The 71240-nt window shown below is 41.4% G+C and overlaps 2 protein-coding genes across 4 annotated transcripts; both read right to left on the reverse strand.

Moving 5' to 3' along the window:
- Positions 1-1135: 1135 nt before the first annotated feature.
- On the reverse strand, positions 1136-10236 carry tppp3 (tubulin polymerization-promoting protein family member 3). The gene is made up of 4 exons (XM_080885515.1): positions 10127-10236; positions 6255-6456; positions 4502-4655; positions 1136-2120 (listed from the first exon to the last, which is right to left on the reverse strand). Exons 2-4 carry the CDS (start codon positions 6440-6442, stop codon positions 1926-1928), a joined length of 537 nt encoding a protein of 178 aa, XP_080741641.1. The 5' UTR covers positions 6443-6456; positions 10127-10236; the 3' UTR covers positions 1136-1925.
- A 7478-nt stretch (positions 10237-17714) lies between these two features.
- Positions 17715-33950, reverse strand: zdhhc1 (zDHHC palmitoyltransferase 1). 3 transcript variants are annotated; one of them, XM_080885896.1, is made up of 11 exons: positions 33554-33950; positions 32134-32485; positions 31338-31513; positions 26691-26792; positions 25996-26120; positions 24543-24698; positions 23304-23419; positions 23105-23193; positions 21767-21884; positions 21507-21585; positions 17715-19643 (listed from the first exon to the last, which is right to left on the reverse strand). In XM_080885896.1, the coding sequence occupies exons 2-11, from the start codon at positions 32350-32352 to the stop codon at positions 19135-19137; spliced, it is 1689 nt and encodes a 562-aa protein (XP_080742022.1). In that variant the 5' UTR covers positions 32353-32485; positions 33554-33950; the 3' UTR covers positions 17715-19134. The 3 variants fall into 3 exon arrangements, with proteins under 3 accessions (XP_080742022.1, XP_080742023.1, XP_080742021.1); XM_080885897.1 differs by having other exon boundaries at positions 17715-19640; positions 33388-33950; XM_080885895.1 differs by having other exon boundaries at positions 33388-33950.
- Positions 33951-71240: the final 37290 nt, after the last annotated feature.

The following is a 71240-nucleotide window of genomic DNA, read 5'->3' on the forward strand; positions in this document are numbered from 1 at the left end:
GACAATAAAAGTGATTTGATTTGATTTGATTTGAAACCTGAAGGGCTTATTTGTATATTATAAACTACAAATACGTGAAATGTATTTGTATTCTAGCCCCAGCATCATGCAGACAAGGAAGCCTTAGGATTTTCAAAACCTGTTCCCAAACAAGTTTGGACGGCTTGTAAAATGTAAATAAAAGAATGCAAAAGCTGAACTCTTGCAGCAAAAATCTTTATTCCTCATCCCCCTGACTGTCTTCTCTCATTACTTTAAATAAAACTGACCTGCAAATGCCTTTTGGGACAAAAAAAAAACAAGAAACAAGAAAACCATTTTAAAGCTTTTATTTGTTCACTAAAGTTACTTACACTGCATCAACAACAATAATTAACATGTAAAGCTCTTGGGGAAGATGCAAAATATTTGTTTTGCAGAAGAAAAATCAGGCTGAAAACTTATATATAACAAAATAAGATTTAAAAAAACGCAAACATGGCTTCAGAAGCCTCAGCGCTGCAGAAACAGTTTGATCTTAATCTGATGTGGATCCAGAGATGATTGAGCTTTTTGGTTTGTTTGACTTTCTTTTTTGCAGGAGATTGAATATACTATATATATATATATACTATAAGTATTCATAAGTCAACACCTTTTTTTGTAATGGGCAGTGAGAATTTAATTTGCTAAACGACTTTACACACAAATTACAGCCCCATTCAGACACATGAACCTCATAGAAGGAGGTGAGCAATGAAGCCGTCACTATAGTTATTCAGGCTAACAGCAGAGGAGTGAAGTCTCAATAATGCGATATAGAGAGTCTAAGGAGGTTGGGAATAAAGCGATTGGACTCCTTTAAGTTTCGTGAAGACGTCTCACTTCTCATCCAAGAAGCTTCTTCAGTCCTGATATTTTATTGCTTCCTCCTGTGATGCTATTGGTACACCAGCTGCACATACTGAGATTTTTATTCAAACATGCAGGTGTGCTAAATGGATTCCTGGAATCAGCATTTCATGACTCCTCATGGAAATGGAAGAGGGAGCAGGGACGTTCCCTAAACTGCAGTGAACCAGAACAGTGTGGACAGCGAATTATTGTGTTATTGTGTTATTAAAGATGAAAGCAGAGAATAAATACATATTTGTGTCAAATATCACGAGTTGCTGTATCGTGATACCATCATTATCACAGGTGACTTATTGTGATAGCATAGTATCATGAGTGGACTCGTAAGAGAAGTGGACATTCAGCTGGACAAATACAAAAGCCTCCCCATGGGGGCGCTACTGACTCAAAGGGAAGCAAAGTGTGTGCAGTTATCCTCAGAGATGGAATTTAGTCAACAAACTTAAACGTGTATCATTAGATTTAAAATGACTTCCAGAAAATGCAGAAGCTGTTTCCTGTTTTTAAGTCTGCTTCTGTGTAACCAAATAAAAACTATAGAGATAATCAGATTAGCAGCAGCACTGGTGCCTTCATAGGGAGAATGAAAGAATCTGAATCACATGAATGAGGCTCTGGACAGGGTTGAAAGCACAATAGGAGAAGCCAGGTCAGAGAAACAGCTCATTATTACTGAGCTGAACACTGAGTCACATGCTGCAGACTGGATTACCATCACTGAGCAGAGCAGGTACTGATTACATCACCCACCTCCTTGCTCTGAGTGAGAATGAACAAGAAGTCCAGATGTGTGATGAATATTTCAGCCTAAGGGGGGCGCTGATGAGTTGATATGAGGCCAATACCTCACCTCTGTCAGATCCACATCTTTATCTGCAAATCAGAATGAACAAAAGCTCTGTCCAGTGCAAACACACAGGCATCCACACAGACATAGAAGGGTCAAAGTTCAAGGTTTGGTCCAGACTAAGTGCTGTTGGGGAGCTGTGCTTCCAGTCAGCTCCCAGCAGGGGGCGCGGCCTCCGGCTCACTCATTTCTCAGCTTTCACCTTCGTGTCATACGTCCCGGCATTCTTGTACGCTCCCACGTAGCCCGTGTTCTCCACAATCTCCTCACGACCCTCGCGACCTTTGCCCTTGCCGCTGTCATCAAAGCGCTCCTTGTGTGATCCAGTGTAACGGGACGTGTCGGTCAGACGGTCCACTGCTGCTGTCTTTGCCACTTTCTGATGGAAGTAGAAAAATTAGATTAAAGTCAGTAAAAGAAAAAATATCTTCCCTGCTTCAGGACGCGTCTCTGTTTTTTTAACAAGAGGGGAAAAATGAAGACAATGCAGAAGCGTCACAAACTGCTGTTCCTCTAATGACCACTTGAGGCCACAATGAGGTTGGCCCTTCTAGAGTTCCATGTTAACATATCCAACATTACAAAGCATGTTTACAGCCTCTAACAAAAACCATCCACTACTTCAGGTCACTAAACATTATTTATTGATCGTGTGTTTGGGCGTTGGAGCCTTTTAGAGCATTTTAATAGATGACACAATAAATATTCTGGCTTGTTGTGTTTTATTCGTCTGCTTTTTAACTCACTGATGATAACGTGTGATTCCAAAAATCATCAAAATGCAAAATCATGAAGTCAACAAGTGATATCACAGTGGCTACAACTATTTTTCATAACTTCTATGTTTTCTGTACGACCATGGGTGCAACACGCAAACGCCACTTAGAAAGCAACTCTTACTGATTCACGTTTAGTTTAAAGTGGAATTAAAATTGTTGTTTGCTTTAAGCTATGATTCTGATCATTGCACAGCATTTTAGATAACACGGAGCCCTCTGCATTTAACTGCACTGAGTCCCTGTAAACTGCACCTTCATTATGCAATCCTCTCTGCCCCAGGGCATCAAATGAAGACTCCACTGCAAAACCACAACAAGAATAATATGTCTGCTTTCTTCATTAGTTTTCTTCAGGTAGCTGAAATGAGGATAAGATAGAGTAACTGGAAACTAAGCGAATGAAAAAAAGGCCCAATGTCAGAGCAGGCAAAACAAGGCAAACAGGAAGGGTAGTAGAAACCAAAGTTTAAAGAATATGGACATTTAAATAAAGCATCTGATAGTTTTTAAAGTCACATGTATTTAGCACCATTCCCACTTGATTAGCAAGTAGCAAGAGGTGCCTGCTCCTTAGCCTTTTACAGTCGTGTAGTTATCAAATCAGTGTGAGAACCAATAGTGAGTGAATGGGTAGATCTGGATATGAAACAGTTCTTTTTCACCTCAGGAAAACAATGGATTTCACCAACAGTCCCATATTGTACTGCTGATAGGTAAAGTTTAAATGACATGCAGTGTCATTTGTAACTCCACAGATAGCCACCAAGAACTTCTTACTATGAAGTTCTGCTTTAATCCATGAAAACTTTAAAACTTTGAATCGATAACAGACATATGATAGATAATATAACGCTGATTCCTTCATGAACACAAAAGCTTGTAACTTGATCGTGTTTTTTACTCATGGATTGTCATCTGTAATGCATGCATTTCAGTCAGGTTAGTGTTGACTGTATCTGCTCTGATGACTGAAGAGCGTTTAATGATCTGGAGAGGATCCAGACTGCCTCTCTTGCTGGCTCAGGCTCTGAGGACCTCATCATTATAAAATAAGAGCTCTTTGATGTGTGCAGTTGTGATCTGATGGATGAACCAGCTGTGATTGAGCCATGGCTCTGAAATATTAGAGCAGAGTAAGACGCTTGTTTGTGGAGCAGCTCAGGACTTGTTTTTCTACAGCTGAAAACTGAGAAGATGAGCCTGAGGTGATTAAACGCTGAGCTAAATATAAAATATGAGCAGCACATAATCATACTCGTCTAATCATGTTTTCATGATTATGCTGCTGTTTTTCACAGACAGACACTCTTCTGTCCAAACTGTAGCTCAGAGTGTGGAGCTGGGAAATCGACTAAACTGATCAGAAAAATTCGTTTCTATGCAGATGATGCAGTTTTATGCATCATCTGCATAAAACTTCCGACTTCACTCGCCCCTTGATGTTTTTTTATCATTACTTTAAATACACTGTGTTATCTACTGCCCTCTCAAATGAGGCCCTACCCCAGGTGTAGCTCCAGGGTGGAGTCCTGGTATCCCTGGTCCTCAGTCCTTAATGAATCCAATCATAGACGTTTTGAATCGCACTTAGTCTGGCCCCTCACCCAGGACCAGTTTGCCTTGGGAGACCCTACCAGGGGCAAACTGCCCCGGACAACATAGCTCCTGGGATCACTTGGGCACACAAACCCCCCCACCACGGTAAGGTGGCGATTCATGGAGGGGACTATTATATATAAGTATGGGTGTGGCTTAGTATGACAGTGTGGTTTAATCCATATAACTACATTATCACTTACCTTTAAGTCTTTTCTTTTGGAGACTCATTGCTTTTGTTTTTACACATATGCACAAAAAGAAAAATGATGCATTTCACAAAATATACATAGCATAGAATCACAATTTCCTGTTTTACTGTTGAGCATCTTTATTGTGGGATTTAGAGCTTTAAAACAACAGGCACACAAGCATCTTGTCTCACCGTCACACCAACGTTGGTAGGCTCTCGGCCTTCCACCAGCTTGTGGATAGACTGCAGTGCCTCCTCTTTGCTTTGACCTTTGAACCTCTTTGGAGCCAGCTCTTCCAGAGCTTTCTGAAACTCCTCGTAGTTGATGACCCGAGACGTCTTCTGTCTGTACAGAAATACACAAAAGGAACACAGACATGGAAGAGTTCAGAGTCTAAACTGTACTATTAATTCTCTTGGTTGGAAAATGTCTTTTAGCTGTTTTTAAATTATTAAACAGATATTTTGTTTCATCGAGAAAAGTTTGGGAAGCTGAACACAGGCACAACTGTCAGAGTAATTGTGGTGACTGGGAATTCAACAAGAACTCAAGTAACTAAAAGTAGAGCAACAAAACTACAGAAAACAAACAACAGCTGCCCCTTCGATACACCGCACTGCAATTCCTCAAAAACGTCCATCCCAGGAACACAGCAAAAAGTCTTCTTATTGCAGGTCTAAATCTTTGGCATAGTTCAAAACGGGTCCCTAAACATTTCCATTATTTTCTTGGTCCCCCGGTGTATGTTATTGTTTCTAAAGAAATACTTGACATCAATCATTTCATCCAGTGCTTAACATTTTGTCCCCCAAAACAATGATGTACTATTGTTACTAAGTTTTATAATGTAGTTCCACGACTGTCTTTATCCGCCAGTCCCATCCATGTTACACCCATGTGATGGATGACACTCATCAGTTTTCGGAGTATGACTTCAGCGCTCTGCCTGAACTAATTATGTGCTACATTTGTGTTCGAATATAGACTAAAGTGCTGCAGTTTTATCAGGGCGTGTGGAGGAGACACTGACTTAAAAACTAAATACGGAGCAAAAAGTCTTTCAGAGGTAAGATTTATGCACGTGTTTCCATACAATATGGCAACAAAAGACTTTAAGGGAGGTGGTTTTACAAATATAAGTTCGAATAATCGCCCCACCTTTGTTAAAGAGCAGGACACATTCACTCCCTGCACGCACTGTTGTCCCACATTACAAGCAAGGCTTGAACGGCGCTTCTAAAAGGGCGTTTCCAGATTAGCCATGATCTGTAGCGTGTCCGAGCACAAAGCCCTTCAAGGTTTGCACCAAACACTGAGCTCCCCATCATCCACATTAAATGTGCATATGCAATAAAAATGTGACAGCTACCTTGACAGTGGAGCACTGCTGTTTCATCAGCATAATGGTACTCAATTTTCCTCAAATTCAGTGTGGACCAGCAGGTCTTCAAATACCACAGTAAAATATCTCCAGTACTCAAAAGGCACATGTCACCAGCAGGGTGTTGTGTAAAGTCACCTCTGTAATCCTTTTGAGTTTCTGGAGAGAGATTTGTACGGAAGAGGATTAGGGCCACTGGAAGAAAAAAATCAGAATTCTGACTTTTTTCTCAGAATTCTGAGAAAAAAGTCAGAATTCTGAGATTAAAGTCAGAATTATTATTTTTTCCCCAGTGGCCCTAATCCTCTTCCGTAGATTTGGCCATGTTAAGATGAGACGCTAGTTCATCAGCCGATGGTCACAAACTTGGTTATAAAGCTGGGAAAAATTTGCTTTCTGTTCCAGGCTGCACATTTTAATGATGACAGTTAACCAGTTCATTTCTACTGTGAGGCTGGGGATTATAAAATGGGACTCTCACTTTTGGAGCCTGCCTCAAGTGGACATTAGAGGAACTGCATTTTATGCAGTCTTTTGACACTGGCGCTGATGTGAACACTCACTTGACTTTGGAGAAGACGATGTCCACGTCAGTGCCGGTGACGTTCTTGCCGTCAGTGATCTTGCAGTCTTTGCACAGTTTGGCCCAGTTCTTCCCGGTTAGATCCTTGCCTGTTGCCTTTGTGTCTCCATGGACTGCAAACTTCCTGAAAGCTGTGAGGAGCTGCTCCATGTCTGCACTCTCCGCCATGATGAAAAGATAATCTACAATAAAATTAAGCAGAGGACAACACTGGAGATCGTGTGTGAAGGTAATCTCCTCCCCCTACAGGATTTATGAGAGCATTTTGAGTTTATAAATCAAAGCCATATGTATTACAGCTGTTCATTTAGTTTATTCACCTGTAGTCACCTGGAGCCACACACACTGTCAGATAATTCTAATTAAAATGCTTCAACAGTTACCAACATCACAGTTGTGGTTGACAGATCCAGTTTAGTGGTTCAGATGGGCCAAGAGAACAGGTGACTGTGTCGGCGGAGTCAGAGCAACCACACCCAGATCAGGCTGCCATTATGTTTTTTCATGTATGAGCGTCTGTGGAGATTGATTCGCTTTTGAAGTCACCCTCCGGTGGCCATTAGAGGAACTGCAGTTTCTGGCACAGCTTCATTACAGATTCTATCCTGTTATTTCCTGAAGGTCAATATGTCGTGCACAGCACTTTGTAAAATAAACCAGAGTGGATATTTCCTCCTCTCTGTGCAAAGCTCCTCTTTCTGAATGGTTCTTGGAAACAATGCTTAGTTTTCCCTTTGGGAAACCTTCTGCTGTGCCAGTAGCAGCTAGAAGTTGTTGCTTCTGTGTGTAGGTGTTTTGGACATGAAGATCATTTTGATCATTTTGCAGCTCCAGCAGAAGTGTGCATGTGCCCACAGAATATGTGTGTGTGTAGGGTGTGAGACGTGACCTCACTGTGGTTTCTCAGGCTTGTGCGACTACACACACACACACACACACACACACACATTGATGCAATCCCAAACAGTGGGTTTCATGGAAACAGAACTGGCTGCATCTCTGTCCAAATACACTTGTGTCTCCTTGTCATGCTGCTTCTGGTGAAAATTCCACTTGCACAACTCTGAATCAGAGCTGCTGCAGGCCATAGCGGCTGAAGTTATAGTACAGATAGTTAATATGAGCCCTGCTTACACACACACACACACACACACACACACACACACACACACACACACACACACACACACACACGCACGCACACACAGTGTGTGAAAGGTGTAAGTGCATCTGTGCATTAAAACTGGTGTGTAGGTGTCAGATTCCAGGCAGTGGAGGCAGCTGCAGTTTTAATGTGAAGCAATCTCTTCTATTTGGAAGCTGATTCATTAAACCTGCTTTTTGTTTTTAGGAAGAGTGATCAGTGCAACTCCGCTGCAGTCTCTTTTTAGACGTCTCAACATAAGAAGCATCTCTGCATTCAATTGGCTCTTGTAACAATCTTCAGGGACTGACCTCTTGTGATGAGCAGCGATTTGTATCGCTTCTTTAGAAAACAGAAAATATCGCACAAAATCACACATTTAAAAATCAACCGATAGTTTAATTGCAAGGAGTCAGACTCTGGATTAGCTCACAGCAGGTACTGTCTAACATCTATCAGATGTGTTCAGGTGCAAGACTGAAAGTCGGTCATCTCTGAACCCAAATCCCACAATCACGGCAGTTAAAACTGAAGACAGATCAAAGCAGGATTTAATCTGGTCTCATCAACAAGTTAAGACTGTTCTGAGTTCAGTCAAGTTTGAGCTGTTATTGTGGTAGAATGATTCACTCTGATACAAACCATTCCCAAGCAAACTAATCCCAACAGAGACTGACATTTAACGATCACATGTTAAAACATTCAAATCTATGAATAACTGTTAAAACAGGAGCACAGAGGTTGAGGAGAAATGCAGGAGCGTTAGAGACAAAGGAGACTATAACCAAATATTAATCGGATGTATCATGGTACATGGGATTCTAGAAATTCTAGAAATAAGAGGAAGGTGACATGGGAGATCGCTGCAGCCCCGAGGTTAAAACCAAGGTCACTGCTTACATAAACGTTAACGTCAGCGTACTTGAACTTAACTCACTGTAGTCTTTTCCTAAGAAACACGTATCGTTGCTCAGAAAAATTCCCTGCTTACTTGGAGGAATAAAACAAAGATGAAACAGTAAGGTTAAAGTTAAAATCTGGGTGGTGCACAACAAGCCGAAATGGCACCAAAAAAATGGTACGCCAGCAGTTGTGACATCACATCTGGCAGAAACAGCAAGCGAAACCTCCCTGTGCAAAGGTAGACTAACAGTTTGAAGCGTAGCAGTTTTTTTCTCATCCTCATTGTGTTTCTTGAGCATTATCGTTGACAGAAATAATGAAAAACACAAAAACATAAATTCAGATCAAAATTTGCAGCGCTAATTTAAAACATGCACTGCAGCTGGGAACTTTTTACGATACCACCCGACACAAACATTCAACGCAGTTATATGGGACATTAAACAGTGGAACAGTGGTAAAGAGTCAGCGTGACGTAAGATTTGCAAAAGGACTTCTTGTAGTGAGAACGTTGTTAGCTTCATGCTAGCACTTGTTGGGTGCTCCATGTGAGAAAGGGGAACTTCAGACACTCTCCTGAACTAATTCTTGTGAAATTGTCCAATATTTATGTGTGAAAATTACTTTTTTTTTTCCTTAACCATCGATAGACTGGGCTGCCCACATCTCGCCGTCTTTATTCTGCCCATAGTGACCAACAGCCTGTTACAAAAGCATCCTGACTGTAGCTTACTGCCTAAAGCATCTGCCTATCACTTGCACTTGTAATTCCTGGGTTTCCTGAAAAAACAAATATTCTATGCACAATTATCAGCAGGCAGGTAGGAAAAGCTGCACCTGGGTGAAACCCAGGAAAAAAGGCTGGGTTCTGACACTTCACTGCTCCTTTATGTTTTTGCTTTGAGACGCACAGACAGATATTGAAAACTTGATTGTTAATCAATAGTAGGAACTTCAGTCCTGTCTCAGTGTTAAAAACAAAGCTCAGCTAGGCTCACACGCTCTGTTTCTAGCAGCAGCTCTCCTTCAGTTTGAGTGCGTTTTAGTCATGGGGCCACACAGACTGTGTAAAGTGTATGGGCGTGCCAGTCAGTGTGTGTGCATGTGTGTGTGTGTGTCACTATGCAAAGACAAATAAACAGATTACCGACTGTCCACACTTTTAAAATTCATAAAACATGACAGCATGTGGCTGCACTTTAAATCCCTGCAAGTTTGTGTTCAGTAGCAGATCCCATGCACACATCGCTTTTCTAATTTTGTACTTTTTAAGCCAGCAATTTTTAGCAAATTGTAATCAAACATCTTGTCTGGTGTGAAGGATCCTGCTGTTTGCTGTTTTTTGTGAGATCTGAATATTTGTTTGGCGAGAACGCTTCATGGCTATTTCTTTCAGACATTTTAAGTTGATAAGTGGCAGCATTATTGAAGACACAGCAGATGAATCACTGAAGCTTCCAGCTGTGCAGACTCCAAACATTCTGCTCTCTGTGCATGTCTGAAATTAAACCGACTCTGATCTTCAATCAGTGCAGAAAAAGTTTCTGGAATAAAACTAAAAAGTTGTTCCAGCACTGACTGCGTGAAGATTTTAAAAATTTATCTGAAAACTGTCCTTCTGTTTATATTAAACACATCAACTTCTACTTTTTTGTTCTTCTTAATTTTTCCATTCTTCTTCTTTGCTTTGCACTTCTGACATCTGCACCACACCCAATCTTTGAGTCTTATTCTCTAAAACTTTTTTCTTAAATTCCACGATTTCTCTCTTTTTTTAATTGCATGTGTCTCCTGCAGTTTCCTACCTGTCTGTCTTCAGTCCCCTCCGTCTGCCTCTGCTCTCCCTCTTCTGGCCCTCAGCAGCGGTGGCAGCATTCAAATGAGTTCTGAAGAGCTAAGGGCTTGTTATCATCTGTTTACCCCGTCGCCTTGGCGACATCCTGTCCAACATCAGGGGAGGGCAATAAAACAGAGAAAGAGGGGGAGAGAGAGGGAGGGTTGGTCCTACGGCAGGGCGCTTATGCAGGCTCCTGCAGTTTCCCACAGCTGCAGGTCAAAGGTCAGAGGTCATAATGATCATATAACAATGCTGCATGCAGATTTTTATGCTTTAATTGAAATTAAAGGCTGGATAAAGTGTAAACATAAAACAAGAAAAACACTCTGTTGAGCCTTTGGCAGGTTTTAGCAGCTGCTCAATACACTGGCTGAAAATAAGATTTAATGAAGTTATGATGACAGATTTCTGAGTAAATACTCTTTGCAGTCTGGCCCCTTCCTCTCTGTGTCAAAGCTGCACGTAATGACGGGCGAGTGGCTGAAAGGCAGCATCACTGCTGCCAGTGACAGAGAGGCAAACACAGAGTGCTTTGGAGAATTTCTAAGGTAAAAAGGAGACATGCGGTCATGTGAAAAAGCAAGTGCACCCTTCCTTCTACCATAGGAAGCCAGGTGCTGCTGATCAAGTGCACATGATTAACTGATCACCAACAAGTGTAAGCACCTATATAGAAGCAGGAGTTTCATCAGTTTGCTGTTCTGGACGACTTACATGTGTGTAAACACGTGTAATCTTCTTGCCATGTCCCAGAAATTCGCCCTGAGCTCATGCAATGCTCAGAGAAATTGCAAAAAACCAAGAGCTCTGTCTCAGACTCTCCAGGCTTCGGTTAGCATATTAAATGTTAAAGTTCATGAAATGGGCAATTAGAAAAGGACTGAACAAGTATGGCTTGTTTTCAGGGGGTTGCCAGGAGAAAGGCTCTTTTCTCTAAAAGAAGATTGCAGCACGGCTGCATGCAAAGATGCATCTGAACAAAAGCCTTCTGGATCAGTGTCACCTCAGACAGACAATGTGTGGGAAAACCAAACACAGCGCATCAGCACAAACACCTCATGCCAACTGTCAATCAGGGTGATGGAGGGCTGATGAACTGGGCTTGTTTTGAGCCACAGGACCTCGATAATTTGCAGTCACTGTGGTACGGCCTTTCAGTCGCTCGCCCGTGAATGCATTTGTCTGATGGCTAAAGCTTGACTCAAACTGAGTCATGCAGCAGGTGATTAAGCCAAAGCACAGCAGCAAATCTCGTACAGAGTAGCTGAAAAAGAAAAGAATCAAGCTGCTGCAGTGATCCAGTCAAAGTCCAGACCTGAGTCTGACTGAAACGCTGCGGTGGGACCTTCAAAGAGCTGGGCAAAAACAAATGTCCACAAACCTCAATGATCTGAGCCAATGCAGTAAACAAGAGTGGGCCAAAACTCCTCCACAACTATGAGACTGATAAAATCATAAAAAACATACTGCTTCACGTTATTGTTGCTGACGATGATTTTACTGATTCTACTGAAGCTGTACTTCGCTTCTCACTGAGTGCAGAGTCCTAAAAAGCCACAGGCAGACGGCGTGATAAAATCATAGCTTGGTGAAATGTCATAAACTCATGGCATTACTACAGGTGTAAACACTCCCAGAATGCACCGAGGCCTGCATCCATTGAAAAGTCTCAGGCCCTGGAGGCAGTCTGGTCTGCATACGATCACATTTTTACAGCTGAGTGTGCAAGAATGTCTGCACACGCTCTCGGCTGACATCTTCTGTGTAAGCACAACTGCAAACTCATTCACACACTGATAAATGAGCGAAACACAAACACGGACCGATTTCGCTGCGCTGGGATCAGCTGGTGCTACACATGTGCAGACTCATAATGTGTTTCAGAGCAGAAGCTGCAGAAGCAGAAGGGTGAAACTATTTTAACTCATTTTATTCCACGGTGCACCGTAAACCCTGATTTGATCTCAGGCACGTCTGGACCAGGAAAACTTTTGCATTACCTTATGCATATTTATAAAACAGAATATGAGCTGAGTGACATCTCTTGAGAAAATAAGTGTGACTTTTCCATGTTTTTTACACAAACATTTGAAACTACAGCAACTCTTTGAAGGCACAAAACCATCACATATATTGTGTTTTGAAACAGGACAGTATGAAACATTATTTTACTTCACTGTGAAATAACATAACAGTGCATTTTATTGAATTATTATTTTATTTATTTTATTGAAAAAATAATAGTAACTTGTCTTCAATTTTCATCCAGTGGGCCAACTTGCATCTCCTGATAGGCCAGACTGACACACCTGGTTTTAACTGTTTTGTTTATGTTATTCAGAACAGAATTCACTGATTATTGCTTTTGTACAGAAGATAAGACTAAAACGTGAAGCTGAACTTGTCAATGAGAACTTTCAAAAACAAAAAATACAAGGATATGACTCAAACTAAACCAGAAGCTGAAGTTAATGCAGAGGTCAAAAGGTCACGGTGCAGCACAAACGTGATGTTTTATTTCCCCTTCTCCGTCTGCAGAGAAAAAACCTGCAGAACGTTTTTAGAAATATAGATGCAGCACAAACAGTTCTTCTTGTGGCAGGAAACTGAACTTTACTGAAACTTCCTGCTGGACATGCAATGACAGATTAAATCATTGTTTGTGTTTCTGTTGTCATGGCAACAGTGTTTTGATGTTTGTCATGTAGAATCCAGTAAGACGGGATCAGGAGGCCTACACGCTGCTGCAAACATCTGCAGGTACTCCAGTGCATTTCATGTCCTGCTCAACTTGTTAAAAACAGAAAAATGCGCTTTAATCGTATTTGTTTGATTTTAAAGAAAGGAACCTCTCAGACACCAGAAGTTTTTATGGTTTATATTTTTCTCTTTTCAGCAGGGGAAAAGGAAATGTGCAAATTTGCATTTTTGCATTTTTGACATTCATACCGAAAACACAAAGCTCTTTATTCTGCTTGAAACGGTTGAAATGCGTCTCTCTTCTCAGCACCATATTCACATAAACATTTCTCTCCTTATATAACGCTGCAGACAGTCGTCACCTTAATAACAGAAATTAATGAAACTGCAGGTTGATCGGTGCAACAGGCCGACAAAGACAAAGAACAGCTGAGACGCTTTCATCGGGAGCACTTTAATCTCAGCATCTTTCTTGTTCAGTGGAAACCAAATTGAACTGGAAATTTCCAAGTTAGACATCTCAAGACCGATCGCTGAAAATGTAAACAAAGTGGCTGACAGCGATTTGGCAGGCAGCATTTTAAAAGAAGCTGAAACAAAGGCACCCTGAATTCTTAGCTATTTAGTTTTAGTCACATGGCGCTCTGCTTGAGGCACCACCAGCTTCAGGAAACCCTCCATCAGGCTTCCTGAAGTGGAACAATCAGAAGAGAGTGAAGGCATGTTGAAGAGGGAGCTGCCAGGCAGGAAGACAAAGAAGATGATCACAGAGACGGTTCATGGTTGTAGTGAAGGAGGACATTCAGAGGGTTGGTGTGACAGAGGAGGATCCTGGGATAGCATGACATAGAAGCAGGTGATCTGCTGCGGCAACCTCTAAAGGGAAGCTGAGAGAAGAAGAAGAAAGGCCTTAGTGAGGCAGAAGCTCAAACAGCTTGTCTCAGAAAGGAAGTGCTGCATGAAGGGCCAGGATGACAGAAAGAAAAATGCAGGGCCGTCCCCTTTGTTGCCATCAGATCAAATAAACGAGAGTGAATGATACGAAACAACCAACAACCACAACAGTTTCAGGAGGCTACCGTCCTAAACGCTGTAAATATCTGTGAATACCACAGAAACTACATTTCTGAGGCTCTCATTCACAGACTGTATATAAAAGATGCATGTACGGTCATGTGCAAAATTAGTGAGTCACTCTTTATTTTTTAATATTTTGTTTCCAAGGAGACTTAATTGTAATTATTAAAGTGGTCTTGAGCAATAGTTCTCCAGGCTTTTTGAAGGTCTTTCAGTTTTTCTTTGGAAATTGGCTGCTTTTTTGTTCATTTTCAGTCCAGCCCTTGGACCTGACCTCATTTTGGAGGTTATTAAGCTACTCAAGTGTGATCTGCGGAGAGTCAACTGCTTCAAAAAGTTCAGTGTTTTTAATGTCACACTGTGCTGATTTTCCTAAATACTGCCTGTGCCACATGTCTCCATACAATAAAATACTAAAACTAACACTGAAACTAATAAAAATAAAAGCAAAGCATTCTCAAGCAATAAAAACTAAAGTGAAACAAGCCCAGTAACTGAGACAAAACTGAATAAATAAAACCTAATTAGAAAATGCCTAACTATGTTAACTTTGGTATGCACACAGTACGTAGGAGAAGAAAACTGCTGTTTGTTTATCTGAACGACGTCCAGAAGAAGGACGGTTAAACTGACAAAGGGTTAAATCAAAGCAGCCAGTCAGAGTAACTGGTGCACGGGGCTCTGCTGTGGCTCAGCAAGCGGCCTGCTAGACCATTTAACAGCGTGATTAAGTGAGTTTCTGTTCTTTACGGATAAATATCCAAACCACGATCCAGCTTTAATAAAAGCACGATAAAATGAAATCATTGTGGTTTTCATCAGCGTGGAAATGAGAACGTTCCCTCACACAGGACAGATGCTACTGCCCTGTTTTTTCACACACAGCTTCCCAGTTTGTCTCTCACAGCGTGGGGAAACTGTCAGAGTATAACAGGTGCACTGCTGCACTCAACACTGACCTGCTCTCTGTTCGGCTCACATACTTTTAGCATTGGCTGCTCAGAGAGAAGCTAATGGACTCTGCTCACTTTCTGTTGATGGAAGCAGAACGGTTGATATAACAGAAATAACAGTAATTATCACCTATAAAAAGATATTCAACACAAAGCCTAAAGCTGAAGCTGTTCCATCAGTTTCTCTCTTTAGAAATATGAGCTGCAGTATGTCTCGTCTGCTTTGCTGCTGCCTCTTATAACATCTGATAACCTCATTGACTGATCTGAAGATGATTCGTATTGAAAGCAGATCAATCAGCTCCAGAAGAACAGATGAGATTATCTGCTGCCTCATTAATTTACCGCATGATTCTTCTTCCACAAGAGTTTATTTAACAATCATGTGTTTGTTTGACAGATACTGAGGACACTGATGAAAATTTAAATGATTTCATCATCTCGCTCTTTATTTGGTTTTCGGGTCACTGTCAGAATAATTTTGGTTTTCCACTTTGATGGGCTGAGTGAGCTCAGCTGTGATGTCTTCTTCATCCTGTTTAGGAGGATAAACACGCTGTTTACTTTTTGAGTCCGCAAAGAACAATAGGTCAGAGACTGTGAGTGTGTGTCTTTGAGCGGCAGGAAGTGAGCTCATGGCAGCGGGTGTGTTGGCAGGAAGCAGCTGTTGGTGTTCGGTTACATCATGTTGATCAGGGTCTCCAGGACAACCTGCGAGGACACAGCCATATGACTGGAGAGGACGTCAGACTTTGGCCAGAACAAAGCTTCCAGGAAATAGCCATAGCCGCACTCTGGCATCCTCCATGCTGGAGTGTTCATATTCACTCTTCGTTTGTCTGCATGTTTAGTCATGGCAGCATTAATATATAAAAATATAAAAAAGTCACCAGACTTCCTTCATGAATGCAATATTTTGGATTTTTTTCAGTCAGAGGGCATCGAATATTGTTCACATATTCAAATGAAAAAACAGAGGATGGATGGATGGATGGATGGATGGATGGATGGATGGATGGATGGATAGATAGATAGATAGATAGATAGATAGATAGATAGATAGATAGATAGATAGATAGATAGATAGATAGATAGATAGATAGATAGATAGATAGATAGATAGATAGATAGATAGATAGATCTTATCCTTCCTTTCTAATGAATAATATCAATATTCGCCTTACTTGTACACACTGATATGAATATAACAAACATATGCAATTATACACCTATAATCACATCTGTTTATTTATCTATTTACTTAAGCATACAAGCTACAATCAAAGGTCTCTAACTTTGACTCAAATGTCCTGATCTCCATTTTTAAGCTCCATCTCTGGACCACTTTCAGCACATCTGCTATTTTTTGATCACTCCATGGAAGACCTCTGCTGACCACTTTCACTCAGGACTTCCAGGGAAGCATCTAAAAATACTACAGATGCTGGAAGCTGTCCAGAGATGTGTGAGAGGATGACCTTAGAGGGAGATCAGGCAAACTAAAATCAGATAAGGTTTTTGCTTTTCACGGGCAGAGTCGTGTCATTCTTTGATTTCCACGCGAACTGTAAAAAAAGCTGCTGTTTTTTCTGGTAGTGTTGCAGCTCCTAAAGGGAGCAGGTGGAGGAATAACTGGAGGACAGCTGACTGCAAAAACATGACAATATTTGACGTTTGAGGCGGCAGCGTGTTAATGCGGCTGCTGACAGAGACTCACAAACATCAGTGTGTGTGTGTTCAGTGACCGCTCTCGGGTGTCACCACAGGAACACCCAGCAATGAGTGTGTGTGTGTGTGTGTGTCACATACTTCTCATTGCCACTCCTCTTTGATTGACGTTGTTATGATGTTGTCTTGACCGGTTGCCCAGGCAACTCCTCCTCACATCGTGAAGGGATGATGACATGCAACAACACACACGCACACATTATCAGCCTGTCAAAATAAAAGCTTTGGCAGATACGTGGTGATAAATATGATTCATTAAGTTAACGTCTAAATCATCCCTGTGGTGTGTGTAACCACTGTGTGTGTGTGTTCCTGTGACCTTCAGCTCTTTTGCCTCTTGCTGAGCAGCTCTGATTTTGGAAACACAAACAGCTGCAGCATGAAGGCTGACCCTCGGGACTCATAATGGGACCATTAGAGTGAAAAACAAAACAGTGCAACTTACAATTACTTTCCTAACAATGAATCATTCGAACTATTAAACATCAGAAAACGGCACAAATGTTCAGCACAGCTCCCCAGAGCTCTGATTCATTATAAATGGGCTTTTTTGTACAACCGACAGTCCAAACCCAGAAAATATTTAATCCACAAACTGTATGAGAAAGAAAAGCAGCATTTCTTTTGCCTAAATTAATGATTTCCAAATTGTGGGCCAGAGTTGCCTGGAAGGTTGTGAAGGATCTGCAACTGGGCTACACGAGGTCATTTAAATTCCCATCCTGTCATGTCTTGATCCCTTAATTCCCCGTGGAGTTATAGAAGCACTGAGCACACGAGCAGGATACCAATCCACTATCTGGAAAAGTTTTCCATGTTCACTTCTTGATGTTTTCACACCATCGCTTTCTCCGTCTTCCTCTGCACTACTTCCCTGGGCTGTTTCTTTAGTCATTTCTTGTGACCTTTTATTGCAAATAAAGGGAATGATTTACATTAACTTATTTCTAATAAAACACCTTTGATAAGACCAATCTAGGCTCTACCCCTGCTTCTTACCCCATAGCTGCTGGCACAGGCTCCAGCATGCCCACAACCCTGAACTGGATTAGTAGCTAAGAGAAAGGATGGAAACACAGCAGTAAGTTTGAAATTACATGTTATTTCAAATTTATTTAACAATTTTGGTCACTTGTGACTCCAAATAAAAAAGACAGCAATCACAAAAATGCTCAAATCAAAGCTTAAAACAGTGAGAAAAAGGTTCACAGAACAGAGTGACGTCATGGTGTGTGCCCATCTTTTATATACATGTTTCTATACTCTGAGTGCTTCACTAGCAGGATACAAGCTTAAATCTTCATTTGCATTTAATTTCTTCTTTTTATGTGGATGGATTACTCATTTACATATACAAAACCAAAATTTGTAGCTTAATGCTTTATCGTAGTCATGTGTGTTGATAAGGCTACAGAAGATTTTTATGAATTGATTGATTTTAGGCTTCTTAATCAACTAATTACTGTGGCTCTGATCTGAAAACCCAGTTGCTGTCATGACTCTTCAGGAATGAACAAGCAGGCACAGCTGAAAGTGCAGCAAACGAAGAAGAATTAAATCTCCGGACCAGCATCTGGATATAAACGTGTAACAAATGCACCAGCTTTCATTCTTTATTGTTAAATCAGCTGACAGGTGAAGCATCCTCAGCATGTCCAGCTGCACACAGACTTCAGGAGGAGTCTGAAAAAATGAAACATTTAAAGGAGCGGTTCAACATTTACTGAAAAACTTAATTCCTGTTAAGAAAGAGCCGTTCTAAGCTTTCATGTCTTTATGCTGCTTCATTCACACGTGACGGCTGAAAGAGCTACGTGGTGACATTTTCTCTGATCCCACGCCCACGCTGCACACTACCTACGCAGCAACAGCCTGTTAGCTTCCAGTTAAGAAAACTAAAGATCACCAATTCAGATGTTCGATATCTGGAATGAACTAAATGCTGAAGTGCTCCTTTAATAGGATTCAACCTGGTGTCGCAGTTTGCAGTGTAGCAGCGGGTGTAAGCTACACCCGGCAGACGTTTAAAGCATTTGTGATTGGCTGAAAAATGACGAGTGTCAGAAAATCCAAATTACAGATTTCACATAAGATAAATAAGATAAGATGTAATTGCTGAAGCTTTGAGCTTCATTTTCTAGCTTAGTGGTACTTATCGGATTAGTTACTGATGACTTCATTGACTCATTATTGGCCTTTTTGGGGTTCAAATTTAAACTCTTAAGCACCTGGTGTCTCTGTGGCCCACAGTTACCATGGAGACCAGGTTAAGTAGCAGAGGACCGATTGACAGGAAACAGTGAAAAACAATTGGGAGGTGTCCATAAAGTCTCCACAGGAACAGACACACAAACATCCACAAACACTTCATTTACCGAGACCTAAACAGGAAGTCAGGCTTTGGCTTTCAAAATTAAAGTAAATCAATAAATAGAGCAATATAAACCCTTCAGAATAAAAGTAAAATAGTTGTGCCAGTAAGTGATTGTAAAAAGATAAAGAGTAGCAGTCTGCTTTATTACTGCTCCATCCAAGAGGGAGCGCCTGAGCCCAGCGATGCCCGGGACGCTGGTCTGGACCCGGGTCTGGGCCTCAGTCCAGTCTTCCTCCTGCCCAGGCTGAGGACTTCCTCTAGGGGCTCAGTGGCCTCTCCGCTGGCCCGGCTAACGAACACTGAGGGAGGGTGCGTGGTGGCCATCTCGAACCTCAGCTCCGCCGCGTTCTTAGCGCGGGAGGAGGCGCCCTTCCTTTTAGTCCTGGGCTGTGGTGAGGGCAGAGGGAATGCCGGGACAGGCCTGTGTGAAGACGCGTCTGCTGTAGCAGCAGAGGCCGAAGAGCCCAGTTTGGCCAACGCCACCGGGATCTCCTCCAGAGACTCAGCAGAATCTGAGTGGTACTCGGCGGGAGGGGCGGCAGCCTGGACGGGGCCTGAAGTGGGGGCCAGGGGGAGCAGCGTGGCCCTCAGGGGGAATGCTGGGAAAGGAAGCCGCTGACCCAAGGACACAGTGGACACATTGCTGGGCTCTGCTAGAGAGAAAGAGACAGAGTCAGAAACAATTTACTTTCTTAGGAAAGAAAGAGGAAATTATTAATGTCATCATTTTTTTAGAACATTTAAGGACATATTTCAGGCTTTCTGCCAGACATCGATGCAATTGTTTCATATTTGTAAAGGCTTTATTCTGTGCAGGAGCAGCTCTGTGATCCAGGAACAGAAAAATACACATTCCCACGCTACCTGATATCAGTCGCTCAAATCCCACAGCTCAGAGTCATTGCATGTCCTGACTGAATGCCACTTGAGACTCTGATTCTAACCTGAAGGAAAACACCTGAATGTTTTCCTGATTGGAGAGTTGGGGACCCTCGAGGTTAAGGCTGTGTGAATGGAAGAAGATCTCGGCTATTAACGATGGTCAGAATTGCCACCAATAGCTTGCCAATCGAGCTATATTTTTAGCATATGTGCCCATTCATCCCACCCAACCATTCTCTTTAATACATTAAATTAAAATGATCACCCTATTACGAGTCATTAGGAGTCTTGCTGCTCTTGGAATGAATGCATGTTTGGGAAGCAGCTACAATGATTCATCATCCAAAATAAGGAGAGAAAACAAACATAGGGTACTTCTGTCTGTTATTCTCATTTAATACAGCGAGCAACATTTTAGCTGTCCTACAGATAGCATCTGTTTATGGTTATCTATTCCCCCCCCCAATTTTTCCAGGTTTTTCCAGCAAATGTGAGAAGTGAAATAACCAAAACAGCAGCACCACAAATCTACACCACGTTTGGACTTGCTCCAACATCACTACAGGTCTGAACAAGATGCTTGTGAACATCTATGAGAAGAGTAAAACCTTTGTTGGTGTGACTCTAAAATTAATAAATGACAGCTGGGATCCTGAGAACAGGTACATGTTTTGTTAAAGGAGTTCAAAGTTTAGACGGGAGCTACCTGAAGACTGTCTGCACTCAGTGACCCGAGGCAGGTCACATGTGCAGCTGAAACATCAGTGTGCACAGCTGCACATGTGGAAGTAAGGGAGAAACAAAACAGGTGGAAGGGTTCAGGTTTAGGTCAATCAGTGCTCCCACCTCAAATCTAACAGTTTGTTTTGCTTTTTTACGTTGTCGAGCTGCTCTTCCTCCCTGACTTAAGGTGACAGGATCTGCTGTGTGAACACGGGACGGGCAGACGGACAGAAGCTTTGAGTGTTCCTGTTTTTGAACAGTTTCAGAGGAAAATCTAATTAAATTAAGCAGCCTGGATATGACCAAACTCAAAATGTTGCAAACTCTGTCTTTTGATTAGTTTAGCTCTTTCATCCCAACAGCTTTTCAGTAACTTTCTTTTCTATTCTTTTTTTTAAGCCTTCACTTGTTTTCACTTTGTTTAATCAGCTGGTGCCAATAAGTTTGACCTCTCCAAACAAATTCTGTGAATGGATTTGTTCTTTAATGTAAGATTTCGGATCTGTAATTGTAAACAATTTTCTCTTATTTTAGTTTCCAAAAACAACATTAGGAAAATATTTATTTTTGCTGATTAATCGTGTGCTATGCTAACTGAACTGACTGAAACTGCCCTCTGCTGTAAGGTCAAATGAAGCACCTTTATTTGCCCAAGGCTTTGTGTCATGACATTTGTGTCAGCCCGTTTTCTAACATCGCAGCTTCTGCTGTCAGACTTTCACTTCTGTGTGTGAACGCACCACAGGACCGCAAGGTTAACACCAGTAAATTTCAAAGAGGAGGTCGTTTAAGTGGAAAGCAGAGCAGACGCTTGCTACAGAGCAGCGGAACTTTGACAGCCTTTAGGTTCAGGTTAGAGAACACGGTGTGTTCAAAAGTGCCTTCATATGTACAGACAGGTGAGGCCATACCGGGAGGCGGGGCTGTGGCTGGGCAGCGCTCTCTGGTCACCTCTGCTGGGACTTTACGTACCTTCTTCTTCTTTTTCTTCTGCAGAAGAATAAAAATACAAAGCAGGTTTTTAAGTGCGGTCTCCCTCACTGCTGTTTTCTCATATTCGCTTCAAATATACACAAATTTATCCAAAGTTTCTCCTGATCCGTCAGACCTCCACAGTCTGTGCAACATCACACTGAACCTGTTATCGGGTGTGTGGTTTGTGGGCTTTTACCTGTGTGTGTCGATGTGTGTGTGCCGCTATGGCTTTCATCTCTGAAGAGACAGTGGGCGGAGCTTCTTCCTCCATGACAGGACTGGACATAGTCCTCACTCTACCATTAGCAAGGAACCTGGTACACACAAACACACACACAATGCATGATTATCTGATTGCGTACTACAGGCTGTACTAGTGCATCTAAAAAAAAAGTACCTGGATACTGTGCAAATCGTAGGAAATATTCTAATAATTTGAGACACTGGATTTGATGAGCTATAAGCCATAATCATCAACAGCAAAAGGGCTTAAATATTTCACTTTACCTTTAATGACTATAGAATAGAAACACATACACAAAGTTCTGTGAACACTAGAGATCACCCCTTAATACAGAGACCTCCTTCTCCACCAGCACAGTGCTGGTGCCCGATCTAGAGCCAGTTCCTCAGATTTCCACCAAATAAATAAATAAAGGCCTGGTGCTGATGTTAAAAAGCTGACACCAGCTTGGTACAACAAAGCTGTGGAGCACAAAGTTGGAACCAATAACACGGAGCTAGATCTGCATTGGCACCGTGTTGGTGTAAAAGAGGTAATAATGTCAATAAAAAGTAGCACACTCGTCTCCTTCACTGGGAGAAACCTCAGGTAAAGAAGACACGTGCTCAGAAAAAAGAAAAAGGTTATTACAGCTGTTGTGGAGAGGCATGTGGCTCAGGGTCAGCACTCCAGCGTCTCACCGTCGACCAATGAACCCTGTCAGTGCAGGTAAATAATCTACCTGTCGGTCGCTCACAGATCACACTAACGCTGTGCTTCTGTAATGACCCGACACACTGGAACTAGAACAATTTAACTGGACAACGACAGATTCTACGTGTGATTAAGTATCTAAACTAGTTTCCCTGTTTGTCAGTGTTTTATTTTGTGCCCTCCACGTTGTTCTCTGACTGTTCCTGCTCCACTATAAAAAAGGTTTCCTATGTCTCAGATAGACAGGATTCAGAGCAAGTGTTAAAGTGAGTGGGATTATTTATCAAGCCTTTCTGTCACACACACACGCACACACACAAAAAGCCTCCTCCCTTTAGCTCACACACACACACAATCCACACTTTGTTTGCTTCCTGAAAGTTGAAGCCAAAGAATTTCATGTTGCACTTTGTTTTCTGCAAAGAAAACCGTGTCCATGGCGACGAGGTCCGGCCTCCTCGTGTGGTGAAATAACTGTTGCCAGCTGTTTACTGAGACGTGTCGGGACCCGGTCAGTTCATCTCAGCCAATCACACGCGCCGGCTTTAAGTAGGACCCGGCCATCTGAACCAGAACAGGAGGAGCTGAGAGACTTACTCTGCCTCTCCTCGCACGGCCACAGCAGTAGGTTCCTGCACGTCCAGCTGAGGGTTGGTGTAACCCAGAGTCCCTGAGTAGTTCACATCCTGATGAGGGGACAGCAGAGGACAAAGACTCAGAGCCTGAACTCAACCCCACCCAAACCAGACTCTTTCTCCCTTTATTAACAGAGCTTATTCGCCTGCCAGTCAGTCACCTTGAGGACTGAAGGAGCTGCCGTCTCTTTCACAGATCCCGGTTTCCTCAAGTCTCTGTTGTCCACACGGTGGCGCTGCCTCACTATGTACTCGTACGTACTGAGCCTGTTCCACACTGAAACACACATACGTAAACATACATTTCCCCAGACCCTTGAACCCCGACATGGCCTTTAAAGGTCCGTCTTTGTGAAGAGAAAGAGGAAGTGGACTAAATGTCCTCAGAGGACCAGTTAAAAACACACATATAACACAAAACACACACCCACAGGATTTGTTCTGAAACACTGACGGGGTCTTGCAGCATTACCATGAGGTCAGAAACAAAGATTTAATAACCTCTGTGAGAGCATAGACAGCACGAGGAAGGAAAAGCTCTTTATAGCTCCTTCATGCTGCTAAATAAACAAATAAATATCCAAACGTATGATATGCTGGCAGCATCACCTGAATGTGAGTGAAGTTATTAAAGAGAATTTTTTTTAACTGAATTTTCTCTCTTGGTTTTATCGAGCTGCAGACGAGTGATGTGTCTGACTCAGACTGCTGAAGCCTCATATTGCTTTTAAATAAATGAACTCTGCAATAAATCTTTACAAAGAAGGCAGACTGTGGATTTTATGCTCAATTCCCACTGAGCAGCACATCAGGTCTAATCTGAAGAAAAGGAATTATTAAAGCAATACAAATGCTGATGGCCCCCCAGTGCTACCCCTCAAAACCTTTATAAAATGCTCACGTAAATATCTGATTGTTTACAAAATAAAAATAGTAGTAAAACTGATGCAAACTCACAGTTTTGTGGATTGTTATCTCTTTATAAAACCTAAAGACAACAAATGGATTCTGAAACAGGAAAACCTATTAGTTACTTTGAAAGAAAATGCTGTTTTGAAGGGACCTTTTTTTTGCCCCACTGTCATAAATACAGAAGCCATTCTACAGACTAACGTGACGTGTTGCCTGTGAACTGCACTGCCTGCATTTCATAAGCATGCTGTACCTGCAGCAGATCACCACAGAAACTTAAATCTGTGATGTACTAAAATCGGTATGTTATAGAATATGTCTGAGGCTGAGCTTCACTGGGATCATTTTTACATACGTTTTGAATTTTGAAAATATTTATTATGAACATCAGACATTACAACATTAACTGCTGGGCAGAAAATAAAGAAAAGCTTCCTCTTGTCAAAGATTTGACACGTGGACAGACAGGCAGGTGTGTTATTTCTTACTCAGGTAGATGTGGAAACAAAGCAAGTGGCAGAGCAACACGCAGGACAGAAGACCCAGAGCGATTGTGATGGCAGCCAGGACGGGAATCACTGGTGCAGCTGACCGGAGAGGCGCGACGGGCAGGAAGACGAACCACACACCCGTCTCATTCCTCACTGCGGGACACAAGAAGAGCCAACTGTGAAAACAGCATTTCTTCATTTAATGGCTGAATAACCAAACCCCAATATATCAGGAAAATCCAAGCACATCAGGTATAACTTTGAGTTTGTTTAGCTTTAAAAGTTGTTGTCGTTGTATCTGTGAGCTGGCTGGGGGCGTCAGAATGATCTTTCTAATATTCCTCCTTTTTTAGTTTAACAAAATTTCAGGTTCACGATGAAACATAATAAAAAGTCATTTATAGAGAGACAACAGTGACCTTTTGAACAGCAAAAATCACCCTAAACTCACTGAAACAACTATAAGCTGTCGACAAACTAAATAATCTTCCTCACATGAAAACACGAGACTGAAGGACAAAGACATCAGTCATCTCACTCTCCTGATCTTCCTCCCTCTGCTGTGGATGTGGACTCTCCGCCTGCAGATAACACTGAGAGGAGGGGGCATGCTTTCTCATCCTGCAGCTGAGACTGCACACAGTTCAGTTCAGTTTGCAGGTTACTCCATTCACTGTGAAGCTGCTAAATTCAGAGTATCACTCACCTGTGCTTCTTGACAAAGGAATGGGCATGGTCAGCAACAACACTCAGGTAGGCTGTGGGGTTTAACTGATCCTGAGCTGGTACTAAGGGGCCCAAAGTGTGCCAAGATAATATCCCCCACACCATAATACCACCAACTTCCCGAAACGTTGATATGAGGCAGGATGACGCCGTGCTTTTCACTCCACATTCTGATGCTACCATCTGAGACTCATCAGACCAGGCAAAAGTTTTCCAATCTTCTCTGGTCTAATTCTGTTCAGCCTGCAGGAGCCTCAGTTTCCTGTTCTCTCTTGAACAGTGGCACCCAGTGTGGCATTCTGCTGCTGTAGCCCATGTTGTGCATTCAGACATGTTCTTTTGCATACCTTGGTTGTCACAAGTGATTTTCTGCGTTACTGTGACCCTCCTATCCGCTTAAAGCAGCCAGGCCATTCTCCTCTCACCTCTGGTATTTTCCCCTTGAGAGCTGCTGCTCACTGAATACTTTCTCTTCTCTTCTCTCTTTCTCAACCCATCTCTGTAAACCCACAGATGGTTTGTGTAGGAAACAAACTACTCAGATCAGCCCACCTGACACAAACAACCATGCTGCATTCAGTCACTTTAATCACCTTTCTTTCCCATTGTGATCCTCAGCTTCCACTTCTTGATTTCTGAACACCCTAACTGAGATTTCTTTTAAAATTTTTAATAAACACTATAGACTCACAGCTTTTTTACAAGGTCAGAGGTCAAATCTTACCCAGAAAGTGTTTGTCGGTGCGGAGTTTAGTGGGGTCCAGAAAGAACTCGATGAAGACGTAGGAGGCAACAACAAGAATGAGACAAACTCCCAAAAGAGCTGAGATCACACTGTGGAGGAACAACCTGCAGGACACACAGCACTGCTCAGCACACACGCCTAATGGGCATGAATGTACAAAATATATATTTCAAAAACATTGATTAAAATATTTAAAATACATAACATTTGCTATCTTTGCAGCCCATGTCTATGTTGCTCCAGTATTTTAGAAGAGACTTTTGGAAATGCTTCTAACTCGGTTTTCAGTTAATGACACTTTCATCATTACAGGCAGAAGCACAGAATTATAAAAACAATGACAGACACCAACTCCTCACTGAGTCACATCAGACACGACGCATCCTCCTCTGATTCATCACTCCCATCATATGGCAGCTGCCTCGTTCTGTTAGTTTGTCTGTGTTGCGGTCGTGACTTTCCTGTTTTAAAGACTTTTAATGTTGGAAAGACTCAGATGTGCACGTACAGGTGCAACAGAATCTCCTTTTCTTAAAGGAGATTCAGTGCTTTGCACAGAGCTGTATATCAGCCTCACTTCCCTGTCAGAGACAGCTGTCTTACTGGGAGTGAACCAGTGTCAGGTGACAGCATCCTTCATTGTTTGACTCCACAGAAAATTAACCAGTACTCACTTATAGTTCCTGCTGCCCACACAGTTGTTGAGCCACCGGCAGTGATGGTCGAAGTTCGCCACACACTTGTTACAGGCGCTACAATGTTTCGACTTCGGTCCCCTGAAACAACCACATACATATATCTGTGTTTACAACGAAGTGCAGCCTAGTACTAGCACTACTATACAGAATGTACAGCACGCATTGTGATACAAATCTAACTGAAACACATTCACGTTTGATGACTTTACTGCTTTGGTAAAACAGTACCAGTCAAGTTTGTTTTAATGTGTGTGGATGTTTAATGTGTGAATGAGAACTTTTTACTTCCAACACAATTCAGGTTCTTAATACACAAAATGGTACATAACTGTTATTTAAACAGCCAATCCCAGAGTTCACATCCTGGCGTTGTAAATAGGCCGTATATGCAAATAAAACTGAGGAATAATGAGGTCAGTGCACATGAGATAAAAGTCTTTTTTCTACTTGTGTGAGAAGCCCCGCCCACCAGCTGCACAAACTTCTGAGGGGCAACCAATCAGAAGAAAAATAGAAAACTGAAAAGAGCTCGAAAAAAAAAGCTCAAAAAGCTCGTTTCAGACAGGGGATGAACTGCAAAGATAAATAACATCATTTTTAACTGGGAGTCATGCAAAGCTACTCATGGAGCAGCACAACAAGCATAATAAACCACCTTTAAAATTAGTTTTCAGATTCTGAGTCAATGTGTAGCTCCCTCTCTGCAGCAGATCCAGAGGATTGTGGGTATTCATATCCGGTCCCAATGTTTATTCTGAAATGGGAGTGCTGCGCAAAGCAATGTCAGATCAGATCCAGGTTTGAGAGGGGGTTTACGGTCTGTAAGAGCCCCTGTGACCCAGTTCTCTGAGGCCTCCTGAGACCAGCCCACTGACCCATATTTTTTTTTCCTCAGAGGTTGTCACTGCAGTTCAGCTCAGCTCATCACCTCCTGGCTTCAATGAGCAGCTCTATTATTTACTCAGGAACTGAGCTGCATTCAGCTGCTGAGGACTATGCAACACTGCAATTAATGAAGCCAGTAAAATATTTAAATGGAGACTTAAAATCAGCAGAATTCAGTGGTGAAGAGCTCTTGTCTGCAGTGCAGATGTACAGACAACTGGAAGCAAGTCCCAAACTGTTGTTTCTCTGAAGGTCAGTTCTGATTCATATCAAAGATGACAATCAGCTCACGCTAAACCGAAACATGTGCACCTCATTTGTGTGAGCATACTGTGAAACAGCTAATTCCTCTCGGCATTTCTTACATCTAAACACGCAGAGTCTGGAGAGTCACCAGACTGCCTGAACTGTTTCTTTAGATCAACAGTCTGAAAAAAAATCAAATGTTTTTACAGTGAATCTACACAAAGACCCTTTCAGAGTCTTTGTGTAGATTCAAATTCTAAGAAATATTGTTAGATTTAAGTGTGCACAATAGGGCCCGGTATCAATTTCTAGAATCGATTCGATTCTGATTGACAAGGTTCGATTTGATCCACGATTTCGATTCAAATCAGGGAAATTTTGCCTCAAACAGTCAGAAATATTATAATTCTGATTATTTATCAGTACTGACACTTCTGAGACTTCATCAGAGGTGTGAGCATCACAGCAGATGTCTTTGTGTCAAAGTAACTGAGGATAAAACAAAAAACATGAAGGAGATTTTCCTGGCCTGGCTTTTTATAGCAGATAACCTTAAAAATATTCTGCAGTAGAACATTTTGAAAAGTTTACATTTCTTCGGAATTGAACAGCAGAAATGAGTTTTTCTTTCAGAGGTCTTTTTAAAAAAAAAAACAGCGGCCGACAGCGCTGTGCACAATGGTAAACTGGTGGGTAATAAGCAAGCGAATAATGCAGAAAATTGTGATTTTTAGATGGGAAACTGTTCTTAAAGTACACTGAGAGAGAGAGAAAGAGCTGTGCAGGAAGTGTGAATTTATTGTGGTGGAAGCAAAACCGCAAAAGTAAGACAGAATTCATGACGATGCTTATCTGAAGCGTAATGTGAAGCTTAGTTTGGATCTTCTTTTGCTGCTGGTTCAGTCAGTTTTGGTTGGAGAGAGATGAAACCTGCAGCATCAGAATCTAGCGCAAAAAAAACAGTAAACACGACACGCGGACCTGACGCATCAGAATGTGTGAGGTGACAGTTTTCAGCCCCGACGATGTGTCCGACCGCGTACGTGCCGTCTGGTGAGAAAGCCCACAGCTCACTGATTCTGATGCATCAGGTCCACGCTTTGTGTTTACGTCTTTTTGCAGAATCCGTTTACCTGCTCTCATTTACTGTTTTAGCTGTTTGGTGGTTGCTGAAATAGTTTTGTGAGGTTTAACCTACATTTTTAAAAATAGATTCAGGATTTTAATGAATCGATATCGCTTTATTTAAGCTAAAATCGATTTTCATCGGAAAATCGATTTTTGTGATGTTCAGGACATAAAATGTCCTGAACATCACACTGACTTTATGCAAGCAGCCTGGCAGGTTAAAGACCATATGAGCTCTGATCTAACGGAGATGGACACTTGCAATATGTTAGGTAACATCTCAAAGGGTTCATGACTGCAGAGCATGCTTTAAAAGGGTTACAAGGAGCGGTGGACTGGAGGGAAGGAACCATCATGGGTTTAAAATTAAATTTAACATGACACATTTTCAGTTCTTTCAGCTGAAGCTTTGTGACCTCGACTTCAGATCAGTAACACTTTGTGGCATTAATAAATAAATGCAAAGTATGTGGCTGTAAATTAAATAAATCCATGACACCTTCACTTTAGTTATGGAACAAATCTTTTCTGTGCATGCAGAGAGACCCCTGATAAACAAACATGCTTAAAAAAATACTTAAAAACACCGGAGTCTGATTGGACAGTGCAAATCCAGACCATGTGACAAGCAGCTCAGAAGATGAAGCAAACTTCAGTTCATGTTCATGTTGCTACCAACAACACCAAAGCTGCTAACAGCTGACAAGCAGTTTGTGTCTGCATGTGTGTGTTTGTGCAACCTGCAGAGACTGTCCTCCTGTGAGAGACACCCAGCAGGGACATGCCAATAAAAACTCCAACAGCAGCTCAAGTAAACATACCTCCGTGACCTATTTGCAATGTTAGCTTGATAGGAAGCAAAAGGACAATTTGAGCTACAAAATCTCAGCTACTAACAGCCAATGGGGAAACTTGATCAGAAAGAGTTTCAGCCAGTGTTAGCACCATCTGCTGGCAGCAATCCACAGTGTGGTAGTTTTGATTAACCAGATCATTCAGGGTTAATGACAAAAAATATAAAACAGATGGGGTTCCTTTTGTTTGTTTTGTTTTTTTGGAGACCTTAGACAAAACCTGATTTCATCTAAAAGGTATCAGCCAACACCAAGGCATCAACTGAAATAGCTGCCTGGGCCATATTGCTGCACACGAAGGGGTATAAAGGCCTTTTAGGCTAAAATGCAACAACTGTGCCTGCATCTCTTGGAAGACTTACAACACAAATGAGTATCCGTCTGCAGCTGTCTGGGTCCAATAGGGTGTGCCATACTGAATCACTCCTAATAACATCGGTTTAAATTTTGAAGTTAGATAAAAGTGTCATATCATGATATCATAGCAAGATCATGTGTTTATTTTTCCTAGTGCACAACGAGATGAGCCCAGGGATCTCTGAGAGCGAGAGCCACGTGTCAGCATCCACTTACAATTCAGTGCTCACCTCAACCTCCAACAAAGCACAGTACTACTAGAAAAATAAGCAAGAAAACTGCTCCTGCTGGAGATGGACAACTGTGGCAAATATGTTTCACCAGAGATATACCTCCAAATTGAACCAGCCAACAGCTGGTGACGTGTGACCCAAAAGTAAACAAATGACTCAGCGACCCTCTCTTTTAAAACTACTGCACTATAATGCTGCTGCTGCACCTTGTAGCAATAGATTCACCCATTGCATTAGGTGGTCACAGTAACTCACTGAAAAATATTTTTCATTTTGCCAGCATAAAAAATGCAACTGCCTGCAAGCGATTACAGATCATTTAATTTTTTTTGTCTGTATCCTCATAAATATAATTTATATCATGAATATAATTTTTGCAAATTCCCTTAAAAAAACATGACAGAATTTGGAAGCTATATCCTTACCAAACCCTAGTGTCCACTTCAGAAACAATATAATCACTATAATTAATACATTAGAATCATACAAACAACACATTTTATATAAAAAGTGAAAATCACTTGTTTTACATTTCAATAAACAAGAAGAAAATAATGTGTATTGCTCTAAAAGGTAAATTGCTCAACAGCAAGTGTAATTACAAAATTTAAAGATGATCTGTACACATCCCTATTTTTAAAAAAAATATTCCACAGCACGCTGAGACTCACCCTGAGATTAGTGCATCGAACTAACCCGACAGCATCCCATCTGAAGAGGCTGTGAGCTTTCAGATTTATCACCGCTGCTGCTGACTCATCAACAAAACTCAACAATGACCATAAAACAGCTAAATGTTAAAATACAAGCTTAGAGAGCACTTGAGAGTTTTTATCATTGGGATGAAGGTATCCGGCAGTTTCGGGAACGATAACATGATGCAGCATACATGCATTGAAAAGCCTCTGTTTGTTACTCACACTTCGACCTGGCACAGGTAGCAGTGGCAGTTCTCGATGACGTGCGCGTGTTTGGAGCGGTCGAACACGGGGACCGGGCCTCGGACGCTCTTCGCTCTGACATTGTAGTCGGCTGGATCGATGGACACGGCCATGACGTGGACAAACAGGTGACACACAAACATGATGCCCGTACACTGACACAGAGATCAGGAATCAAACACAGATACGCCGGAGCAACACTGTAACACCTCACCTAAAGAAAAGACCTGAAATCACTGTCTGTCCCCTCAGTAACAATAACTCAATGCTATCAGACAATATGGAAATTACATTTTGAATAGGGGTCATTTTTCATATTTTCATAGGCATCAGACACTACCAAAAACAGCTCCCTAACACTGCCAGACTTTACACTGGCTGTGCTAAATAAACCAGCAGACAGAATGAATAAATTATAGATTGTCGACTGTACAACCAAAGTATCTGGGACACAAATTTGAGAACTCACCTGAATTACGATCCAGTTAAAATAATAAAAACTGGAATTTTTAGAAGACAAAAACGCGAAATATTTAGATAAAAGCTGTAATAATTTGAGGAAAAGCATCGTCAGCTTTTGAAAGACAATTTGCTCTATTCTTTGACTAAACTAACACTATATTTTAAGGAAAGACGTTTTACTATATTTTGAGGAAAACCTCCCTTTTTTTTCCATAGAAAAAAATGCTACTGGTGTAGAAAGTTCACATGTGTTTATCTGTACACCTCGCTACCAGTGGTGCGGTGGTGGTCTGTCCACGCAGTGGAAGGATACGATGTAGCCCGCAGGGATCCAATGTGCAGGCAGCAGGGGGACGAATATGCCGAACCCGGTGACGGCAAAGTAGATGTAGAGCAGCCAGGCGAGCAGCTGGAAGGGGTGCGGAGGCCAGCTCCAACCGTTGGTCCGAGAGCAGAGCAGCACGTCAGCTCGCCGTGGGCCGTCCTCACCGACCGGCGCCGTCCGGTTCGGGTTCCTACAGCACACGTCCATCCCGAACGCGCATCCAGCATCAAAGAGCTGCCGTTTGTTGTCAGGCACAGAGCGTGGTCTCCATCACATGAGCGAGAGAGTAACCGCAGGCTGAAGCTGCATAAAGAGCCGCTTCATGATCAATGAGTTTGAGCTGCAAAGGAAACAGAGAGAGAGAACAGAGGCTCTGATTCAAACAACAACACACAGACCAACAACAGCTCTGCAGCATCACAACCGTGTGTCCCACTGTACAACACACAGCTGCAAACAGCAGTGATCTGAGACCATCAGCCCAATTAGCCACAATCAGTTTTCCACAAACCCTCAGCTTCCACCTTTCTGTAATCTGAACATCTGGGGTGAGGTGGAGTCTCTGAAGTCTTAATAAAACAATTATACCCTTTCCCTAAATTATTCATATCATCAAATAAGTTACATTTTTTACCGGTATTTGAGTTATGAGTTGTTTTTTTTTATCCAGGGTCCATTTTCTGATTATTGTCATGATCAGTTCATCTGCTGGTTAATTTCTTTATCAGTTTGTCTTTGACAAAAGTCTGCATACAGCTTGGATTTGTCCAAGCAGGCTGAGATAGTAAACAGATTATTAAACAGCAGAGGTCTTTAATTGAATATCAGAAAAGATGCAGATAATTTTCGTAATCCAATCACCTCAGCTGTAAGTTTTCCAGCTCCTGTTTTTCCTGTCTCTGTTCAACTAATCCATCATCTGAGTAATGATGGTTTCACAGACTGTTATTTTACTGGCTTATACCTGAATTTATCAAAGTGTAATCAGGGGGAAATTGTTTATGTGTTTGATTCCACATGCATGATTTTTTTTTTTCAAACGTTCCTGCTGAGCAGCTGGAACCAGACAACACTGCCTTCTACATGCTGCAGCTGAGGAGCAGTTCATTCATTAAGTAACCGAGTGAATGGTGCAAAAAAAAAAAAAATGAAGTCCTCACAACAGCATCACATAATTTATCGACAATTTTTTTTGGCTTCATCTCACCACCGGACCTCCTGCTCTACGAGAGGGCAGCCCACCTGGTTAACCGGTACCCGAGCCTCATCTCATCCCGGAGCCCGGGCCTGAGCAGCGGCGTGAAGCTTTGCCGTCCCCCTTGTCCCAGGGGAAGGGGGCTGCTCTTGGGTAAACCAGAGATCCACAGATCTGGGCCACACCGTCCCAGTACTCCAGCTGTTAACTCACATCCATCCTGGTCGGCAGCCGCAGTCCTCGTTTTATCCCTGGACCCGAGCTCATCCACTGTCGAGCGGCCTCGCCGAGACCGGTGCTCAGGGAGAAACTGTGATTGGTATACAATTCTGATTAGCTCGCCAGATAGCGTGCTAAGCTGCTAACGAGACGCGACTAGCGGGACACCGCTGCTGCCATGCTTGCTCTCACTCCGGCAGACGGAGGGGGGAGGGTAACCGCAAATCAACCGCAGAGCGTAACGTTTAATATTTAAGGTGAACGACTGTTTTAAAAATTTAAGATCGCTGTGGATCCCATTAGCCTGCTAGCATGATACCCGTTAGCCTATCTGCTGCTGCCTTCCACAGTCTCCTAGCGTCTTCCAGCCTCGTAAACCGTTTCCCTGGTAACGCCGTAGGTCCACACCTATTGGTAACTGGAGCTGACCCCGCCTACTATATGAATGTAAAAACCGAGCTCCGGGAACTGATAGTTGTGTTAGTGACGTGCATCCAGCAGAGGGCGGCACATCCACGACCAACAGAACGCCGCTATGTATTTATTTATGTTGATATTTGTATATGTGAACTAGAACCATTCTCTTCAGGCGTTTACAATTTTCGTTATTATTAGCATTATTATTAGCATTATTATTATTATCCACTGTTATCTCGTTAAAGTTTTCGATTTTTAATATGATTATCAATTATTAATTATTAATACTTTATTTTTGTCATTTTACCACCCGTGTTATATTTGATGTTTCACTTAGTTTTGTTTATTTTTTCATTCGTCTCAAAAACCCTTTGCTGTAACCTCAGTTTTGTCAGTGGTTGGTAAAAGGGTGCTGTTTTTTTTAGTATAAACTAAATCAGTCTCAGTTTTTGGTCGTTTTTTGAAAAGTTTCTCATTATAAGATGATCAGATAAATGCTGAGAAGTATTGCAAGCTAAAAAGTGTTTATATATTTTAATGCTGTATTTTTATGTGCAAATACAGCATATACAGCATATAAGTTTTTTCATGGCTCTTGTGAACTCTGGTAATATTTCACTTGTTGGCATGGAGCGTAGCACATTTACAATAGTCGACTTGAACAGACACATCTGGAATGTAGCTGTTTTATGCAAATTCTGTCCTTTTCTTTTGCATTCTTCACTCTTTGAGCAGAAAGAAAAAAGCGTGAAGTTTGTTGAACAGCTTGTGACATGCACATATACAAGTTTACTGTGAATATTCAAAAGAATACAATACAACTGACATAAATGGACATTTAAAAATTACCCAATGTATTTATTATCTCTATATGAGTAATTCAAATGTAATCCTCAAAAGGGAGTAGGAAGAAGTAAAGACTTTTACGGTTATATGAAGTCTATCTATCTATCTATCTATCTATCTATCTATCTATCTATCTATCTATCTATCTATCTATCTATCATTTGACCTGTTGTTTTTTCACAAAATGAAATTCTTACTGGTTCATGTAACTTTATGAATGAAGTAACCCCGAGGAGCTCAGCCGTGATATCTGGCATCCTGTAGACATGACCTAACCCAGATACTATACTGGAACAATGCACATGAAAAAGTACAGTTAATCCGATTAAAGCTGCCTTACGTACCTTCAGCCTCCTACACTGTTTTTTCATGGCTCTTGTGGACTCTGGTAATATTTCATTTGCTGGCATATTGTTTACAGTAGCCAACGTGAGTGGGTACATCTGGAATGTGGCTTTTTCTATCCAATTTTCTCATTTGACTTTCTTTCCAGAGAACTCTGCAAAATTTCTCCAAGTTCCAAAGGAGAAGGGTGTTCTTTATGCAGCATGCGTGCAGCTGATCCTGACATTAGATATGAAATAGGCTGGCTGTAGTTGTTTTGTTGGCATGTCCAAAGCAAGGATGTATCATTTTGTTAAATGTGGGGGTTGCCTCAACTCCTCTCTCCTGGAGTCCTCTATATGCCTCCTCCACTCGTTTCTCTGGTGGGAGTGATGAAAACATGAGGAGAGGAGGTGAGAAGAGAACTGAGGATGTATAAACTGAAACAATGAGGAGGGAAAGGCAAGGATACGCAGGGAAGACTGGGAAATTTTGCCCCCCCAGAAAATCTCATATCATGATCTACTGGGCCACCCTAGATCCTTTTTATTTAACAAATTAATAAGTTCCTCAACCAACATCCTGAAAGGTCAAAAGATTCATTCATCGTCATGTTGTGAGAAGAAAATCAAGAAATTGGGATCCAAAGTGCAGATGCTTCATATTTCTGTTGAAACATGTGATAAAAGATGCAGGAAAAGTTTCTCCTGATATTATTTAACTGTTTATGTAGCTTCGGTCCAGCCGACCCCTGAGCTGTGCCGCTGTCGGATGCTCCACATGGAAACTTTAGGATCTCCTACAAAACCTGCTTATTCTGGTTCTGACTCCCACAGTGAGCAGAAAACGACAAACATGCACCTCACTGACAAATGTGGGTCCCACAGGGGCCTGCAGCGGTGCCATATGACGGGGCTCTTTGACTCGTCTGCAGGTTACATAACAGATTCAAGGTCTGATGGAAGGTGGCCAGCACTGAGTTTCCAGAGAGGAAACTACCTTTATGCACACAAGCGAACGTGAAGAATGCACGATCCTTCAAGATATCTGATCTTATCTTATTTTAACATCATTGTTTTACTGATGTTACACTCTTACAATGGCGTTAAACTAGGTTATACTTTTTATGACCAAAAGGAAATAAAACTTTTGCCGCACTGCAGAAATGTTCAGCACAAGTTGAGCTTTTGATATTACGCTGTTGTTAAAACTTGCAAAAAGGTTTTTAAAACAAGCCCAAAGTCCGGGAGGCTCGCAGCTCAGGTGGCATGTTAAAGGTCATGTGTTCCTCTGTGCAGATGTCAATAAAGTTGTGGTCACAATACTTTGGCATCTCACTTACTCTACTGTAGATGAACAAGTTGAAACTGAGTTAAGTTTTTTCAAGTCACAGATAAATTTAACTGCAACATTTGGAACAGCTCATATAATATAAGGCTAATTGCTTCTATGCAGTCTGGATCACAGCCTGTCTGATGGCTGAATGTAAAGCGGCTGTATTTAACAGGAAGAATCAAATCCTTAATCTCTGATAACTTTCCTCTCAGAGTTGGAGGGAGGCGTACGGCTGAGAGGACAGGAGAGGAATATGACACAATATTTTGTGATGAACTGGACATTTAAAGCTCATATGTGAAGTCCTCACTCATGTTAGACTTTTTAAATCAGTGAGTGGCTCTGCAGATGATGTGTTGCTGAAGTTATCTGGTTATTTCAGAGTGAGAAACGTCTTTGAAAACAAACTAATTATGATAATTCTATGTTATTTAAAGTTTATACTGAACAGACAGTACAGGTTAAACTGGGTAGTTTGCAGTATTGTGGTATAGTTTGCAGTGATGGAGAATGATGGATGAGTGCAGGGCAGACGGTGGTAGCAGTAGAGAAATTATAAAAGAAAGGCATGGCACTGAAAGGAAATGAAATCGATGAGAGGATTGTGTAACAGCAAAGCTGGGGTAGAAGCATGATGTCAAGTGAATAAAAGCTTTTATAATCATATCTTGGGGCAAAGTCAGCAACTTTTCTGTTTTTATGATCACTGAAATTACAGCAAATTTAGATAATATTTCAAAGTAGCCAAAAAATACCCAGTGATGGGCATTATGCTGAGCTGCTAGACTTGATCTAAAAGCACCTTTCACAGCCACATTTCTCTTGCTGTGAAATGTATATACACCTTCACCTCAACTGTTTTAATTATTCTTAAGGTTTGTTACAACTAAAGCAAATGACAATTCAATCAGAATAATAATATAATATTGGAAGAAACTGTTTAATGAGCTTTAATGAATGTTTCAGGTAGGAGCAACAACTGGTTATGCTCAAGTTCAATTCATTCCAGCGCCAAGATTTCACTCAGGTAAGCGCCCTCTAAATTAGGGCAGGTAAGTCTGCAACTGAGACCATGTTAGAGTGGGTCAGGGAGGTTTTCAGGTAAGTTGGGAAGGGTGGGAACCAAAATACACCCCGGCCTGGTTACCAGTCTGTCACAGGCCAACACAGAGAGACTGACAACCATCCACAATCACAGGCTCTGTTCTGTGACTTCATACAGCAGGGGTAGGCAACTCCAGGCCTTGAGTGCCAGTGTCCTGCAGGTTTTAGATCGCACCCTGGGTTAACACACTTGAATCAAATGATTAGTTCATTACCAGGCCTCTGGAGAACTTCAAGAAATGCTGAGGAGTCATTTAACCCTTTAAATCAGCTGTGTTGGATCATGGACACATCTAAAACCTCCAGGACACCGGCACTCGAGGCCTGGAGTTGCCTACCCCTGTCATACAGAACTGTAGGAATACAAATACTACCAATACTACTGTTCCAAACTACTCCAGTAAAAGTACAGGCCCTGAAATGTACTCAAAGTAAGAAAGTAAATAGTAGCTGTTTGGAGGACGTTTCTATTTTTGTGCAAAGTTAACTGAACCTTGGGCTGTGTTAACATAATGATAAAATATTATCAGTAGACAGGAATAAAAACGTTAGTCTAAGTAAAATTAAAAAAAAAAAAATCTAATTACACTCAGCTTGAATCTACAGAAAAAGAAGGAAAATAAAAAATATTTTCCATTGTCTCCATTGTAGAGGGTAACTTTTCCTCTAAACAGGAAAACGTGTACAGTCAGGTGTTAAAGTGGATTCAGCAGGTGGGGGAACACTAAACTGGTTGTAATGGCTCAGTGTGGGGAACAGAATCAAACTCACAATCATTTCTATTGACAGCTCGAGGAGATTTTCTTAGTGTACAGGCTGTGATCAGCTGGCCTGCTGCTCTTTGTGGATGTGCACAACTGAATTCAACCAGATGTGAGCAGATGTTTGATGAGTTGTCCTGGCTGATTTCCATCCCCTACACTGACAGTGCAACGTTTATGCTGTCTGTTTTCTAGATGGTATGAAGTTGGTATGAATGTGGAATTCAGTCAGTGGATCTAAGCATCATCAGCTAAAATTCATATGAATCTCTGCTACACTTCATCTGAGCATGAAACTACAGCCACTGTGCACCAGTCACACACAGTTCTTTACTTTAAATCCATCACAGTACACCAAACTAACCTGTTTATCCAGCACAAACCTGCAGATGATTTTCATGCAGTCTTTAAACAACACAGCTGTTCTGGTGTTGTCAAACATGACAAAACCATAGACCAAGATGCCCTTGGATAAATCTGGAGCTGACCTTTTTAGCAGAGCTGGAAAGAAAAGCGCACTGAGCATGAGCAAAGGACAACTTTAAGTTTGAAGGCTCTGAGTTAAAAAATAAATAAATAAGTACGTTTGTGAGACTCAACAAATGAAAAGATGCTGCAGGAGCCCTGAAGCCAGAATTTGATTTTAAAAAGCTTGTAATTTGATAGTGTTGGGTTACTTTTGTTGTAGTAAAGTGGGAGGTTTGCACCGGATGAAGGGACCTTGAATGAGAGAGGCTGTTTGTCTTGGAACACCATACGCTTAATCTGAGTTCACTTTATTGGAACCAGTTTCCTCTTACAACAGGACAATGAGACAAATCACAGCTCCCAACTTTGCAGCAGGCAGTTGGTATTCTATATGTAATGAGGTCACGGGTAATTAGGTTACCATGGTTACTGGATCTCCCTACTAAGATGTGGGAACAGCTCCACTGTATGTTGCGCAAGAAGTGGCCATCGAACCAATCAGCTCTTGGGAGATGGTTTGGCGAGCATCTCAATGAAATGACACATATAATGTAAGGTGTTTGCTTCCTCTTTGCTTCTTCTTTTCTGCTTTATTCTCACCTCGTCTCTTTTTCTCAGGTGTGCCAGGTGGAGTGATCAACGACCCCCCCGCCCATGTTCAAAGCATGCTGGGAAAACTGACCAAGCTGCATCCTCAGATCCCTGCTTCGTTGTGGGGATTCATTTTCTTTACTCCTCAGATGGATGTAGCCTGTTTTCTGCTGCTTTATTTGTTGCTTCAGTTACCTCATTTGTTTGGAGAGGGAAGTTCTGGGTCCTACGGCCCGATGCCTGGCTGGCTCAGGCTTCTTCCACTTTTTTGTTTCTTTTCGACCTTTAGTTTCTTTTACTGTTTAGAGGAAGAAACTTCTTCTAGTAACCAAAACATGGGTGTGGCATCCTCTTTAGATGTTGTATTCACTGAGATGAGTCTTAGACTTTCTGCTTGTGGCTATAAAATAACGTTTGAGGTTTAAGTTAAGATAAGATAAGATAAGATAAGATAAGATAAGATAACTCTTTATTTATGTATAAGGTGCCAATAAGAGGGAGAGCTGTGTGCCCAAGATTACCATCTCCATAATCTTCACTCTCACTGGCATCACAAGGATCACTTACATCCTTAAAGGAATTACTTGCATGCATGTTAACCTCATGATTTGAAACTCTGGCCATGTTTAATATGAGTACCACTGTAACAGCATGTATATGACAGAAAATAGGGGGGAAACAAAATAGGTCAAGTTTAGGGTTAAATGGTGTTCGTTATTCGGTTTGTAGGAAGTTCCAGTCCGGTTCGTGTCCTCAGATGTTTTGCAGTGGATCTGGTCCAGAATTAGCTAGGTCAGTGGGTTGAGCTGCTGGCAGCTGCTTGTTTCCACTGAGATGAAGCAGCAGTTTACTGGACAGTGCAAACGCAGTAGATGCTGGGAGCAACAGTCGGTGTTTCCACGCAGCTTGGCCGCCGTGTATGTAAGCGTTTACTCTGGCAGAATAGCAGTGGAGGAAATCCAGCTCGTTTCCATCAGCGCGGAGGGGGAGACGACCTCAAATGTTCCTCTTGATTAAAATATGTGGTCGGACGATCCTGCTGCACCCCCCACGCCCACCACCTCCAGCAGAAGCAGCAGCAGCCCTGAGCCAAGTGATGGAAATAACTCCCATTGTTCAAAGCTCTGTGGGATACCAACTGGCTGCGTTGCAAAGTCACAGAGTTTAATTCTCACTGTGCAAAGAAAGGAACGCAAATCCCCACAGAGCAATTTATTATTATCCCCCCTTCTAATAATATGCCCCTCCTAAAACACAGACTTACATCCTCTCTTGGCCTGTTTGAGCTCCAGCTGTGGATGAACCTACATCAGCAATTTTCTGACTCGAGGAGCAGGCCAACTTTTCTTTGACCAGCAAAGGGTTTATAAGAAATTTCTGGAATTTAGAGAAATTGACTCTGAATCCTTTTCTCCTAAAAAGGGGAGGAAATTTGGTGTCCTTTAAGCACATTCATGATGAATTTAAATCCCTTCTGGGCAGTGTTGGGGAGTAACGGAATACATGTACCGCCGTTACGTATTTAAAATACAAAATATGAGTAACTGTATTCCGTTACAGTTACCATTTAAAAAGGTGGTATTTATAATACAGTTACTTTGTTGAAATAAAGGGATTACACGGCAGTATTTTCCTGTTTCATATTGTTGCGGGTCAGGACTGTTTGGGTTTTGTTTGACAGCTATGTTCTGTTACAGGGTTGGTTACAGGGTAAAGCTCTCTCTGCTCTAAAGAATGTAGCATCATGTTCAGTGTAGTCCGTGTTGCAGGGAGAATGGACTGCCATACACGTTATGTGTCTGTGAGCGCGAGGAGAGTGAAAAAGTACGAGCTGTCATCGAGGAAAAATGGGAGCTGGAAGCATGTAAATATAATAATAACCACTGCAGCCAAGAAGAGTGCCTGACGAGCCCAGCTGTAAGTAAGCTGTTAAGACTCGACTGTACACCGTGTTCGTGTTTTCCTCCGAAACAATAAGTTCCGTTGCAGCAGCCTTTCAACGCCTCTCTCTGTCTCTCGTTAGCAAAGTTGACCCAGACAACAAAGTAAAGCTAGTTTTCGGCTATGAGCCTGACATGAACCCGACGTATTAGCCAGAGGTCCCTTTACCTCCAGTAATAGTAATAAATCACACAGCAATAGTACATTCATGTAGTTGTAAACAGCATGATAATATATTAGGTAATCCAAAGTATTCAGAATACGTTACTTTCATTGAGTAACTTAACGGAATACGTTACAAACTACATTTTGGGGCATGTAATCTGTAGTGGAATACATTTTAAAAGTAACCTTCCCAACACTGCTTCTGGGATCTGAAAAGTAAAGCCAATGCAGAAAAGCCTTAAACCTGCAGAATGAAGTCTGGAGAGACACGTTTGTTTATCTATCAACTTCTCCTGCTCTGCAGACTTAATTGCAACTTCTAAGCCTTAATAAAACATGGTGTTTATTTTGCAACTTACGATCCCTGTTAGAGTCCAAATGGACAATAAAGCAGGGTGTTATACCAGATGGGCCTTCCCTACTACCAACTACCATGTGAGCATGCAGTGTCAGCATATCCAGTTACAAACTAGTAAGATGGTGATTGTGAAAACACTCTCAACAGAAGTCTACTAACCACTGACTAACATCATGATGTCTATGAGCATATGTGCTAATCAGCATATGCTCCTGATGTCTTTACTGAAAGAGAAATGAAGCAGAAACACATCTGTCACAGACAGTGAGCTGAAAAAGGCAAGAAGAGGGAAATGATTAGAGGCGTTGAGAGTCTGCCACGAGGTGACCTGTGCAGTGTCTGACCTCCAGTTTGATTGCTGCACAGGTGGGTTTGCAAGCAGCACATACAGTATCTAGGGGAACAGAAGTAAATACTGTGTCAGCACTGGCAGCAAACTGTGTTAAATAATCAGCACATCTATAAATATTATAAAGAGAGGGAGGAGTTGCTGAGAGCCAGGCAGAGGAGCCATGGGGTAAAATATGGAGCGTAAAAGAGACAAAGTGAAGCCTGAGGTCAGGACCGTGTGAGCTCAGCCTCTGTGGAAAAGCTGGTTTGTTAGGTTGCACTCATACTGGGGAACTCACGTATGGATGTGTTACACGTTTCACTCCTAGCAGAGAGAAAAAAATCCAGTGAAGATGACTCTCTTGTTTCTCTCGGATTAATGAAATGTCCAACTGGTCTCAGTTCTCAAAAAAGCTTTTTGTGTTAAACATATGTTGGAAAATTGGGTCATCTTCCAATCAGTGCGTGTTCTTTGCAGAATAAAGGATGACCCCTGACTTCTTGACTGTATCCCTACTTGTGGCTGTCCTACAGTCTCCTCCTGCTTCCAGTCTTTGTTCTAAGTTATGCTAAAAATGCCGCGGCCCCTGTGAGAGTGTGGAAGCAGACAGGAGGAGTTAATTGTTCTTATAAAAAGAAATCACTCTGAGACGGGCGCAAGTATGGGACTGACTGAAACTGAAGACTTATCGGCGTATTAATGAGATGTGACAGTTTAATGAGCTGTCCATGAGGGTCGCTCAGTTCATCTCTAACAAAGAGTCAGAGTCATTTCTTTTTCTTCATGTGCTGGCACTATACTCTTGGCTCAGGGTGAATATAGGACAGCGTGAGCTCATGTGCTCTTATTGAACTCATTACATCACCTGCTGCTGTCCTCACAAACATTAACTGTAAAAGAGATGATTCAGAGGACATGTACAGGACATGTTCACCCTGCTGACACATTAACCACCGAAACCATTATTTATTATTGGATTATCATCGAGTGATGATTGTAGCAGGTTGAACAGAAATAAAGAAGCTCTTGCTTCACTGACGTCTTCTTGTCCCGTTTATTGTTTTCTTCTTAAAGCTGCTCAGTCAGGCAAACATAGGCGTGCGGACGAGCACGTCAGCGTGTTTTTCCTGACATCTAAATGTAGAAAAAGGACACTGTAGTGCAGAAGAAAAGCAGCAGGTGTTTTGGAAGCAGCCTGTGTCCTCATGCTGAGTTCTCAGCGCCGGTTCTGGTTACACTCAGCTGAAACTGTGGCTGTGCAACACGTTCTTTCTGAATCAGCTCTGATTTCTGAAGTTCTTGACCTTTGACCTTTCAGTTCGTACTGCCAAGAGTTGCATGCTTTGTTTTTTTGTCTCTTGTCCATTTCTCAGTCCAGTGGGAAACAGTGTGACATGAAAGAGACTGGGATTCAAAGTAACACAGAGCTTATGTGTTACTTCTAAAATAAAATAAAATAAACAATTAAAAAAACACACAGAGCTTCTGTAAAAATGTCAAAGAAGCAAATAACTTTTATTTTGAAAATCTGGCATAGCATTTCTTAGCAACAGCACTGGTTTATTTTTATCCCAAAGTAAAACAACCAAGTTAATGAGCATGAAAGAGCCACGAGGAGGAGGGATGGTTTTGATTCATGACCAAATGAGCTGATAACCACAAGGTAACTTTTGGAAAAAACATTAGAAATAACACATACAGTTAGGAAGGGAAGCCAAACTCACTTTCTACTTCTTACATGTTCAAAACATGCTCGTTACTTTTGCTTTAACACATTTTGGTCAGTTATTGTTTCATCAGTGTGAGCCTTCAAACTTCAAAATGATTGATTCTAAACAGAAAAACAGAAACACACAATTTGTTTATTAATCGCCAGAGGATGTTGCATAAAAAGAGATCACGTGACAAAGTCAGGGGTTAAAAGTGGGACGGTGATTTTTAGTTTTTATGTGGGGGGGTTGTAACAACACCAGAACAGCTGCAGGTGTCTGTAAGTTCCTGGTACTTCAGCATCAAGCTAGCTCTACAGAAGAGGAGCAAACATGAAGGGAGTGACTTTATTTTTTAAGTCTCAGGTAATTTCAAATGCAGCGTTACTATCAGCTCAACAAACATCAGCAAACACACAAACTGTGTGCAGTTTGTCTCCCAGTGTGTTGCTAGCTAAAGGTCCAGCTGCTGTATTTCACAGGAAGGGAAAAGAGAGAGAGCTAACTTCACTCAGAGATGGAGAAAGACAAGAGAGGAAGAAGAGAGCTTAGCTTTAAAGGGAAGGAACTGCTCATTTAAAGTTTACATGTAAGTCTGCATGTTTTAAAATCAGATATTGGGTCTGTCTGGATTTAAAGTAAAGGAACGGTGTGAATGATGCTTAGATCCACTGACTGAATTCCACATTCATACCAACTTCATACCATCTAGAAAACAGACAGCATAAACGTTGCACTGTCAGTGTAGGGGATGGAAATCAGCCAGGACAACTCATCAAACATCTGCTCACATCTGGTTGAATTCAGTTGTGCACATCCACAAAGAGCAGCAGGCCAGCTGATCACAGCCTGTACACTAAGAAAATCTCCTCGAGCTGTCAATAGAAATGATTGTGAGTTTGATTCTGTTCCCCACACTGAGCCATTACAACCAGTTTAGTGTTCCCCCACCTGCTGAATCCACTTTAACACCTGACTGTACACGTTTTCCTGTTTAGAGGAAAAGTTACCCTCTACAATGGAGACAATGGAAAATATTTTTTATTTTCCTTCTTTTTCTGTAGATTCAAGCTGAGTGTAATTAGATTTTTTTTTTTTAATTTTACTTAGACTAACATTTTTATTCCTGTCTACTGATAATATTTTATCATTATGTTAACACAGCCCAAGGTTCAGTTAACTTTGCACAAAAATAGAAACGTCCTCCAAACAGCTACTATTTACTTTCTTACTTTGAGTACATTTCAGGGCCTGTACTTTTACTGGAGTAGTTTGGAACAGTAGTATGTTACTTCTATTTAAGTACAGAATATTTGTACTTTTGCCAGCTCTGATTTAAAAAAGTTATAAGGCAATATTTTAACAAGACTGTGTATATGTTGTAGCCGTTGTTGGCAATCGGTATCTGCAACACGAGTCTTTACGTGTGTAGCAAGATGCAGAGTCTGCAGTTCCAGTGTGTCTAAATGTGAAGTTGTATGGGCTCAAAATGTGGTCATAAATATTTTGTATTTGTAAATCAGGATTTGTATGTGTACAAAAAAATTGTGTGTGCATAAAAAAGATTTGTGTGTGGACTTAGCCAAAAAAAACCCTGCAAGTTACAAGTACGAATTTTGACCCTATTTTTCTTCCTTTCATCTGATTGGTCAATGTCATGTCAATCACAAATGTAACAATCCAATCAGAGAACAGATAGGTTTGGCTTTTTTGAACTGCAGGTCTTTGAAGGGAATAAATGCCCTTTTACATGCCAACCCAGCATTTTCCTTCATCACCACGAAGGAAAACAGTCTGTGGTCGTCCGAGTTTGGTGATTTTTGTGTCACAGGTCTACGTGTTTAATATAGGGACTACCACAGCCTTTTCAACAGCGCTGCGGACCGCGGGGTGGGGGCGGGCAGTGTTTTGGAAATGACAGTCTTCATTACAAAGCTTTCTTCGTTATGAATTAGCATACATGTTTTTATTGAACATTTGAAGAACTAGCAAAAAAAACAGAAACTCTTGTAGAGGACATAAAGTCAGAGATAGAAAAGACAAGGAGCAGGTGCATCTAGTACAGGTAGAGCTGCTGCAAAAACCCACAGAGCCCAGCAGCCAGCAACAAATTCTGGATCCTTTGCTTTTAGTTAGCAATTAGCATTAGCAGCACATCCTGCGTCTGATGTGAAAGGACTTTTATGCTGCGCACTGTGACTCACAGCAATGGTCCCGGGTCAGCCCTGACGTTGTGTTAAACTAATCCTAAAGTAATAATGTTATTTCTAACCACTGATGTACCACATTTTTCCTTTCAACAACTACTGAAAGTTAGGGGACCTAGCTGCTACCCTTCAAGGACCTGCAGTTCAAAAAAGCGCCCCTCCGACAGCCAAACCCATCTGTTCTCTGATTGGATTGTTACATTTGTGATTGACATGACATTGACCAATCAGATGAAAGGAAGAAAAATAGGGTCAAAATCCGTACTTGTAACTTGCAGGGTTTTTTTTGGCTAAGTCCACACACAAATCTTTTTTACGCACGCACAAATCTTTTTTACACATACAAATCTTTTTTACGCACACACAAATCTTTTTTACACATACAAATCTTTTTTACGCACACACAAATCTTTTTTACACATACAAATCATTTTTACGCACACACAATTTCTTTTACACATACAAATCTTTTTTACGCACGCACAAATCTTTTTTACACATACAAATCTTTTTTACGCACACACAATTTCTTTTACACATACAAATCTTTTTTACACATACAAATCTTTTTTACACATACAAATCTTTTTTACGCACACACAATTTCTTTTACACATACAAATCATTTTTACGCACACACAATTTTTTTTTACACATACAAATCCTGATTTACAAGTACAAAATATTTATGACCACATTTTGAGCCCATAAAGTTAGAGAAACTGCCTTGAAGTGTAAGTGCTTGTAGGCATTTTGCAATGATTTGGTGGTTTCGGCTTGGCGATAATTTGTTCTTTTGTTTGTTTGTATGTAGCCAGAGCCACTGCCATATGTTTTTGTGCAAATTTTTTCATTGGGTATTTTGTGTTTCTTTCCGGTTTGAATCTTATCTCTAAGCCATTAAATCGCTGCAAGAACCCCTGCTATTGTGTCCTATGTAGCAACTATTTTGCCGGGCTACATAAATGTGCTTAAGTGTAAAACTGGGTCTCTAACACACTTCTCTTTTTGTTCTAGTTACCTTAGTTTGTACCATTCTGAGAAGGAAGCCCCACACAGTGTTGTATATGATATTACGTTTTTTGGTAGGATCCATCACTCAGTTGCCTTTTCCCCCCTTATGATATTACTCTGACAATTTCCTAACAAAAGTATTTTTGCTGGGTCTTTTGAAACTATAGCAGAAGCCACCAAAGCTGCTGCTCCTTACACTTAACTACCCAAACAGCATTTGGGTATTTTTGTGCTGTGCGATACTGATTCATTATGGCAGAGTCTTACTGACTTTATTAAACCTGATACCTTGTCTGCTCTCAGACATCCAGTGAGCATGGAGGAAGGAAAATGTGAGACCTGAGGGACTCAAACAAACAGCAATGTTGTGGTTTCCTCAGGAAGGAGGTCGGTCCAGTTCAGACCAGCTCTGGTGAACTCTGCAGACTACAATTACAGGATCAAAGAGCTGGTGGGAAATGTAATCCAACATTCCTGATTAATCAGTGGCTCCATCAAAACTGAAAGATTTCAAGTATAAACTGATAAAAGAGATGAACGTCTAAAAACCCAAGAAGTGTAATTTAGCAATTGACCATGTGAAAGAATACACTCCTAGTTCCAGATGTTCAATGAGCCACCAACTGGTGAACTAATAGTGAATATCAACCAGTCATTGGTTACTGTTTACTCCTGTGAGGAGGTGGATTTCTTGTTCTGGTCAGAGTGATGGGACAAATATCTGGGGCAGAGGTCTCCGCTGCGTGATAACGAATGCTGGGACAAAGAGGGGACCTTCCAGGGGGCCTGTGGATTCCCGCTTCCCAGAACTCTCTGGGGCAAAATCTGGAGGGCATCACATAACCACACCTCCTCCCTGTCTGCTAGTACCCAAGGCTGTCTGCTGGAGGTCAGACTGGAGTAAGCACAGCAACATGTTCGCCCTCATGTTTTCATCTGAAATTACACGCATTACAAAATACTTCTAACATAGGTCTGAGATATTTTTTATCCAACGCTGCTGCTGCTTTTTAACTTCTTTTAGCTCCTAGTTTTGGTTTTGTGGCACATTTCCAATCAGTGTCTCACTCAGGCTGAGCTCCAGTTGTGGCCCTGCTAATATTAATGCCCAAGATTCGCCTGTTCTCTGGCTCATATCAGTTTCTGCTGGTGTTACATAAGCTTTACAACTTTTGGAGAGAAAAACAGAAAAATAATGATGACGACAAAAGCTTTGTGCATAACTGGAGTCCAGGCCCGGCCCCTCAGGCAGATACCTACTGCGCTTCATAATCCAGTCCTGGCTAAGATTAAAGGAGGTTTCATGAACCTGATTTGATTTGTTTTTTGCTGTCCTGTCATCTTTTCAGAGTGTTAGGAACCAGAGGTCTACACCATGCAGGTTTCACAAAAGCAGTTGTGCACCATACTGTTTGGCTTAACATGCAGTGTGTTCCAGTGGGATAAAAAGATAAAAGAAAACTCTTTACTTAATTCCTCTAACAGCTTTAGCAGCTGTTTTCCGAAATCAGAAACATTAAATTAAACCCCATAATTGTCCTCAGCTGTTCATGTCTCATGTTTGCAGCCAAAAGGCCATAAATTTCTGACAGTATTACGACTGAATCAAACTCTGTTAACAAAGTTTCCTGGAAGAATCTTTAAAAAGGAATACTCCAGAACCAGAACCAGAACCAGATCCGCTGTGTTCCTATTGGTAAAGTAAAGCTCTGCGGGAGGTTTGAAGAAACTGAAGAAATTAGCAGTCACATTTTTCTTTATTTCTTACAGATTTTACCTTTTTGTGCATTTTTCTTTTTATAGAATAGAATAGAATAGAATTCAACTTTATTGTCATTGCACATGCACAGGTACAGGGCAACGAAATGCAGTTTGCATCCATCCAGAAGTGCTTTAGTGATATAGATATATTACAATATATATTAGCAATAATATAGATATGTGAGTATATTACAGAAATGGGTCTATTATGGTATGTTATAATGTACACGGTATGAAGTATGTTGTGAATATTCTATAACTATAAGTATGTACAGGCTGTAGTGAGTACAAGCTATGTACAGGATATGAACAGGATATAAATATGAAAAACTATACAGAATATGAAATAAATAACTTTACAGAATCTGGGATATACAGTTATACAGAAATGGGAACTATGCAAGTTGTAAACAGTTGTAGGATTAAAGATTATCGAATGTACAGAATGATTATTTACACAGAGCTATACAGTAGTGCAGTTAAGATAAGTGAGATATAATTCCTACAGAGGCTATATAAAGTGCTAGTGGTTGTGAGTGGTGGTTCAGTCCATGTTATTATTGTGTTTGAGGGTACAGTTCTCCATTGTGGGTGTGTGTATGTTCAGTCCATGAGTTTAACGTGGGTCAGATGTCAGGAGGCAGAGTTCAGGAGTCTGACAGCTGTGGGGAAGAAGCTGTTCCGGTACCTGGTGGTCTTAGTCCGGAGGCTCCTGTGGCGCCTCCCAGAGGGCAGGAGGGTGAAGAGTCCATGTGATGGGTGACTGGGGTCTTTGATGATTTTCCCAGCCCTTTTCAGACACCGCTTCCTGTAGATGTCTTTTATGGCAGGAAGTGGTGCTCCGGCGATGCGCTGGGCAGTTTTCACGACCCTCTGCAACGCCTTCCGGTCCGAGGCAGAGCAGTTCCCGTACCAGACTGTTATACAGTTGGTCAGGATGCTTTATCTGATACCTTTGTCTTTTTCCTCTTTTTCCTAGTGTCCTTATATATATAACTTAGGAAGTACATTTTTAAATGTACATTCCTTTAATTTCATGTGAGGGATGGCCACCTTACACATTTGAGTCGATTTGGTTCTGAGATCTGGTTTGGATCCTTGAGCTGTGGTAAAAGCTTGGCTTTTTTTAAATGATTGAATCCTTTTACTGTTTTGATTTCTGGACTGAGTGTGGGATATCTGCCTCCAGACTTGTTATATTTACTGGAATCCTTTCCTCCCTCTGTCCCTGCAATTTTCCCAGCAGTTGGTTGCCACATTCAGCACTCAGTATTGTTGGGACTGTTGTGCTGAACACTTGGTGACATGATTTTCCTCTTTTCTCCAAATGTCATGTACCATCAATTATTGTGAATGCAGAACCACCGTTCCTCTCTCAGCAGCTCATCCTATGCTTTCTTTACATCCACAAAGACACAGTGAAGCTCCTTCGTCCTTTACATTAGCACACTCAAAGCAAACAACACATCTGTAGTACTGAAGCATGAAGCCATACTCCATCTCACTGATCACCAACTCTCTTCTTCAACTAAACTTCAACAGCCTGTCACTCCCCAGCGGCTACGCTCTCTACCACTCTATCCACTTTCCATTAAAAATCATTCCCTTTTCTCTGATATCCAAGGTTTCTAGCACGCACACTGACAGCATTCAGCATCACCCCTTCAATATCCAGCTTCGTCTTCCCCACTGTTGCTGGCAATAGATATTAATGCATGTTACCAAATCAATGGCCTTTTATTTCTTTACAAAGATACTTATTTTAATAGAGAAAATCCAGCATTGACAAAGTGGTGATTAAACTCAAAGAAATGTTGACCATGCAACACGTTGGCTTATATACAGTTATCTGCCTTCAAATGTGTTGGAGCCAAAACTGCATGTGAAACACATTCAGTTAAGGAATCCTGAAGTAAATGTGCAATGCATACAAGATCACAGCTGCACAGGCAGTTGTTGTTGATAATGAGATTTTTCAAGAAGTGAAGTTACAGTTTTTTTCAATCGCTAACAAGCGCCTACCCATACTTCAGATACTTTTTCTAAACTCTTAACACAGACTCACACCTACAAAAACACAATTGGCCAAATGGATAATTTCCTTCTCAAAAATACATTTTGTTAAATATATACTAACTCTTCATTTCAAAATAGAACACATCTTTCTCTGCACACACTAACTGTACAAAAACACTATAAATCTGACTCAAAATGAAATTAGTCTGTCAAAGAATAACACTTGTTTTCACTCCACAAGGTACATGCAGTCAATCAAAGTACACCAGGTTTCAAAATACTGGCTATTATTGACATTACAAAAACTGCATAGACTTTTATGTTTCAGTTTTACAGGTATTTGCATGCGAAACATGCAATCCACCATTTTGACACCAGAAATGTCTTGGTTGGTAACTGTATGTCCACATGTACAGTAATGTTCACATTCAAAAGCATTCCAGTAAAAAGCAAACAAGTTTTTGTTTCTTTACTGTTTACTACAGGAGGTACAGTAGAAACACAGTATGATAGGACAGAGAAAGTTTTACAGTATTGCTTACAGTGAACAAAATATCCATGAAACACACAAGAGCATTCTGAACAAAAAAACAACAGCAAAAAGCCAAGATAAAAAAAGGGGGGGGGGGGGGGGGGGGGGCTAAAAAAAGGCAAAAAATTTGCATCTAATCTCTGCGATCTTCAGGTTTAGGCCACATGTTTTCATCAACATCACATCTGATGTTATCCAAGTCGATGCACCTGGGATAGAACCGCCTGGTATGTCGGATCCACCCTTGGCAATCGTCAACTGTGATGTCCCTGGAGCCGGCATCCATGGCTTCAAGGAGGGACATCTGGTCATGTGGCTGATGGTCATAAACCTTCCACCTCCATGCAGAAAAGAACTCCTCTATGGGGTTGAGGAAAGGTGAATAGGGTGGAAGGAAGAGACTTACCAGTCTTGGGTGGACTTCAAACCATGTTGTTATTGCCTGCGAGTGATAGAAAGCCACATTGTCCCAGGTAATTACAAAGGTCCTCATGTTTTCACCCTCCTGACCCTGCTCTGGAACCAGGCGCTGGTGGAGATCATTGAGAAAGGCAAGCAAGCGCTCTGTATTATAGGGTCCAACCTGACATCTGTGAAGGAGTAATCCTGCATTTGCAATTGCTGCACACATGGTAATGTTTGCCCCTCTCTGTCCTGGCACATCAACTGTGGCCCTTTTTCCAATTACATTTCGTCCACGTCGACGCCTTTTGGCCAGATTGAATCCTGCCTCATCGATGTATATGAATTCATGAGGGGCCTGGTTGGCCTCCAATTCCATAACTCTCTGAAACAAAGTTTATGTAAGTCATGTTATTACTGTATACCATACTGTACTGTAACCTAGTATTGTGTAGGTTACCTACTTGCAAAGTGCAAAGCTTATAGAACTGGACATTGGATTGAATATACACTATACCTGGACATATTGTCGTCGTAGCTCCTTGACCCTCTCACTGTTCCTCTCAAAGGGAACAGTGTAGAGCTGCTTCATCCGCACTCTGTGTTTGGACAATGTCCGCGTAATGGTTGTGAGGCTGATTCTATCGATATTGTCAAATATCTCATGGTCCGCCACAATTCTAGTTTGAATTTCACGCAGTTTTATTGCATTATTTGCAGTAACCATTTCTACAATGGCAAGCTCCTGATCATTACTGAGGAGCTTTCCTCTTCCCCCAGAGGGTGGAAGACATTGCATTCTTTAGAAAGACAAAAAATTCAACATATGCATTACTGTATGACCATATTGACATGTCAAGTGAGAATAGAAACAATCCATGTAAAATGCAATACTTACCTGTTGGTTTGTTGAAAGATGCGTATAATGGAGGCAACCGTTGACCGCCTCAAATTGGGCTGCACTCTTTCACCAGCCTCTCTTAGTGAAAGACCATGGTTGATTACATGGTCAATGATAGTGGCACGAATTTCATCACTGACTACTGTTCTTGCAGCCCTTGGAATGCCACCACCACGCATTCTTACACCTCTACCTTGCCCTCTCCTTGGGCCTGCTCTTCTCCCTGGGCCCCTTGCTCTTACTCTTCCTCGACCAGACATTACAGTGTTTGTCTTTTTTTTGTTTCCAAAAACATCACTCCTCAAGGTCTTGCCTTATAAACCCCACTGAGTCTAAGCCAGAATGGAAGAAGCTGTGGTTGGCCCAATTTACCCAACATAAATAAGCTGTGTCTCAATTATTCAGTTGTTTGTTTATTATCAGCTGAGATATATTTTTGATATTGATATTGTTTTTGTACTGATATCATTGCAGAAGCAGAGGCTTTTATACTGTATCTAAGGTTTGGAATATTGTTTTTGCTATTGTGGGATGTTGTGTGTTAACATTCGTAGATACTACAAAAACAGTCCATAATTTTGTTGGGAGGTATAGCTTGTCTGTTAAGAAAATGTAAGCATTGTGGAAATGTGTTCACTGACTGCATATTGGGTGAACACGACATGAAATGTGTGAATGGTATGGCCACAACAGACCGATGCTGTGCTAATTGTGTTTAGAGTTTTGCAAATGTGACAACTGTTTGGACAAACGCTTGTTAGCGACTGAAAAAAACTGTAACAAGCAAGAAAACTACATGTAAACTTACAGGCCACATGAATCTGAGTGGCCACACACACACACACAGATACTTTTTCACCTTTCTGCACTACATTACATGGTCCTCAGACTGAAATAAAAATGTTAATGATTTCCATCAGGGGTGTCAAACTCAAATACACAGTGGGCCAAAATTCAAAACTGGAACTAACGGGCTAACATTAATAATTATTGAAAAAAATCTTCCTCCAGATATAAGAAACAATCTTTTCTTATTGACTCAAACAAATTTTGCTGAAAAACTGAATATGGAACAAGCAAGGCTTAATACTAAACGATATATATTAGCTGTATAATACCAGTAGGCCAGCTCTAATAGTAATGGCTTCGCGGGCCAAATGTAATTACACTGCAGGCCAAATTTGGCCCGTGGGCCAGAGTTTGACACCTATGATTCACATCATGGGAAGTTTGTGTCTCTTGTCCCCCATGGAGCGGTGACTCAGCACAATGTGAAGGTGTGATCACATTCAGATTTCCACAACAGGAGTAAAACATGTGCACACACACGGTGCTGAGTGTTAACAGATGCGTGTCCTCTGGCTGGCTGCTTGGCTCTCACTCCTCTGCAGGTCTGATTGCTTGGTGCAGACTTAATTAATGCAGCGTGAAACTCAAGAATCTCTCTGAACAAACAGCAGAAAGCTGTAACCTCAGATGGCAGAAGACGTAATGAGAGCAGGATTGTGCAATGATATGATGGTTGTTTCATAACTGCTAATAAGCCCATATTTCTCCCATTGTGGAGCAGGTTAAAGGGGACTTCTCAGAATCTTTGTGTAATGGATATATATATATATATATATATATATATATATATATATATATATATATATATATATATATATATATATATATATATATATATATATATAAATCCCCTCTCGCCCCTGCCGACGAGAGCTACCAGAGGCCTGGGAGCTTGAGGGTCCTGTGATCTCCGATGTAGTTCCTGGGACATCCTGGAGCCACTTGCCTAGCTTGTAAGTCACGGCACCCGGCACTCCGATTACCACTGGGACCACTGTTGCCTTTACCCTCCACATCTTCTCGAGCTCTCCTATGAGCCCTTGGTACTTCTCCAGCTTCTTGTGTTACTTCTTCCTGATGTTGCTGTCACTTGGTATCACTGCATCTATCACGTGGAGGGAGTGGAGGGTGAAGGTAACAGTGATCTTAGTGGTAATTGGAGCGCTCGGTGCAGTAACCCCCCAAGCTAGGGGCAAATATGCATTTGGAGCAAATCTACCAAATCAACAGTTTTTTTTTTTTTTTACTGAAACATATTCCAATTATAGTTATATAACAGACATAGACATAATATGTAGACTCTCAGCTTTCATTTGAGGGTATCAACATTCAAATTGGATGAAGGGTCCTTAACATGTGCCACATTCATTCTATAAGGACCAAAAGTAATTGGACAATTGACTCAAAGGGTGTTTCTGGGGCAGGTGTGGGCAATTCCTTCGCTATGTCATTATCAATCAAGCAGAAAAAGGCTTACAGTTGCCGATTTGAGGTGTGGTGCTTGCATTTGGAAGTTTTTTCTGTGAAGAGACAACATGCCATCAAGGGAGCTCTCCATGCAGGTAAAACAAACTATTCTTAAGCTGCGGAAAAAAAAACATTTGAGAAAAAGCAGCACGGTGGCACGGTGGTTAGCACTGTTGCTGCACAGCAAGAAGGTCCTGAGTCCAGTTCCACCATCTGGCAGGGGTCTTTCTGTGTGGAGTTTGCATGTTCTCCCCGTGTTTGCGTGGGTTCTCCCCGGGCTCTCTGGCTTCCTCCCACAGTCCAAAGACATGCAGTTAGTAGGGATAGGTTAATTGATCAATCCAAATTGCCCATAGGTGTGAATGCAGGAGTGAATACGAGTGCGAATGGTTGTCTGTCTCTGTGTGTTAGTCCTGCGACAGACTGGCGACCTGTCCAGGGTGTACCCCACCTCTCGCCCTATCACAGCTGGGATAGGCTCCAGCGGTCCTGAAAAGGATTAGCGGAAGCGAATGGATGGATGGATAGACATTTGAGGAATTGCTACGATTATTACGAGTGGAAAAAGCTACAGTTTGGTACATCCTGAAAAAGAAAAAGAAAAAACAGGTGAACTCAGCAATGCAAAAAGACCTAGCCGTCCACGGAAGACAACAGTGGGGGACAGTGTTGGGAAGGTTACTTTTAAAATGTATCCCACTACAGATTACAGATTACATGCCCCACAATGTATTTTGTAACGTATTCCATTATGTTACTCAATGAAAGTAACGTATTCTGAATACTTTGGATTACTTAATATATTGTCATGCTTTTTACAGCTACATGAATGTACTATTGCTGTGTGATTTATTACTTTTACTGAAGGTTACTCTCCATACCAACACCAACTAGATGTTTAAATCTTAATATAAATGAGTAACAGTAGGTGGACATTAGGTAAGGCTGCACTTTTTGCAGTGATCTCGTATAGAAAACTATTCCGCGCGTAAATAAAACAGGTCCGCGGCTCCGAACCGTAGTAAAGGGACCTCTGGCTAATACGTCGGGTTCGTGTCGGGCTCGTAGCTGAAAACTAGCTTTACTTTGTTATCTGGGTCAAGTTTGCTAGTGAGAGACAGAGAGAGGCGTTGAAAGGCTGCTCCAACCAAACGTATTGTTTCGGAAGAAAACACGAACACGGTGTACAGTCGAGTCTTAACAGCTTACTTACAGCTGGGCTACACTGCCCATGAGGCTACATTCTTTAGGGCTATGTCTGTAACACTCAGCCTGTTGCCTTCATATTAAATCATTTTGTGAATAATTTTAAAAAATATTTCTTCACGTCATTATGCTCGATGCAAGTAGAGGTGACGTGCCGCGAGATTGAGACACAGGCATTAGAGGCTTTTAATGCGTGTTTTGTTTGGGTTTCCACCGGCGTGGAGAGGGCATAGCCTTATGAAACAGGAGAACACCACCATGTAATCCCTTTATTTCAACAAAGTAACTGTATTCTGAATACCACATTTTTAAACAGTAACTGTAACGGAATACAGTTACTCATGTTTTGTATTTTAAATACGTAGCGGCGGTACATGTATTCCATTATTCCCCAACACTGCGTGATAGACGCAGCAATACCGAATGACAGCAACATCCCCAACACTGGTGGTGGATGATGATGACATTTGCATGGTGAAGAGAAACCCCTTGACAACAGCCAACCAAGTGAAGAACACTCTCCTGGAGGTAGGGATATCGATTCTTTGGACAGATGAAACCAAGATCAACCTCTACCAGAACCACAGCAAAAAAAAAGTATGGAGAAGGCGTGGAACAGCTCATGATCCAAGCACGCCGCATCATCTCTAAAACACGGCGGAGACAGTGTGATGGCTTGGGCGTGCATAGCTGCCAGTGGCACCAGGACACTAGTGTTTATTGGCACAGGACAGAGTCAGCTGAGGTGTTCAGAGACTCACTGTCTGCTCAAATCCAGCTAAATGCAGTCAAATTGACTGGACGGCATTTTGTAATACAGATGGACAATGAGCCAAAAAACAAGACAAAACAAAAAAAACTGTTTAGTTTCCCACATTTGTATGCAATCTTTTTGCTCAGCCCACTTTTAAAATCCATTGTGGTAATGTACAGAATTAAATTAGAAAAATGTTGTCACTCTCTGTCCAAATATTTAGGGACCTAACTGTATACAAAACGGAGATTTGCTCAAGTCTAACGAAGCCTCATTTGCAACAGTTTTCCATGCTGCACCCATATGGAAAACAAATCCTCTCAACTGTTTGAATCTAATCACATGCTGCAGGTCCAGGCTTAGGACATCCTGTTGTCTATGGCACAAATTATGTCCCTTTAATATGTGTACTGGAGATGATTCTCAAAAATGCAGTGGCTGTCGTCAAAGTGTCTGATCAGAGACCAGCAGCTGGAAGCTGTTAAGTCTACTTAATGTCTATTAAACTGTTCTCCAGAGCTTCAGCTGTTCTCCTTTCCATGAAGCTGTTGTGAAATATTAAACTGACTGAATTTTGCTGCAAAAACACTGGACCCCTACAGTTTAACTGAGTGTTCGCAGCAGTGTGGCTGAACTTTGGATATGAGGACAAGTATGTTACTGGCCAATGGGATTCACTCAGTTTTTTCCACTTCAGCACTCAGTTTGTGGTTCTCATGTTTATGCTTAAAGTCCTCTCTTACACTGTGGCTCAGACTGACCATACCCCTAATCCATTCAGGGTTAGGGGTATGGCTTGGTTAATGTTAACCTCTTTATTGAATCTTTGCTTGCTTAAAACAGCTTTTAACTGTCAAGGTATGTGGGGAAAAGCATTGCCTTTATTTACAGTGTAGCCCCTGTGTCTCCCTCTGTGTGTCAAAGTGGACATCGTGATGTGAGTATTGTTTTTGTTCCCACTCCTTGTGTTCTGTGTTTCTTTTTTTTTTTTTTGAAAAAATTACTTTATTTAAATATCAAAATACACAATTACAAATACACATAATACAAGCACCATGCACAAATTATTCACATCTTGTTTTACATTTTACAATAATAAAAGCTCCCACGGCAAGTTGTTACCTAGTTTCATATCTCTCGTTTTCCTTCTTCTCAGCTCAGTTACAATGTTTTTACGTACTACGAAACTACTTATCATTTTTTGTTCTATAACCCCTTTAGCCCTTGTTTTCCATATGTGTACATTTATAATGCACATCACCAACCAAAACAATCTCCTTTTATTTTCACTCATCTTTTCTTTAAACAAACCGTATCTTACTGATTTTGTATTATTTTCAATATTAAAACCTACTTTATCTATCCTCCTTATTTCAACCGTCCTGTAACATGATATCAATAGATGATCAAGAGTTTCGTCTTCATCACAATTCTCCATGGGGCATTTCTTTGTAGTAACGAAGCAACTCCACAGAACTACAGCTCTTACTGGGAGACGTCCGACAGAGATAAGCCACACTGTATCTCTCATGTTCTCGGATATTACTTTATCATATATGTTTTTAACTATTTTCTGATTTTCTTCTTTTTCCACAGCCTTATATTGTATCATACCTTCATTTTTTTTAGATTGATTTTATTATATATTTGTTTTGAGTTTAATTGTAAAAGATTTAAGCCATCCAATTTCCACTGATCCACAAGATCCCCAAACACAAGTTTAAAGTATGGCACTCCCGTTCGGGCTCTCCCTTTCATTTTTTTCCACAAAGATTTCTTCCCTTGGATCCAGTGGGTGCTTCGCTCAAATGCGCTATATACATTTTTTAGAAAAGGAATCATCAAAATAACGCTAAGATCTGGCGCTCCTAATCCTCCATTTTCTTTTCCTTTATACATTAATTTCCTCTGCGTTACTTCGCGGTTTCTTCTGTTCTGTGTTTCCTCATCCCGTCATGTGCTCCTAAATGTTCTCGTTCTCCCTCCAAGCCGTCTCTGTGTACTTCCTCTTTTACTTTGAAGGTCTGTGTCTCATGTAAGTGTATTCTGCTTTGCTTCCTTTCTCGTCAGTTCTGATTTCTCCCAGCTGTGTTTCCCCCCTGTCTCCCGTTCCCTTATTGCCCCTGTGAATATATAAGCCCTGTGTTTTCTCTTGCTGGTTGCTGGTTCTTCTGTGATGTCTTCCCCAACTCGCCCTGTGTTTCCTCCGTGGTCCTTCCTGTGTTCCTTTGCATGTCACTCTGTGAGTTTTGGTTTCACTTTCATGTATTTAGGTTTTCCCAGTTTAGTTATTTCTTAGTTCCTGTCCTCGCCATCTCCACCTTAAATAAACTCACTCCTTATACCGACCTGCCTGCCCTTGGGTCCTCGCTTTACCTCCACACGGCCTGCCTCGCAAGCCGTGACACACACATTCCAGAACAAAGGGAAACAAGGGACAGCAGCACAATACACACATACGGCCATCCAAAATAAACAAGTCCACAGAGTGCTCATGAACCCTGGGTCCCCCAGACCCAGGTCCTTGACATAAAACTGTAATCCAAAAAAGCTGGAATTGGACTTCATTTTAAATGCAACATCTTCTAGTTCTGAAAAATGCGGTTAAAGCAAAACCTCGTACTGGACAGATCACCTCAGATGGCAGAAGTGTATGTCAGAAGGATAACAACATTTTTTTATTAAAATGTAAAAAATAATAGAAATGATTGCTCAGTATTAAGTGTCGTTTATTAAAACAGATATGCAGGTTGTAAGTCATAAAATAAATTTTTAATCTTTAATCTCAGTCCATCATTTAACTCTTAGAAAACCCAAACATACTCAGGTGGTTTTCGGTTCTGACTGGATTTGTAATTTCTTCACTGAACATAAATGAACTCATTTGTATAGCTCAGAACTGGTTCAGTTTACATTGTTCTCATGCCTCAGGATGTAACCTCTCAGACAGAGGTGCTAAAATGAGGTGATCTGACCTGTAATTATGCTATTCTTGCAAAAACACCCCACCCTGCAGCTGTTTAAGCAGGGCAATGCCCACGCACACAGTGCCAGAGTAGCGCAGGCCTTCAGCATTCCCTGGCCAGCATTTATTACCAATATGCGTCTTGTTGAACATGCCTGAGACATGCTGGGTCTACATCAGTCACAACCAATGACCACAGCACAGGTGAAAGCTGCAGCAACACATCCGCCACTTGTCCAGACAGGTGACTGAAGGTGTGACCAGCCTAAGAGTCAGGTTTTGTGTGTTTATATTTTGTTTCTATGTACCCATCATCACTGGCTGTGTATCAAGTACTATGACACATTTCAAGTGTAAGTAAATGTAAGAATAAACCGTAGCAAACAGTGCTGGGCGAGTCATGTAAAAGACTGTACAACATTCCTCTTTATTCAGCGTGACAAAAAACCCACGTCTCCTGCCTGACAACAACTGAAGAGTGAAAACAAGCAGTTTGTTTTCTTTTGTTCGATGTGTAACGTGAAGAGGAACACTAAGCAAAACCAAATGCTGCACTTCAGGGGAAGATCCCCCAGGCATGAGAAAACAGAAACCTCCATTCCTCAGTGGAGCTGTTGTCTTCTTTTTTTCACTTAGAAATTCATCAGGCAGTGGCTGAGGCAGGGACAGAGGGTCTCTGACAGAGCACTTCTGTTTCACTGCGATGTCTCTGTTGGTCTGATGTGAAAGCAGATTAGGCTAACTTCTGGTCACCTTTGTCTGCAGTTTCACTCCAAAGTCTGAGCCCTGATTAGTTCACATGCGCTGCTCAGTGCTACAACGCATGTCCTAGTTTGTGTCCAGATATGATCACATTCACAAAGCCTTGCTTAGACACCTGTAGCAGCACGTAGTTTCATGTTCTTATGCTGAAGCATTTTGATCTCTGATGCTGAACAATGCTGCAGATTAGTTATTGACTTGTTATTGTTGGTGTGGCTCCAAAGTGTAGTGGCTTATGCATCTGCCTAACAAACCAAAGATCCTTGAGTCACTCCTCCGAGGAGATGGAAGTCCCTTGGGTTTTCATCAGGGAAAGCATCCTAGATAAAATCTACCAAATCAAATATGTTTGGCCACCCAGCGTGGCGACGAGGGAACAGCGGAAAGTAGCTTTTATTGTTTGTGTGAAACTAGTTTATAACAAAATATAACAATGCAACATTCACACAATTAGAGCGTGCACAGATAAGCCAAACCCAGTGTCCACTCACACACTGAGGCTTTGCTATTAATCCTGTGTCATACAGAATCAATCATTTAAGATCAAAACAGTCAAATTTAATGACTACAACATTTTGCAGCTTATTGCAAGTTATACCTAAGTAGACTCCTTGTAATTGAGCATTTTAGATTAATTTATAAGTACATTTACTAAATCTGAGTACTTTCTCCATCTCTATAAGACAGTTTAAAATAATTAGATTTTGTACAGTTACTCAGACAAGTGGTGTTATGACATATGAAATAGTAGGTCTGTCTTCTTTTAAGGTACAGCAACTCCTTCATCCACTTCATAACTGTAAAGCCATGTCATCCACCTCAACAAAACATGCATTAATATCAAAGAAATACAACTCTGCGGTGTCGTTGGTGGCCACCTGGAAAATATCAGCTCTCCCCAGCTGGTTGGGAAATGGTTGCAGGAGGTTTCTGGCTGTTACTTGGTGAAGCTGGTCACAAATAGACAAACAGTGCTTCAACAAAAACCTCCTCGTGACAACTTTGGCTGCTTGCTCTGCTCGCCTGTAGTTTGTATGGAAGATGCCGACTTGCAAACACTCATCAACTACACCAGGTTTCGTGCAAGCTTACCGACTTACCAAAGGGTTTCAACCTTCAAAGTAAAAATGGCATTTTTTGAAATGTGTTAGCAGCAAAGCACAGCTTTTACTCTGAAGGTGAACATTCCTTTGTTCTATTATTAGCTGCACTTCAAGTTTTGTGTTTTACTAGCGCTTGGTAGCTTGTTAATAAGTGTTAAAATAGCATCTTCCACGCAAACTATAGTTGACTGCTGCAATCTGTGAGTAACCAAAGCAGTTACAATGATGTTTTTGCTGCATTTGCATCCACACCCAGCAACAACCAGCAACCTTTAGCCAACTGGTTGGGGAATGCACATTTTTCTTTGGGGGGTCTAGGTCTCTGTGGCCTAAGTTGCTCCAGGTTGTGCAGCTGCCAGGATTTCATGCTCTGGTGCTTATGTAGTGCTTTTGTACTCTAACTGAACCTTTTTATTTTACACCTCATTCGTCTAATTACAAGCACATTCATACCAGCACTTTTTTAGCATTACAAATTCATGCACACACTCACACTCCAACGATTGCAAGGGTAACTTGGGGTTCAGTATTATGCCCAAGGTTACATGAAGATTGGAGCAGCTGGGGTTTGAACCGGCAACATGCTGATTAGTAGACAATATGCTGTATATCTCATGTCTCACACACATCTATATGAAGCCTGATGTCATCAAAAAGAGCTCTTTTCTCTGTTGTGTATTAAAAAATGATCATATTGCTGAACTTTTAAAAGTGGATCAGATCATAATGCATCTGACACTGTTCCCAAAGATATACACATCAATCACAGTCACCTCACACAGTGAGTTAACTTCTCTTTTTTCATACTTACCACAACTATTCCTGTCATTTTTCTTGTGAAGAACTAAGATGAACTGAGACACAGTCTGAAAATGTGTGCTGTAAACCACATTAATATGATTCTCCACCTCTCTCTCAATTGCTGTTTTTTTGTGTGGCTGCTCTGAAAATCTTTAAAATGTATCCTTCAGATGTGGTTGGAGAACAAATTACATGAAGCTGTTTTCACACTTCCTGAGTGATACATAATCAGGTTGTTCAGATGTGTTTTAAACCCATTGCTCTTTGAGTTTCTTTACAGGAATAGGCTTGTCTCCAGGGACCTTGCTGACCCAACTGCTGATAGAAATCTTTCTTGCAACAGATAAAAACAGCAAGTTTAGGTTGATATTTGGTCAGTTCTGACATAGAATCACATAACATGCATAAAACAGTCCACTGTGTTAAAAGTGAACTGAACAACAATGAACTGCAGTCCTTTCCAAAAACACATGCTGGGTGGGAGGTTAGAAAACAATGTTGCAAGCACCAGATTCACAATGTTGCCTTAACAAAGATGCATGGTTTTACAAGGACTGTCTAACTGGTTCCCACTTGTGGTTCAGTGATCCCCGCTTGACGTCACTGTAGCAGAATTTATGATAACATACTGCGTACAGATGACCAAAACGTTAATTCGTATAATCAGCGTTGGCATAACATTTGTCTAAAACCATAAACAGAAAACAACAGGCTTCCACTTGACTGGTAAAATCAAAATCAAATCTGGTACCTACATGTGCTCAATTTACAATATACCTGGTGGTCTCTGTCCTGCAAGACACCAATTAAGAAACTTCCAGCTTAACTTAGGTATCTCCTGGTCCCTAACCTGGTACTCAATCTATAAGTCTCAAACATACTACCTATGAGAGGTTCCCCACTGTTACCCAACCTAAAAATGTCAAATCTACTACCTACATGTGGTCCCCGGCCTGGTACCCAACCTAGAAGTTATTAACCTACAAGTCCTCCACCTACTATCTACCTGAGGATTCCCAATTTCTTACACAACAAAGGTGTTCCACTATAGAAATCTGACACATGCTGCTTATTTGGGACTTCCAGTAGTGGTGTCTTCCAAATCATCAACATAGTACCTTTACCTGGTTCCAAACCAAGAGGAACCAGGTAACTGCAGCTGTTTAAATTATTTTGAACAACTTTTAAAGTAAAAGGCACCAGGTCATTTTAGGACACATGCAGAGTAAGGTCAAGATCTTACGTAATCAGAGACAGACACAATAATTCCTACATAACTGGAAGTTCCCAACCTCAGTCTCTATTTATTTATTTATTTATTTATTTATTTATTTATTTATTTATTTATTTATGTAAGCATCAAAAGTCACAGCCGATTTGAAAAATCTCTGAACCAACCGAAGTACAGATGTTTTTTCTTTATCTTCCGTAACAGAAAAATCTGTCTGTTCTCCTGTCAATCACCTGTCCACAGATATGCACCTGGGACTTTTATCTGCAGTGCAGATGAAAATAGAAACTTATCTTCACATCTTATATGCCTCGTGCATTTTCAGGACAAGTTTTGGCTTCTTTTTGGTTATGAAACAGTCTCTTATCCACATTTAGCCTCAGTCCGTGATAAAAACTTGTACAGCTTGTTTTGCAGTCAGTTAAGATGTACCATGACAACCGATAAACAGAAATTATTGTACTCCAACACAGGAGTGCTCACAAGGGAAGGTTGTTTCCAATTATCTCTCAGGGATTTTTTAATCTGCACCCAGTCAGGTACCCAACCTAGGATTCGTAAATATGCTGCCTCCATAACGGCTCTAATGTAGAAATTTCCAGCTACTACCTACCCAGGCTGACCAAGATTCGAAGTGACAGTGAGGTTCCTAGCCTTGAAGTCTACTACCCATTACCTTCCTGGAATTTCCTGACATGTTTGAAATCTCATCTATTTACTCAAGCATCTCAGTAGAGTGAGTAACTCTGAATGCACTCTGAAGATTTCAATCAACCCAATTTAAATGTTTTTCTTTTACCCTCATGAGCAGAGAGATCCGCCTGTACTCCTGCCACTCATCTTCCCTGTGAGCCGTGGATTGATCTGATGTGCTGCCGGGAATCTTGGTGAATTATCTGGAGTGCAGCTGAAAATAGAAACCTGTCTTCTTATCTCTGCTGTTGTTTTGGTTTTCAGGGCAAGCTTGGTCTTCTTTTGTTTATGAAACGGCCTTTGACCCTGAGGTAACAACAGCCCCCGATGAAAACATTATTCCCTGCTGCAGTTAGACAAGCTGTTCTACACCAGTGACGAGTTTTGTTAGAAATCATCATGCGTTCTTTATTAACACAGGTTCATTCATTGCTGTGTCTAAATGGTTCATCGAGGTTTACAAAGTACTTCTAGAAAAAAAAAAAAACATTCCTGCAGCCAAAATTTCAGACAGGCTGACAAGTTTCCACTGCACAGTCCTCTCATTCCTTTATTTTCTTTTCAAAGTAGTGAATCTTTGATGAGCAAGATAAGATGACACTAAAATGCAAAATTATAGGCCAAAGTTCACGTGACTATCATGACAGAATCCCATCATCATATCTCTGTTTTTTTAGCTGTTTCCGTGCTAATCAGACCGAGGTATCTTTAACCCTGACTCTGACTTTTCTGGCAGATTGACGATTTATGTTAAGGTCCTATGTGAACTGACTCAACCTCCTCTAACACGAAACCACATGCCAGCATTAAAGACAAGAACCCCACAGACCTCAAGAACTGAAGCAGAACGATTTAGATAATACACACCTAGACAAACAAAACAGGGTTCGTGATGAAAATAGCTTTGCATTAAAAACAGTCTGTGTTAGCAATGGTATGTTGTTAAATGTACAAAAGATAGCATCTGATCCTAAAATCCAGAAATAGATCCCTAATTTTTTCCAGCACATTACAGCATTTTTTGTTGTGCAATGTTTAAGCAAAGGCTTTATCAAAGAACAACCAGCAAATCCTCTGAGAAAAACAGCAGACTTTTCTGTCTGGAGGGACCGTTTTAAAGAGGGATTATTATGTTCATTTCCAGCTTCTATTCTTGAACTCCATTAAAGTAACTTGGAATGACTAACAGATGAAAAAAATCCTAATTTCTTATGCTGTCCTTTTGTGCAGGCCCCTGTTATCCCGTAAAACAGGCGATTTTAGTAGCAATTATAAGCTTTAAACTTACAAGAAAACAGAACTTCACCAGTGAAAAAAATGCTGCTTAGACAAAAGTGAATTAAAACATCTTTAACCAGGACACATGATTGCAACAAGATATATGTAGATGTATAAATGGTAAATGGCCTGCATTTGTATAGCGCTTTTCTAGTCATTAAGGACCCCAAAGCGCTTCACACTACATTCAGTCATTCACCCATTCACACACACACATTCACACACTGGCGATAGCAAGCTACATTAGATTAGATTAGATAGAACTTTATTAATCCCTCGGGTGGGTTCCTCTGGGAAATTCGATTTCCAAAAAAGCACAGCACCGACAGAAGTTACAGAGTTACAGAATATTATATATATATATATATATATATATATATAAAATACACACACACACATATATATATAAATACAGAGACAATATAAATAAAATATACGAAGGGGATAAATAGAATAAATAGGAATAAAAATAAAAATACAAGTGAATTGCACATTTCAAGTATTGAGTCTATTGCACTGTTGACTATTTACAAAAGTATTGCACAAGGTATTGTACAGTGAGGTGAAGAGGCACTACAGCTTAGTTGTTCCCCCCTCCTTTGTCCTCCTGTTTCCCCTCCCTCTCCCCTCCAGGGAGGAGTTAAACAGTCTGATGGCGTGTGGGACAAAGGAGTTTTTAAGTCTGTTAGTTCTTCTCTTTGGGAGAAGCAACCTGTCACTGAACAGACTCTTCTGGTTGTTAATGGCCGTGTGCAGAGGATGCCCAGCATTGTTCATAATGTCCAGCAGTTTCTTTAATGTCCTTTTCTCTGCCACTGTCACCAGAGTGTCCAGCTTCATGCCGACCACAGAGCTAGCCCTCCTGATCAGTTTCTCCAGCCTGCATGAGTCCTTCTTTGCTGTGCTGCTCCCCCAGCACACCACAGCATAGAAAAGTACTCCAGCAACCACCGACTGGTAAAACATCCTCAGGAGCTTCCTGCAGATGTTGAAAGACCTCAGCCTCCTGAGGAAGTACAGTCGGCTTTGGGCTTTTTTATACAGGTGCTCTGTGTTGCATGACCAGTCCAGTTTATTGTCCACCCACAGCCCGAGGTACTTGTACTTGTTGACCACCTCCTCCCCCTCTATCTGAACTGGCAGTGGACCTTCTCTGGACCTCCCGAAGTCCACAACCAGTTCCTTAGTCTTTGAGGTGTTGAGTTGCAGGTGGTTTGTGTGACTCCATGCGACAAAGTTCCTCACCAGACTTCTGTACTCCTCTTCCTGATCATCCCAGATACACCCCATGATGGCCGTGTCATCTGCAAACTTCTGAATATGGCATAGTTCAGAGTTGTAGCAGAAGTCAGAGGTGTACAGGGTGAAGAGAAGAGGGGACAGCACAGTTCCCTGTGGTGCTCCTGTGCTGCTGACCACAGTGTCAGACGTGATGTCCTTCAGCCTGACGTACTGTGGTCTGTCAGTGAGGTAGTCGGAGATCCAAGCCACCAGGCAGGGGTCCACCTCCATCCTGTTCAGTTTTTCTTGAAGCATACAGGGCCGGATGGTATTAAAGGCACTGGAAAAGTCAAGAAACAGGATCCTGACCGTGCCTTTTCCCCCATCCAGGTGTGAGTGGGCTCTGTGTAGGAGGTACAGGATGGCATCCTCCACTCCGACACCCGCCTTGTATGCAAACTGTAGTGGGTCCTGGGCATGTTGTACCTGTGGTCGGAGGAAGTTGAGGAAGAGCCGCTCTAGAGTCTTCATAAGATGTGACGTCAGTGCCACCGGTCGGAAGCCACAGCTGCCCTGGGGCACACTGACAGAGGCGTGCCTTACCGTATGCAGTGTGTGTTTTTGTAAATATAAACCTTTATTTATAAGAAGACGAGGCAGGATAAGTCCAGAGACAAATAACTTTTCTCTTTTGTGGGGATTCATTGTTCTTTCTTTTGCTTCATCTGGAAGTCATCTGAGGTAAACCTCCTGCAGGCTGACCATAAAAGGCTTAAAGATTATTTTCCCCTAAATGTTTTAGTAATGTGTTTAAACTGCATTGTGATGTGTTTTTGGGTCAGTTCCAGAGTCCTGCTCACTTCCTCCTCCTCCTCCTCCTCCTCCCCCTCCTTCAGCTGAACATTTGAGAACAATTAGCACATTATGATCAGGATTACACCCCATAAGAGGTCTATAGTGCGAGTCCTCGTGATAACTCGTGATCTATCATACGCAGCTCGGAACATTTAGCGTGAATTTTTAATGATGTTATTCAACAAAATCAGCGAAGGTCCTTGAACTGAAGCTTGAAAACATGAAAGTCACATTTACAGGTAAAAAGCTGATATATGAACATTTAAGTGTCTCCAGTAAATAACGAGAATGAGTTTGATACAATTTTACACTTTTTAAATTCTATGGATCTTGAAACTAAAACTCTGCATGTGTGGCTGTTTTTACTCTAACATTTAAATTTACATTATTAAACTTTTTTTTCCCTTGGTGAATAAAAATCTGAAATTTCTCAGCTAAACAAAACATTTTGCTTCCCGTCCCATTTGTGTTCAGACTGTGGTGATAAGCAGAACACTCTTTTTTTCGATACTTCCATTAGAATGTCCATGTAACACTCTGTGCACACAGTTTACTTGTGTACCACTATATTCTACTGAATATATACTGAACGTTAATACAAAGATGGTCAGAAATGTTTTGTAAATGACTTGCCAAACTTTTAAAATCATACATAACATAATTATCATGGAGAACAAAGTAAATGTTTGAATCATGCTATAAAACTTTTGCTTAACAGTGAAAATACAAAACAGGGAATTGATTGGCACCCAGTCTGCAATCCACAAAGCATCAAACCCCTGCAGCTGCTCATGAAGGTGGTGGGTACTCACAAGTTGGTCCCATACGAGCTGCTGCTCTGGGGATGGTTTGCCTCCCTGATCCCTCTTTGGTGAGGTGCTTTGGGCATGCCCAACTGGGAAAAGACCACAGGCAGAACCAGGGCGTGGTTTGGGAACGCATGAGAAGTGTTGTAGGTAGTGAATAGGTGGAGGGAGGTGTGAGCATCTGTACTGAGATTATTATTCTCCTGCAGCCTGGACTAGAGCCCTATGAAATGGATGATAGTGAGTTTTGACCTGTAGTTTTTCTCCACACAATGACCTAGAATAGTCAGAAAACTTACACATTATGGACAAAAGTACTGGGCCACCTACTCTCCACACCCACTGAAGCTGCTCAGCCACAGTTGTTGTAATGCCAGGGGAGGTTTGGATCTCTGCAGTTATTGAGTCAGCAGAGCGTTGGCGACTTTTACAAACTCGGCAACCCCACTCTGTAACTTTGCATGGTTTGAGTTTGCCGTGGTTCCTAAACGCTTCCACTTTGCAATAATACCAATGACAGCTGATTATGGATGATCTAGGAAACAAAAAATTCGATTTTACATTTCAGTCAAATTCAACGAGCTCATTAGAACAACCCATTCTTTCACAAATGTTTGTAAAAGCAGACTCCGTGGCTAGCTGCTTGATTTTATGCACCTGCACCAACAGGACTGAAAATACCTAAATTCAAAGGTTAAGATTATCTATAGGCTGCAACAAAAGCATGCTTTCTTCTCATTGGTCACTTTCTGCATTAAAAACTGAGAAATGCTGTAATAGCATTTTTTCTTTTTTATGCACAAATTAAAAACACTCAAACTCATTGGGAAGCATACTTTGTAAATTGAGCTCTCAATATAAACATCAGTCTGCAATCGAACCTTGTCATTAATCTAGTTGCTGTCGGGGGGCCTCTCCAGCTGAGACCGACACTGCCTCTGTGTCTTGAATGTAAACTCAGGAAATGAGCTGCCATGGATAAATGAGCCGCACATGAAGGTCCCTGGACAGTCCACACACTCAGCTGGCGAAAGAAATTGAGAAAAAGTCTGAAAGCTCCAGCAATAACAAGCCATCAGCAGCCATTTTCCACTCAGTGGGACAGTAGGAATATTTACTCTTTTATTAGGAGACATTTAAAAAAAAAAACCAGGAAATGAAACAGTATAGAAATCAGTAGGATACCTTAAGGTTTGGGGGTGTTTTTCCTTATAAAGTTTATGGTATTTTCATTATTTTTGTTTCTTTTAGGCTGTTTCTGCCCAGCTTGCCTCAGAATCATGTGTCTGAAAAAAACAGAGCCAGTCATTTTTGGGAACTGGGCAGATAAAGTCAGTTTTTTCCCCTCCGGATATTAGCTCCAAAATAATGAACTTTACATAATTAATTATAATTATATAATAATTATAAAATTATAAATAATTAAATCGTTCAATAGTGCAACATAAAGGGCAGGAATAAATAAGGTGGAAGAAAAACGAAGAACATTAAATGTCTTGGACTAAAATGACATGTTTTGACATGTCTGCGATCGTTAGTCAGGGAGATCAGAGCTGAGATGTCCTGACTGGAAAAACCTTGTCACCTTTAGCCCACTTCCAACTCTGCGCCTCCACACCCACCTACTCTGGTTTACTATAACTCTGAGGAGTCAGCTTCGCAGCTGTGGAGGGTGTCTGAGTTAAGTGGGTAAGTTAGGAATGCTACAGCAAGCTCTGGTTATCATACGGATGTACTGGGATTGTGGCCATGACCTGATGGGAAATGCATGTTTTCTGTATAGGATGCATTCAGATAAGCACAACATAAGAGACTAAAACATTTATGCATTTAACTACTGCTACTTTTACTAACATTTAAAAGAACGAAAATAAACAGGTGCAAAGAGCTTTATAGGAAAATCCAGATACATCAGAGAGCCGGACAGAGCCGGAAATCCCATCACTAGTGGGCACTCAGTGTTACTGATCCATCCATCCATCCATTCGCTTCCGCTTATCCTTTTCAGGGTCGCGGGGGGCGCTGGAGCCTATCCCAGCTGTCATAGGGCGAGAGGCAGGGTACACCCTGGACAGGTCGCCAGTCTGTCGCAGGGCTAACACACAGGGACAGACAACCATTCACACTCACATTCGCACTCACATTCACACCTAGTGGCAATTTGGATTATCCAATTAACCTATCCCCACAAGCTGCATGTCTTTGGACGGTGGGAGGAAGCCGGAGTACCCGGAGAGAACCCACGCAAACACGGGGAGAACATGCAAACTCCTGTTACTGATCCCAAAGGTGCAAACAAAGTGAACGCACAGGGGGGTTGTGAGAACAACTGGGAAAGTCCAAGTCACAACAACAGTCACTTCAAGGCATTTATATTTTAAGATAAAGACTGTTACTGTAGTTAAATTACTTTTCCACTGAAAAAGTAGAGTAACTAATTACTGTTCATTTTTAGGTATTTTAATTACAGTGACTTACAATTAAACTCGCTGAATATCATTATTTAA

This window comes from Rhamphochromis sp. 'chilingali' (genome assembly GCF_963969265.1).
Source record: "Rhamphochromis sp. 'chilingali' genome assembly, chromosome: 6".
Classification (NCBI taxonomy): Eukaryota; Metazoa; Chordata; class Actinopteri; order Cichliformes; family Cichlidae; genus Rhamphochromis; species Rhamphochromis sp. 'chilingali'.

Coding starts and splice junctions, on each gene's coding strand:
- tppp3 (XM_080885515.1), bottom strand. CDS start 6,442: ATGGCGGAGAGTGCAGACATGGAGCAGCTCCTCACAGCTTTCAGGAAG. Junction 4,656..6,254: donor ATCGTCTTCTCCAAAGTCAA/GTGAGTGTTCAC, acceptor ATTTCTGTACAG/ACAGAAGACGTCTCGGGTCA. Junction 2,121..4,501: donor CTACCAACGTTGGTGTGACG/GTGAGACAAGAT, acceptor TACTTCCATCAG/AAAGTGGCAAAGACAGCAGC.
- zdhhc1 (XM_080885896.1), bottom strand. CDS start 32,352: ATGGACGTGTGCTGTAGGAACCCGAACCGGACGGCGCCGGTCGGTGAG. Junction 26,121..26,690: donor GTGGGCAGCAGGAACTATAA/GTGAGTACTGGT, acceptor TGTGTCCTGCAG/GTTGTTCCTCCACAGTGTGA. Junction 19,644..21,506: donor AGCCACAGCCCCGCCTCCCG/GTATGGCCTCAC, acceptor CTTTCTCTCTAG/CAGAGCCCAGCAATGTGTCC.